At 43.0% G+C, this 66,742-nt stretch overlaps 2 protein-coding genes across 4 annotated transcripts; one reads left to right on the top strand and one right to left on the bottom strand.

Moving 5' to 3' along the window:
- The first annotated feature begins 17,965 nt into the window (after positions 1-17,965).
- Positions 17,966-24,266, top strand: FZD5 (frizzled class receptor 5). The gene has a single exon (XM_027052412.2). The coding sequence runs from the start codon at positions 17,966-17,968 to the stop codon at positions 19,730-19,732; it is 1,767 nt and encodes a 588-aa protein (XP_026908213.2). The 3' UTR covers positions 19,733-24,266.
- A 5,274-nt stretch (positions 24,267-29,540) lies between these two features.
- On the bottom strand, positions 29,541-66,464 carry CCNYL1 (cyclin Y like 1). Of its 3 annotated transcripts, XM_027052429.2 has the most exons (10): positions 65,868-66,460; positions 54,185-54,259; positions 52,476-52,510; positions 46,867-46,967; positions 43,751-43,786; positions 41,213-41,264; positions 40,225-40,344; positions 36,375-36,541; positions 32,969-33,131; positions 29,541-31,797 (listed from the first exon to the last, which is right to left on the bottom strand). In XM_027052429.2, exons 1-10 carry the CDS (start codon positions 66,091-66,093, stop codon positions 31,681-31,683), a joined length of 1,092 nt encoding a protein of 363 aa, XP_026908230.1. In that variant the 5' UTR covers positions 66,094-66,460; the 3' UTR covers positions 29,541-31,680. The 3 variants fall into 3 exon arrangements, with proteins under 3 accessions (XP_026908230.1, XP_026908245.1, XP_053071669.1); XM_027052444.2 differs by lacking the exons at positions 41,213-41,264; positions 46,867-46,967 and having other exon boundaries at positions 65,868-66,464; XM_053215694.1 differs by lacking the exons at positions 52,476-52,510; positions 65,868-66,460 and having other exon boundaries at positions 54,185-54,235.
- Between the last annotated feature and the right edge of the window lie 278 nt (positions 66,465-66,742).

Here is a 66,742-nt window from a genome sequence, read left to right as displayed (position 1 = left end):
CTTGAAAGAGTGAGATCAGAGTGCCAGGAATCTTTGCCCAGGTATTTAGTAACAGAGGTTGCTTGGCACAGATATATAAAATCAAAACCACAGCGGAGATAACAGCAAGAAGAAATGCTCCAAGTGAAGCTACGCCAAACTGTGTGCCCTCGAGCAACTTACTTCATCCTTCGTGCCTCAGTTTGCTCAGTCTGTAAAATGGGGGAAATAAAATAACCTACTATTATTGAGAGTTCCGAGGACTGAGTGAGACAGCGCGTGAAGCATTCAGTGAGGGGCTTGGGCACGTAGAAAGCACGCCATGCGTTTTTTTAAAGTATTAGCTGCACATGTGACTTCGGCAACCCTCGGGACGGCAGGTATTTCTTTACTGAGAAGGAAATGCTGAGAAAATTTGTTTATAAATGAAGGATTTTATTAAAAAAAACAACCCCAACTTTTTCAATTCTTATTGACTTGCTGATGTGCAATAGGACTTATACACGTAACACAAGAGGTGACAGCCTGGCTTGAGGCAGAGGGGAGTTTGAGTTTCTTATTTGCTCTCATTTTCTTTCACCTGTATCTGTGCGTTTGGTTTTCTTGCATCCCGTTTCCCTACCCTCAACCAGTAAGACGTGGTTCTCCATCGTGGCTGCACGTTAGCGTCATCTGAGGGAGCTTTAAAAATCTCTGCACCCAAACTCTGCTGTTGGAAGTGAGGATAGAGGTAGGGGTGGGGTTAGATGGAGGGCAAGCATCTGCATGCTTCTAGAGTGCTTGTCACATTCTGATTCGTGAGCTGGGCCCAGGGGACACCGGTACCTTCTGTTTGTAAAAATTTGCTGTGCTGCATACTTAGGACAGCGCACGTTGCTACATGTATAATATACTTCAATAAAAAGTTACACAGGAATCTCTATGCTGAAATTGCACTGAAGGGCAATTAAGTCAAAATCTTCAGGAGTGGGACCCTGGCATCAACGTTTTTGTAGAGCCTCCGTGGTGGTTGCAATGTAGAGCCTAAGTTGAGAACATGCTGCGGACGTTCTTGAGGCCACAGGGGACCCGGGTCTCAGAACTGGCATTCAAGCCAACAAGTAGAAAGGCCCTTGGAGCATCTAGGGAGCAATGTTCCTACCACTCACCCTTTCGTACTAGACCTATAAGGAAGGAAGAGGCACGGATGCGAGCTTCTGTTGCAATCAGTGATTTGCTCATTGCACATGAATCCATAAATGCAAGCCTCAAGAGCACGTGGATGGGAACCGGCAGTCCTGTGGCTGTCCCTGTCTCCAGCACCTGCACGGGGCTTACCGAAGTCACCCCAGCTTTGCGTCTCTTAAGAGGAGGCTCTGGGCTGTGCTTTCTGCTTACCTCCCCCAAGTTTCCAAGAATCTTAAAATCAAAAAAAGGTGTTCCTTACGTGCTTCCCGAATCTCCCTTTTATTTATTGCAATTGTACCTACATCTTCTTCTCAGAGTCTGGGGGGAAAGGAAGAACGATGCTGTTCAACATAACACACTTTTTTCTCTGTCCTTTGCTCTATATTTCAACATTGCAGGAATATTTTGGATTTTTTTCCTGAATGCTATTCACTTAAAACAATTTTTCATAGGGGCGCCTGGGTGGCTCAGTTGGTTAAGCATCTGACTCTTGTCTTCGGCTCAAGTCACCATCTCACAGTTCGTGGGTTCGAGCCCCCGTGTCAGGCTCTGTGCTGACAGTGCAGAGCCTGCTTGGCATTCTCGTTCTCCCTCTCTCTCTGCCCCTCCCCACCCCCCACCCATGCACTCGCACACTGTCAATAAATAAATGAATTAAAAAAATTGTTTTTAAATTGGCATCATCCTTATATTTTATTTTTGATAGAGAGAGAGACAGAGCACAAGTGGGGGAGGGGCAGAGAGACAGGGAGACACAGAATCCGAAGCAGGCTCCAGGCTCTGAGCTGTCAGCACACAGCCCGACACGGGGCTCGAACTCACAAACTGCGAGATCATGACCTGAGCCGAAGTCGGATGCTCAACCGACTGAGCCACCCAGGTGCCCCTAAAAATTTTTTTTATAGATGTGTCTCCTCAAAACTATAATTCTCTTGAACACTTAGTGTTACTGGATAAAGATTTAACAAGTTAATTCAACAGGCACTTACAGGGGCTTGCTACATAGAAGATTCTGGGCTGGGGGTGCATGGGTGGCTCAGACGGTTAAGTGTCCGGCTCTTGATTTCAGCTCAGGTCATGATCTCGCCGTCATGGGATCAAGCCCAGCAACAGGCTCTGCACTGAGCATGGAGCCTGGTTGGGATTCTCTCCCTCCCTCTTTGCACCCGCCCCCCCCCCCCAAATAAACATTTAAAAAAAAGAAGAAGATTCTGGGCTGGGCTGTGAACGCCATTGATTCCCACCTTAAAGGAGCCCACATTGAGGTAGAATAAGACATAATACTAACACAAGATGGGCTGTCAGACATTCTGCAATATAGTTTACAAATAAGCAAACCACAGTAGCATGAAGTCAAAAGATAAATTCTATAAGTGACAATCACCAAAGTTGCTTAATATAAAAGAGCTGGGTCTATGGTTGAATAAGGATACTTGGAAAATTACTGATCATCTAAAGGTCCATAAAGTGTTATAACTATTTATTTTTGTATTATTTTCCCTCACAATGTCACTTCCAATTTGAAGTTTCACGCTTATGCTAGAGTCAGAAGTTTTTTCTTTAGAAAGAGTAATTTACCATCTTTTAAAAATAAGCGAGAGTTGTTTGCTTCTGTGTTAGATGAGATCGACTGCATAATTTTGCTAAAAAGACTTGAATACTTTGCTAGCCTCAGAAAAATCACTTAATTAATAAACCATCAAGGATTCAGGAGCAATGGGGCTCCTGAACCTAAATATGTCCTCATAAAATTCAAACTGATGAGGTCCACATTCTGCCAAAGGATGTAAGCAATGGCGTGGTCAGTACAAGAGCGCTGACAGAGAGGCGAGAATGGTCTGGAGACAGTGGTGCTACCGGTTCAGGCTGATGCAGAGCCCAAAGTCCCCCTAAATGTTAGAAGGACCGCTCATGATGTCTCTTCCAAGATTCTTCAAGCTGCTTCCTGGAGTCCAGCGATCTCTTCATGGCTTGTTTCCTAGCCATTTAAACACCTTTGTAGATACAACACTATGATCCATGAAAGGAAAATTGATGCTGGACTTCATTAAAATGAAAAACTTCTACTCTGTGAAAGACACTGTTAAGACAAGCCACAGACTTGGAGAAGATAATTTGCAAAACATGTATCTGATAGAGGAGCTACATCCAAATATACAAAGAACTCTTAGAACTCAGCAATAAAAAAACAAACAACGACACGCACTTTAAAAAGTGGTCAAAAACGCTGGACAGACACCTCACCAAAGAAGATACACATACGGGAAACAAACATATGAGAAGATGCTCCATACCATATTAGGGAATTGAAAATTAAAACGATGAGTAACTACCACACGTCTATCAGAATGGCCCACATCCAAAACACTGACGACACCACATGTTGACTGTGATGTGGGTCAACAGGAACTCTCATTAATTGCTGGTGGGAATGCAAAATGGGACAACTACTTTGGAAGACAGTCTGGGAGTGTCTTACGAAACTAAACGTCCCCTCACACACATACAGTCCAGCAAGCCTCATGCCTTGGTATTTACCCAAAGGAGTTGAAAACTTACGTCCACACAAAAACCTGAACACAGATGTTTAGAGCAGCTTTATTCATACTTACCAAAACTTGGAAGAAACCAAGATGTCCTTCAGCAGGTGAATGAATAAACCGTGGTACATATAGACGCTGGAATATTATTCACCACCAGAAAGAAAAGAGCTATCAAACAATGAAAAGACATGGAGAAACCATAAAATACACACTACTAAGTGAAAGAAGCAATCTGAAAAGGCTAAATACTGTATGTTTCCAACTGTATGACATTCTGAAAAAAAAGGCCAAACTATGGTTGCCAGGGGTTGGAGAGAAGGACAGATGAATAGGTAGAGCACAGAGGATCTTTAGGGCGATGAAACTATTCCTTATGGTACCATAATGGGAGATACTTATTATTATACATGTGTCAAAATCCATAGAATGTACAAAACCAGCAGTGAGCCCAAATGTAATCTGTGGTCTTTGGGTGATAATGATGTGCCAATGGAGGTTCATCTATTGTGACAATGTACCACTCTGGTGTGGGATGTTGATAATTGGTACAGCTGTGTGTTTGCGGGGGAGGAGGTATATGGGAACTCTTTGTACTTTCTGCTCATTTTTGCTGTTAACCTACAACTGTTCTAAAAAAAAAAAAAACAACAAACCACCCCAAAAGTGTTTATAAAAAAAAAAAAGAAAAGAAATAAGCTATCAAGCCATATCAAAGCCATGAAGGAAACTTAACTGCATATTACTAAGTGAAAGAAGCCAGTCTTAAAAGGTTATATACTGTATGATTCCAACTATATGACCTTCTAGAAAAGGCAAAAGTGTAAAGAGAGTAAAAAGATCAGTGACTGTCAGGGGTTGGGGTGGGGGGTAGGCAAGTGATGATTAAGTGAAACACAGGTGGTTTTTAGGGCAGGATGCTATTCTGCATGATACTGTAACAGCGGATACATGATAGTATTTGTCAAAACCCGTAGAACTATACAATATAAACAATGAGTGCTTTTTTTCAGTTTTAGGTATAGAATGTAATGATTCATCACTTATACACAACACCTAGTGCTCAGCACAAGGGCCCTCCTTAATCCCCATCACCTATTTAACCCATCCCCCCACCGACCTCCGCTCTGATAATCTTCAGTATGTCCTCTACAGTTAAGAGTCTGTTCCTTGGTTTGCCTCTCTTTTTCCCCCCTCTGTGTTTGTTTCTTAAATTCCGCATTTGAGTGAAATCATATGGTACTTGTCTTTCTCTGACTTATTTCTCTTAGAATGACAATACACTCTAGTTCTACCCGTGTTGTTACAAATGGCAAGATTTCATCCTTTTTGATGGCTGAATAATATTCCATTGTATATACATACCACATCTTCTTTATCCACTCATTGTTTGATGGACATTTGGGCTCTGTCCTAATTTTGCTACTGTTCACAATGCTGCTATAAACATCAGGATGCATGTCTCCCTTTGAATTAGTCTTTTTGTATCCTTTGGATAAATACCCAGTAGTGCTGGGTCATAGAGTAGTTCTATTTTTAACTTTTTGAGGAATCTCCATACTTTTTTCCAGAGTGGCTGCACCAGTTTGCATCCCCACCAACAGTGCAACTTTCTCCACATCCTCACCAACATCTGTTGTTTCCTCTGTTGTTAATTTTAGCCATTCTGCCTGGTGTGATGTGGTATTTAATGGTGGTTTTGATTTGTATTTCCTTGATGAGTGATGTCAAGCATCTTTTCGTGTGTCTGTTAGTCATCTAAATGTCTTCTCTGGAAAAGTGTCTATCCGTGTCTTCTGCCCAATTTTTGACTAGATTATTTGTTTTTCGGTGTTGAGTTTTATAAGTTCTTTATAGATTTTGGACACCGACCTTTATCAGATAGGTCATTGCAAGTATCTTGTCCCGTTCAGTAGGTTGCCTTTTAGTTTTGTTGATAAGAATGAATTCCTAATGTCAACTATGGGCCTTGGTTAATAATAATATATAAATACTGGCTCACCAGTGTAACAAATGTGCCACACTAAGACAAGATATTAATAACAGGGGGAGAGGGGTGCCTGGGTGGCTCAGTCGGTTGAGCGTCCGGCTTTGGCTCAGGTCATGATCTCGCCATCTGTGAGTTCGAGCCCCGCATCGGGCTCTGTGCTGACAGCTCAGAGCCTGGAGCCTGTTTCAGATTCTGTGTCCCCACCTCTCTCTGCCCCTCCCCCACTCATGCTATGTCTCTGTCTCAGAAATGAATAAACATTTTAAAAAATTAAAAAAATAATAACAGGGGGAGATGTGAGTGGGAGGAGGGCATATTGGGAATCCCCAGTATCTGCTCAATTTTCTGTAAGCCCACAACTGCTCTAAAGTCTATTAGTTTAAAAAAAAAAAAAGTGCAGCCCATTGCTTGACCTGTTCTGTATGTACCACTTATTTAAACGGTAAGTCATTTTTGCAGTGTGCCCCTGGGCAACAAGCAATGACACAGCACAGCCCATATGGGCTGAAGGGTTTCGAAGCCAGCAAGTCCTTCAGAGCCATCTCCTCACGACAGCGTGAGTAGGAAGGCAGAAGGGGGACCAGACTGTGGTGTATGGTACACGAGCTTCCTTTTTTTAGCTACAACCGAGGAGTCACCGAGCACACACGAAGGCAGCCCAGCAGGGGTGGCAGCATCCTGAAGAAGAGCTACACTTGTGATTGGTTTAACCAAATAATATAAATAAGCAGATAAAAGCCAAATAATTCACCCTCCGTGATCTTCAGTTTCCCCGCTGGTACAAGTGAGGGTGTTGCTACGGATGTTGCCGTGATGTTTTCAAGCCTTCCCTGACGTTCTTAACAAACACACGGGAACATTCTTACGTCTTATGTCTTATGATGATGATAAGGAAGGGGATATGCGTGACCGTTTAGGACACGAGATACATTATTAAGGAAGATAGAGGAGGGCTCTTCTTGAGGATTCCTGTTTTTAAAAAAGCTTTTCTAGGGATTAGAGATTTTGTTACTTTCATTGCTGTTATTCACCCACTTGTCACTTGACATCTAAGAGTCTAAGACTCTATACCTTAAAGCTAAGAGTCATACCCTCCACCCATGATAAAGACCTCAGAAGTTATATTAGCCCTGAAAATAGGTTTCTGTCAAGCAGGGCCTTCTATTGATAAATTTGCTAACCCAAAAGCGAGAAGCAATCTATCCCTCCAACCCGATAGCTCTTCAAGAGTGGTGGTTCTGCAATGAATTTAAAAATCAGAGACAAGAAGCACTTCCCCCCACTTGAGATTGGAAAGTGAGCATTCAGTAAGAGAAAACCAGATCCAGAACCGAAGAAGCAGGTTCAAGCCTGTGAAGTTCTAAGTATCACAACTGCTGAAGAAATATTTAGCAGATCAGAAAATAAGCACAGTGAGTCCAGGCTCAGTGAGACTGAGGCTTTCCCTAAGCTCCAGCCGGTGACTACTTTCTCCCTCTGTATGGAAAAGAGGATTGCGAAGAGACTTCAGATTGAGATTCACTTGAATAGTTCCTACTGCATTGCTCACTGGACAGTATTCTTTTTCCTCCCCAACGTTGTCATACAGCAAGGTGGTCGCCTCAACCATTCATTCTCATCACTTGGCATGAAGTTGTCTCAGCACAGATATCCAGCGTGCAGTGGTGAGAAGGGTAGGTTCCTGGAAGCAAGACAGAAGGGAGTTCTAGGGGCGCACCCCCAAACCAAAAGGACTCAGGCTACAGGAGCTCTCACAGTGAGAGCCACAGTGAGAACCTATTTTCGGTCATTGAAGCCTAGTTTGGATTCTGGTTTTGGAAAAAGATAACATTTGTTCTAAAAAAAAACTAGGGGATTTTTTCAGGGGGAGAAGGGGTTCTCTCCAGCCCTGCTTTACAGCTAAAAAGGAAAAAGTGTTGAGAATAACAAACTTTTTCTTTCCATGAATTCATGTAGTAGATGTCTCAAAATGACTGGCAAATATTTATAATTCATAGAATGTTAGAGGCAAAATGGTGCCACAGGGCGCTCTGGTCTCCTCATTCTATGAGGAGGTCCAGAGAGGTTAAGTGTTATGTCCAAGGACACACAGCTCACTCACAAGATAAGACTTGAATCCAGGGGTGCCCGGGTGTCTGAGTTGGTCAAGCATCCTACTCTTGGTTTTGGCTCAGGTCATGATCTCATGGTTTGTTAGTTCAGGCCCCACATCAGGCTCTGCGCTGATAGTCCGGGGCCTGCTTGGGATTCTCTGTCTCCCTCTCTGCTTCTCTCTCTCTCTCAAAAATAAATAAATGGAAAAAAAAAAAAAAAGACTTGAATCCAGATTGTGCATGTACTAGCCAATGCTCTTCCCACCATATTGTGTTCCGTTTACCAGCCCCACAAGAAGATACCCATAGACATTAGTTTTTATATTTTATTTAAAAAAATTTTTTTTTAATGTTTATTTATTTTTGAGACTGAGAGAGACAGAGCACAAATGGGGGAGGGGCAGAGAGAGAGGGAGACACAGAATCAGAAGCAGGCTCCAGGCTCTGAGCCATCAGCCCAGAGCCCGACGCGGGGCTCGAACTCACGGACCGTGAGATCGTGACCTGAGCTGAAGTCGGACGCTTAACCGACTGAGCCACCCAGGCACCCCAGACATTAGTTTTTAAAAGCTTGGCACTAAACCTGTGACTAATTAGAAGAGTGCCCCACCACCTTGAAGCCACCAGCTAAGATCCACTGTGCCGTGTCTCAGCACACCTGAGGCCTTGTGGGTAACCGGCTCAAAGCAAGATTATTGTCTCAACTCAGCTCCCTGTGTCCAGGTAGCCACAAAATGGAAATTGCTTTACTTGGAGAAGAACGGGATGGGATGAAAAGACAGCATGTTTAAAATGGATAAAAGAAGGTACTTTTTTTCCCCACTCTACACAATTGACCTGGGGAACTCACTGCAGCAGGATATTAAGATCAATGGTGAAGATTTGTGTTTTAAAAGATTAGACATTTCACATGCATATCATCGTGAGCGAGGTTCAACAGGATGAAAGTCCTCGAGCTTCAGTGCCTAAGCTGATCACCAGCTGCGTCCAGTAAAAAGAAAAAAAGTTGTCTACTTGGTCATCTAAGGTCTCACAGGAAGGCAGGTTTGGGGTTTTCCACTCCAAACTAGTGGTGTAAACCCAGTGTGCATTTTATTATGCTCAGGGATGCTGTCGGCCACGAGTTAGCAGGACAAACAGTAAGGGATGGCTTGGTTTTGCTTCCTGATACCTGGGGCCTCAGTTGGGAAAACTTGAGGCTGGGGGCTGGAATCATCTGGAAGCTCCTTTTGCATACGTCCAACTCCTGGCCTGGGATGACCTGTCCGCTCATTCAGCTGGAAACGTCACCTGGAGCACCTACATACAGGTTTCGAGAGGGAGTGCCCCATAGAAGAAACATTTCCAAAGACCAGTGCTCCAAGAGAAGCAGGTAGAAGCTGCATGACCTTTTATGACCTATCCACGGAAGTCCCGTTGCATCACTTCCGGCATAATCTGTTGGTCAAAGTCATCACAAGCCCACTGAGATTCAAAGGGAGGGGACACTTAGGACCTCCCACTTCCCTCCTCTATGGGGAATGGCAAGTTTACGTTGCAGAACACCTCGGATGGGAGAAGTTTTTGCAGCCACCTTTGGAAAATCCGATTTCTTAGGCAGGCGGTGAGGGATGTGAGGTTGCAGGAACATACAACCGATTGGAAACAATTGATACATAAACAGATAATCACAGCACAATAAAATAAACTCAAGGTAGTTATTTCCTCCTCTTTTAAAGGCTGCCATAAGAATTCCTTCCCCCCCCCCCTTTGATAAGAGTCATCACATTTAAGTGTTTTCCATCATTTTCTGTCTTGCCACTAGACTGGAATCTCCATGCATTTAGTTCCCTGCTGCAACTCCTCTGCCTAAAAGATTACCAAACCCATAATAGGCACTCCATAAATATTTGTTGAAAGAGAAGGAGTAAAACTCTGTAACAGAGGAGTGGGGGAAGGGTTGTGGGAATACAGTCTACAACAAACAGCTCAGCCAGACAGGAATGACATTTGAGTGGGTCTTGAATACTTTTGAAGGATGAATAACAGTTTTTCTGGTTAAAAAAAAAAAGAGGGGGGGGGGAAAGGATAAATGTTTGTCCTTAAATTTCTTCAGAGACTTCTATTACCCAAGTTTAAGTGGGCAGATCGTCATCCTGAATCCACAGACTGCACGTAGTAGTCACGATGTTCTCAGTTGCAAGTGACAGAAAACAGTGACTCAGTTGGCTTAAGAAACTAGCAGTGTGTTGCATCACATAAGAAGTCTGGAGGCAGGCGGTTCAGGCAGCCTCAATGTCATCCCTCCTCATGTGTCAGCTGAGCCCTTTCACGGTTGCAAGACGGTGCCCACAATGGTAGGCGCTGCACACAGACAAAATAATATCCAGCAACAAGAGAGAGAGCTGCTTCTCCTCTGGAGTAAAATCTCTCCCATCAGCATGCCTCCTTATTGGCCAGAACTGTGCCCTGTGCACCTGTGTAACCTATATGCTAATAAGAGGAAATGGGGGAGCACGATGGGTTGCACCAAATACATGTTACTTCTTGAGGCTTGGACTGAGTCCCCTTGGAGCACATGGCCGTGCAGAAAAGTGTAGACTCAAAATAAAACAAAACCAAAAACTGGGGTTCTGTTAGGAAAGAGAAGAGATGAGTCTTGAGTATCAATAGTGTTTGCAACATTATGCTTGGCGAAGGTTAAGGTTCTGTTTTCTCACTTAATACTTCCATTTATTTCTTTGTTGTGCTTTTTGCTCATTTCCTTTCTCCTTCTGCATTAGTAGTCAGTTGAATAAGTCCAGCACTGTATCAGTAAAAGCATGTTATTTGTAGAGTATATGTATGGATCTAAATTTAAAGATAACATTAATTAGACATGAATGTGATTTCAGGTAAAAACGTTGATTCAGATGCTTCTGTTACTCCCTGAGAGCCACTTGTCCTGTGCTCTTCTGTGGCCTTATGCCCTTTACTTGTGCAGATTCCTCTGTCTAGGAAGTTCTCAGTTTTTTCACCTGTAGTAGATACTAGGATTGTTTCTGTTATATCCTTCTAGAAATCTTGTTGGAGAAACTGGACACTTGAAAATGACATTTCCCAGACTCTCTTGCAGCTAGGGTCTGGATACAATATATGTTTGGTCAACCAGGTGCATTCCTCGGAGATCCAGCAGGTGCAAAGGGAAAGCACCAGGCTGCTTCAGCTGAGGCTGGCAAGCGCAGTCTCAGAGGTAATGCTAAGAGGCCTCAGTGCTGGACTCCATCCTGTCTCAGTGTCTAGTCGCCAGGTTCATGGGCGTGAAGGCAGCTGCGGCAGCAACACCACTGATTTCTGGGACTCGGCTACTGTGGTGGTCCCTTGAACTCAACAGTCCAGGTAGCCTCCTGACTTCTGCCCCTCCAGCCTTTCCAACAATTTTGCGAGGCCCTGCTTGATTCTCAGTATTAAGTCTTCCTCTGCTTGAAATACCCGGGGTGGTTTCTCTTTCCTGTACTAAACTCTGACTGATAAATTGCCTAACTCCTATTCGGCCTTCAGGGCACAGCCCAGGTCTTCCTTGAGCCACCAGGTTGAGATAGGTGCATCTGCTACGCTCCCACCATGCCCTGCCTGGAAAGTCCCTGCCTCATCATCTTTGCACCCCAGCACCAGTGCTTGGCCCACAGCATGCGTGACATCAATATTTACTGACCTGGACCTGCCGAGATGCCAGGGAGGTTCTAAGTCTAAGGGGCGTCCCACCTCATGCCTGGTCTGCAAAGCTCAGAGAACAAATTGGCTCTAGTCTCACACTGGATTCCAGGTGAATCCAGAGTCTTCAGCTTCTTCACACATTAGCCCCTCCTCCACAAGAGGCCGCACCAGAATTGAAGATTCAACCTGGTCCCTAGGAAAGTGATGCAAAGGAACAAGGAGAGTTGCTTCTCTCAAGATTTACCATCTGGTGGTTCTCAGGACCCTCTCTGCTGGGCTTAACTTGAGGTCTGCAGTCGATGGCCGCATAGGCTTTGGAGTCAGGAAAATCTAAGTTGGAAGCTATGTAACCCTGTGTAACAAGTTATTTAACTTGTCTGAACCTCCGTTTCTTAATCTATAACATGGAAATAATAATATCGCCCTTACAAGATTCCAGAGGCAAAAGAGATGATATACATAAAGTGTTATTATTGTCCCCACTGCTGTTAACCATATCATCACCATACCACAGTTCTGTTGCTTTACACAATTTTTCCTTCAGTCCAAACAGACTCACATGCAATTAGGCTGTGCTTCTCTATACTTTCTCCTGAGGTGCCCCATTTGCACACTGATGTGATTAACCCCTTTTGCAGAAGATCCAGCTGGGCCCAAGCTTGGGGCTGGGCTGAGAAAATAACAAAATCATCTGTGTCAGTCATTCTTGAGCCTAGCTAAAAATCAGGATCACCTGGAGAGTTAAAACAAAACAGCAATACAAGTAGGGAAACAAACAAGCAAAACCAAAAAATGAGATCTCAATGGTCCCTGAACTAGAGATTTTGATTTAATAGGGCCCAAGCATCAGTGTTTCTTAAGGCTCCCCCAGGTGATCATAATGTGCCGCTAAGAGCCACAGTTTAATGTGGGAAAGATTAGTACTTCCATTACCTTTGGGGGAAGAAAAAGCTTTTACTTTTCTATAATCTCCACCATACCACCGTGGTGGAGCAGAAAGGACTAAAGATTATCATTGAATTATTCCTCTTATAATGTGAACAAGGCATTCTCATTATGCACCTGGGTAAATGACTCCTCTTGTTAATTCTCTGATTAGGGTCTTGGTTTCTCATGTAGAGGTGTGTGATCTGGTAAGAGAAGAGATCAGAAACGCTCTAGGACATGGAAGGAGCCAGTCTGGAAACACCTGCGAGGGATTCATGTCGGCTGGCAGTGTCTCTTCTGGGCCAGCACTGTGTACGTTTGCATAGTGACTGGCTGGTTGCACTTGCATTCAGGGCAAGTGAAATGATCTCTGCTTTCGCATAAAATGTATCTAATATCTAACTACCAGAGATGGCTGGTGACGGCTGAGAGTGTGCTCCACAGAAAGTGCATCTAAAAAGTGTAACTTTCCCCCATTATTAAAGTAATACGCAAAAGAGAATATAAAAGGTTGGGAAAACAGAAAAGTAGAATGAACCATAGTGGAAACTAATAATAATGACTAAGACTATATAGACTTCCCAGGCACTAAATGAGGTTCTAAGCCCTTTACCGTATAAATTCATTTATCCCCTCACTACTACAACACTATGAAGGAGCTAACTATCTGTAACTCCATTTTGCAGGCAAGCAGAGAGCCCCTGGAGCTGTTAGGTGGTTGAGCTGCTAGGCAGGGACAAGGCTTGGACTCATGCTGCATTTGTATATGGTCAACCTCAGAGATGTAAGAGAAGCTGCATGCAAGGATTCAATGCCAGCTGCTAAAGTTTAGGAAGGTAATCTCATTCACGTTGTCAATCATTCATCCACTTATTTCACAAATATTTACTGAAGGTGTTTGTGTGCAGCATACGGTTCCAGGCTTGATTATGAAGACACTGAAGATTATACAAAGTTAACCTGTCCAGTCATTCCTATAGCATGGAACTCTCAAGTGTGTCAACAGAATAATGCATAGATAAGGAACACAAGTCTAGTGAGATTCAAAATGCTCCAACTATTCCCTGATGACAAAATCCAAAGCCAGTACCTCAACACTTTTGGAATATCACACACTTACTTGATGAAATGTTTAATTTTTTTTTAACGTTTATTTATTTTTGAGACAGAGAGACACAGAGCATGAACAGGGGAGGGTCAGAAAGAGGGAGACACAGAATCTGAAACAGGCTCCAGGCTCTGAGCTGTCAGCACAGAGCCCGACCTGGGGCTTGAACTCACGGACCGCGAGATCATGACCTGAGCCAAAGTCGGCCGCTTAACCGACTGAGCCACCCAGGCGCCCCAAATGTTTAATTTTTTTAAATGTTTATTTATTTTTGAGAGAGAGAGAGACAGAGTGTGAGTGGGGGAGGAGCAGAGAGAGAGGGAGACACAGAATCTGAAACAGGCTCCAGGCTCTGAGCTGTCAGCACAGAGCCCGACCTGGGGCTTGAACTCACGGACCGCGAGATCATGACCTGAGCCAAAGTCGGCCGCTTAACCGACTGAGCCACCCAGGCGCCCCAAATGTTTAATTTTTTTAAATGTTTATTTATTTTTGAGAGAGAGAGAGACAGAGTGTGAGTGGGGGAGGAGCAGAGAGAGAGGGAGACACAGAATCAGAAACAGGCTCCAGGCTCTGAGCTGTCAGCACAGAGCCCAATGCAAGTCTCAAACCCACAAACTGTAAGATCATAACCTGAGCCAAAGTCGGATGCTCAACCGACTGAGCCACCCAGATGCCCCCCTTGATGGAATATTTAGCATTGTTCTCTGTATTTTCATCAATTCATAAACACGCAGGACAATAATTTACGTTGAATTTCATGAATTTCACTTTGCAGAAACATGTTTAACATAGTTGTGTCTTCAACTCAGAAACTGATGTTTCTTGGATGAATGGATGGATGGATGGATGGACGGATGGATGGATGGATGGACGGACGGATGAATGGCTACGAGTGGAAGTACAGATGAGCGAATTCATTGACAAGAATGCTTCCAAATTGCACCTTTAAAAAATCACGTAGTGTTTTCTAGTTTGTTAAATAATAAATTATGAGTCGGGAGACCAATTTGGTTTCTATCCTTCTGATGGACTAAATTGGTCACCTCAAGCAAGCCATTATGGTACCCATTTCATCTGATTGTTGCAACGATCAAATGAGCTCTAAATGAATTATTTAGCAGCCTGCCTAATACATGTTAAAGAGCGTATTTTAAACTGCCTTTAAACTGAAGTAGTATGTGTAAAAAAAGCAAAATTTTAAATGATACAAAAACTATACAATGCAAAATAAGTCTCTCTTGGCAAAGTTTCCTGCTGTTGTTACTACTATTATTAGAGATCTCCAAGCAAAAATAACATTTCGCTCTTGATTAAGAAGGGAGAGGTTTACAGACCAGTAGATAACATCGTTTGAATCAGAACCAAGTGAAATAACACAAGCATTCTGGCTAAATTCCAGTGTGAGTGATTAACATTCTCCAACTTCAAATAATTTTTATTATTAGCCAACACTTGTCCATCCCCAATAATACACACGTTGCATAAAGGGCACAGAATGAGACAGCCCTTGCTTGGCATTTTCACAGTCTGCACATACTTTCCACCGAGGGTTTCCCTTTCTTTCTGATTGCTATTCCATAGCTTTTCAACTCCCACTACTTTCAACCCTGGGATGTTTGCCGACCCAGAGTGCCAAGTGTTTCCAAAACACAAAAGAGGTTAAATATGAACACCTGTAGAATTTCAGGGCATGAAAGGTGGAAGGTACATTCTAAATATATCTATTAATAGTTTTGATGCTTGTGAAACAACTGTATTTATTCACTTTAAACTTTGAGTCTGGGATTAATGCACGTATCTTCATAATTTTCCACAAAGCCTTGGTGATGAGCCAGAGGGAGACGGCTCTTCTGCAATCCAGTCTCCCAGTCTGTACAAACGGGATCCAGGACAGAAGAACAACGATAACTGCAGTCTATATGTCTCAACCCTTTAGTCCAGTCCTGACTCCTTGAAGTACCCAGGCCCTCCTGTTCCTGCCCCCCCCCCTCCGCGCCTTCTTCCCAGAAAAAGGAAGGGGTGGGGGGAGCAGGAAACAATGCAAACCCTTTTGTAAGTGTGTGAATGAATTTCAAGAATGCTAAACACCTCAGTCTCCCAACCTAATTAGAACACGTAGAAAAGAGGCATTTTTAAGACATTTAAAACTTGCAGCATAATAACCTATCTGGAGAGCGCCACTGTGTGTCCCAGCAGTTGGGGCACCCAGCTGGTCCTCCTTCCTGCCGGGCCTGCTCCCAGCGCCCCCGCTCCCCAGAGGCGAGCCAGTGCACGGCTCTTACAGCTCGAAGCCCCGGGGGGCCAGGCGCCCTACCCGCAACAGATCCGCGAGCTGGCGCGGCTTCTCTCCGCAGGCGATTTCGGAACTGCTTGGGCTTTTAAACTTCGACAGATAGAGGACTAACATCTCTCCAGTCTTCCAAAGACAGGAAGAAAATCACTTTATGGCGACAATAAGTTTGTCAAGTGCAACAGTAAAGGTTGAAGACTACAGGTAGTACACGGGTGGGGACAGTGGTTAAAACGGGGATGCAGATACGTGGGTTCGAATCCTGAGTTAGCATTTGAGCGCCTACTATGTGCCAGGCGCTCGGAATACTGGGGTGAAGGCTGCCTATGTTGCGGCTTTCTTTGGGAAGTATTAGCTCTGTTGCCTTGGTCAAGTTTCTCAACCTTTGTTCCTTCACCTGTAAGGAGTACCTGTCTCACAGGATTGTAAACATCTGAGATCTTGTATTAAGGTATAAACGATTAACGCGCTGTCTGGCACGCAGTAGGGACTCAATACACCTTCGCTCTTCTCTCAGTGTGAGCTCACCTGGTAGGAAGACAGCGCAGAGCGGAGGCAGGTGCCACGGTTAAGAATGATTCTTCGAGCGGTTCTTTTAAACAAGCGCTGGACTGTGAAGATTTTTAGCTGCAGAGAGACCTGGTAGGGGCCCTGGAAGCAAGGGTTCATAAGCCAGCCTATTACAGGCAAGTGAGCCGGGGACCGCTGTGCGCCCGCAGCGAACTCCGGAGGGACTTCTGGCAAGGGTTTCCCGCCGGGGGTCTCTAGAAGGAGCGATTAGCATTCGCCCCGCCCCCATCGCTCTCCGGCCAGCTATTGGCCGGCGCTCTTCGGCGGCCGGCTCCGGGCGGGGCCGGAGGGCGCAGGGGGAGAGGCCGAGCCCGCGGGGCAGTGGGCGGGGACGCGCGGAGAACGTGGCGGGGCGGCCCACCAACCGAGCCCCAGCGCGAGGGGGCGGGGAAGGGGCGGGGCCTCCCGGCGGGCATTAGAGGCAGGTGACCCGGGCGGGGCGGGAGAGGCCAGTCAGTCCGCGGCCGTGACTCCTCCGTTGTCGCCGCCGCGCGCGCCGTTCGGTGCCCGCTGGAGGTGGGCAAAAGAGTGAGAGAGTGCGGGGGAGGAGCCGAGCCGGGCGCGTCCCGGGAGCGCCGCCACCGCCCCCAGGAGTCCGCTGGAGCGCGGAGCCCCCTGCAGGGGAGGAGGCGAGCGGCCGGCGGGACGCGGCGGCGGGCGAGCACCATGCAGTCCCGGCGGGGCCAGCGCCAGCTGCTCGCGGTGCAGTGAGGCGGCGGGATCCCCAGGCTGCCGCACACCGCCTTCCTCTCGTCCAGGTGCTGCCAGGCGCGCTCGCCCTTCGTCCGGCTCCCGGACCCCGGTAGAACGCACGGTCGGCTCCTGCTCTGCCCCGCTCGGATCATGCGGGGGGCCCCGGAGGAGGAGAGGGCGAGTGACCGGCCTGCGGCGACCGCGTTCAGGGTGCGACCCCCTCTCTGAGAAGCCCCCACCTGCTGCCATGTGCCTCGCCTCGGGTACCCAGCCTATCGCCAAACTTTCCGGGTGCCAGCCCGTCTCTGAGTCGCATTTCTGAGAGACTGCCCCAGGAACAGGAGACCCAGGCTGGCTGACGACTATCTGCTTTTCAGGATCCGCGAAGGTGAGAGCCTGCGCCTAACCCCTTTCTTTCCGTTCGTTTCCCGGTTCCTCCGCGCTTTTCCTGGCGGCTGAGCTCTCTGACCCCGGGGTACAGCCTAGAAGGCCCAGCGTTAAGGGAGGAGGGGCGTGGGGGTGGGCCGGGAGTCAGTAGTTTGGTTCCCGGAGGTGGAGGGGAGGGAAGGAAGAGACATTAACTTGGAGATTTGGAGAGCGCTTGCGGGGACTGAGCGGTTGACTCCCTTCTAACTGGGAGTGGTTGCAATTTTTCTTCTCCCTCAGCTTCTTTTTTAAAGAGTACTTCTCCTGGAATCGGAGCCCTAACCGTCCCTCCCCAGCCCTATCTGGCGAAGAGCAGAGCGCTGCCTGCGGAGGCAGCGCCTTCCCGAAACAGTTTATCTTTGGACGGATTTAAGAGAAAAAGAAACCAACAGGTTGCCAGCCCCGGCGCCACACACGAGTCGGCGGAAAGGCCAGCCCGGTTTCCCCCGGCTGCGTGGGCCCCGCGCGGGCTGCGGCGGACGCGGCGAGGGGAGGGAGGGGGCTATGGCTCGGCCTGACCCGTCCGCACCGCCCTCCCTGCTGCTGCTGCTCCTGGCGCAGCTGGCGGGCCGGGCGGCGGCTGCCTCCAAGGCCCCAGTGTGCCAGGAAATCACAGTGCCCATGTGCCGCGGCATCGGCTACAACCTGACGCACATGCCCAACCAGTTCAACCACGACACGCAGGACGAGGCGGGCCTGGAGGTGCACCAGTTCTGGCCGCTGGTGGAGATCCACTGCTCGCCGGACCTGCGCTTCTTCCTGTGCTCCATGTACACGCCCATCTGCCTGCCCGACTACCACAAGCCGCTGCCGCCCTGCCGCTCCGTGTGCGAGCGCGCCAAGGCCGGCTGCTCGCCGCTCATGCGCCAGTACGGCTTCGCCTGGCCGGAGCGCATGAGCTGCGACCGCCTCCCGGTGCTGGGCCGCGACGCCGAGGTCCTGTGCATGGATTACAACCGCAGCGAGGCCACCACGGCGCCCCCCAGGCCCTTCCCGGCCAAACCCACCCTCCCGGGCCCCGCGGGCGCACCGGCCTCAGGAGGCGAGTGCGCCGCCGGGGGCCCGTCGGTGTGCAAGTGCCGCGAGCCCTTCGTCCCCATCTTGAAGGAGTCTCACCCGCTCTACAACAAGGTGCGCACGGGCCAGGTGCCCAACTGCGCCGTGCCCTGCTACCAGCCCTCCTTCAGCCCCGACGAGCGCACGTTCGCCACCTTCTGGATTGGGCTGTGGTCTGTGCTGTGCTTCATCTCCACCTCCACCACGGTAGCCACCTTCCTAATAGACATGGAACGCTTCCGCTACCCTGAGCGTCCCATCATCTTCCTGTCTGCCTGCTACTTGTGCGTGTCGCTGGGCTTCCTGGTGCGCCTGGTGGTGGGCCACGCCAGCGTCGCCTGCAGCCGCGAGCACAGCCACATTCACTACGAGACGACGGGCCCTGCGCTGTGCACTGTCGTCTTCCTGCTGGTCTACTTCTTTGGGATGGCCAGCTCCATCTGGTGGGTCATCCTGTCGCTCACCTGGTTCTTGGCAGCTGGCATGAAGTGGGGCAACGAGGCCATCGCGGGCTATGCACAGTACTTCCACCTGGCCGCGTGGCTCATCCCCAGCGTCAAGTCCATCACGGCGCTGGCACTGAGCTCCGTGGATGGGGACCCGGTGGCCGGCATCTGCTACGTGGGCAACCAGAACCTGAACTCGCTGCGCGGCTTCGTGCTGGGCCCGCTGGTGCTCTACCTGCTGGTGGGCACCCTCTTCCTCCTGGCGGGGTTCGTGTCGCTCTTCCGCATCCGAAGCGTCATCAAGCAGGGCGGCACCAAGACGGACAAGCTGGAGAAGCTCATGATCCGTATCGGTATCTTCACTCTCCTGTACACCGTGCCCGCCAGCATCGTGGTGGCCTGCTACCTGTACGAGCAGCACTATCGCGAGAGCTGGGAGGCCGCACTCACCTGCGCGTGCCCGGGCCCCGACGCCGGCCAGCCGCGCGCCAAGCCCGAGTACTGGGTGCTCATGCTCAAGTACTTCATGTGCCTCGTGGTGGGCATCACGTCGGGCGTCTGGATTTGGTCCGGCAAGACTGTGGAGTCGTGGCGGCGCTTCACCAGCCGATGCTGCTGCCGCCCGCGGCGGGGCCACAAGAGCGGCGGCGCCACGGCCGCGGGGGACTATGAGGCGAGCGCCTCGCTCACGGGCAGGACCGGGCCGCCGGGCCCCGCCGCCGCCGCCGCCGCCGCCTACCACAAGCAGGTGTCCCTGTCGCACGTGTAGGACGCCGAGGCCCAGAGGGGCCGGGAGTGGAGGGAGGGGGGTTGTTTTGTTTGGTAGTTTTGCCAAGTTCGCTTCCGTTTACCTTCATGGTGCTGATGCCCCCTCCTGGGGCAACTTGGAGAGAGGGGAAAGGGGCCCTTTCAAAGGCCGTACCGGTCCCAGGACTTCTCGAAGGGGCTCAGCCCACGTGTATTCTATTTTGTGTTTCTTACTACCTTTTTGTTTTTGTTTTAGGGGAACCCTGTTGTTAATTTATATGTAGTTTTCTTAATTTTTAACTTTGTTGCATTTTGGCAACAAAATTTACCTTTGCTTTGGGGGCTTAACAATCCTAAGGTTGGCATTATAATGAAGTTCAGCTTGGTTCAGGTTTCTTTGAACTGTGTGGTCTAAATTGGGAAAATATATTTCCTATACTTGTGTCTTTAAAACAAATGTGAACAGTGAAAGTTTAGGTTGCTATGAATGCCTGGGAGGTTGTCAGGTGTGATTTTTCAGCTTGTTTTCTTTCACTGCTTAAAGTGTCCCAGACGCTTTAAGGCTGAGCTGCTGGTCGCTGTTTATAGTCCCTAAGTTAGAGGAAACCCCAATTCATGTCGAGGAGGGGAAGCATAATGGGACTAGGGCCTCCCCAAAGTGACAAGGTTAGAGAGGAGAGCGTTTAACGATTTTGTGTGCCATACTAGTTTTGTTTATTTATCGACCTTCGGTTTCTTTTCTGTAGTTCTGGTAATCATTCTTATTCCTAACAGCACCCAGCATGGTCTTGAATAAGTTAGAGGTAGCATCATAGAGTGCCGGTATAAATATTTGGAAAAGTGAAAATCTCGAGGATGGGGATTGGTTGAGCTTGAATTCTAGACTGGTAAAATGGCAGCTTTGTGCCAGAGAAGGAGTGGGTGGTTAACAGGCTTCAGTGATTCCATTTTTTTTTTTTTTTTTTTTTTTTTAAGAACTCGTGTTCTGATTTTGGTAAAGGTAAACCCACTCCCTTCTTCTGGAAGTACTTAGAGATGGTCGTTAAAGGAGCTGCTTTTTAGATTTAAGGACTAAAATGGATATACCTCCAGTAATTAGGTAAATTTCTAACACTTCTCTGCTCCACCCCATCCCACCTTTATCATGTTAAACAGTCTTTTTGCTTTTCTTAGTCCTCCTCTCCTGGAGAGCTGTGATTAAGAAACCCCACCCACCCTTGAATGGGGTGCTTGAGCTGGGGGCAGGGAGGCTGGCTACCTGTGAACAAACATTGGCAGCAATGAGGGAAAATAAGTGTCCCTGGACTTTGGACTCGTTTATTAGGCAGATATTCCAAAAGCAGCCAAACATTGCTCTCTGCAGTCTCCCCAAACAAATGACACCCATAATGCACGTGCAGAAGCTTTTAAAATATGGCTCAGGGGACTGGTGCAGGAGGAAAGCTGTCCTCTCTCCCCCACCTCAATATGTTTTTCTTTTTGCCGAGCACACACTTGCATGCACCCACATGCACGTACACATGCACTTTGCTATTAGAGAATTCTGTTTGCTTTCCGACATGCTTAACCATTCATTAATATATGAAAGCCTATATATGAACACACACACACACACACACACACACACACAGGTTTCTTTACTATTTAAGAATTCTGTTTGCTTTTCTAATCTGTTTAACTGTTCCTTCATGAAGAGTGTGAGGCCATGACTTGGAGAAGGAGGTGACAGTGCAATGACCAGCAAAATACCAATGACCAGGGTTGAGTGGGGACCGAATTTAGGAAGCTCAAGTGACAAAAACAATTAAAATTTTAGACTCCCTAGGAAAATGACGAGTCTAGGCATTTGTGCTTTATTTATACCAAAGTTGGGAATGTAAGATTTAAACCCAGGCCAGTTTTCGCTTCATGGATATTAAGGAAACAAATGCACAGTCCCATAGCGAACTTAAACACTTTGCTTCAGGGAGAAGCCTTGTATTGTAGTTTTGGGGACTCTCAAAAGCTGCTTGCTTTTATAAAAACGCACTGCTCTTACACGCTCATACTCTGAATCAAAGTTAGAATTTCAGCGGATTCGACAAAACCTAGTACATAGAGCTACAGAACTTTTTGCACATCTTCTTGTCCTTAGTCAGAAGCTGCTTCTTAGGACCTTCGAATAGATCCCCTGTCTGAGGGCCAATTCTTGTGTTTTTCAAATGAGGACCTTTCCCGATCACCTTGACCTCTTCCCTCTTTTAGTATGTCTTCCCAGAAAGTACACAGATGGTCATGACGCCTCCGGACATTGTGCTTAATTTGGGTTGACCCCTTGACTTTTTTCTTTGTGGAGGAATCTAGAAAATGATGCACAGTGCATCTAAAAGTTGTGGGATGAAATGGATGAAAGTGGGTTAATTCTTCATTTTTTAAAAAAATTAGTGTTTCATTTGGGCAACATGCCAAGCCTCACAAAAACAACCAATTTACTGTGAAGGAAAAAAAAGAAAAGCAGTTGAAAAAGGACAGTGAGCCAAGGAGGGGCAATATAAGTAATGCCTTCTGGGGTCTAGCTGCACACCACTTTTCAGAGATGCCCCTTTGTTTTCAGTCTGTGTTCTTGCTCCCGCTCTTCCTCTCCCGTCCCTCAAAGATAAAGCCTACCTGCTTCCCTAGAGTCTTCCTAATGTCAACTACCCCATCCCCCACCCAGGGGAGAGAAGCCAGATCTATTTATGGCCACCCTCTCTTTCCATCCCACATGCTATTTCCCCCTGATTTGCATTTTTATTATGCAGACAGTTCATACTCATGAAAACAATTATAAAATGAAAGGTTGTGGGCGGTGGGGTCTAGCAACTTCTTCACAGATAGCTTTGTGGAGTTGGAAAGGATTTATGGTTCAGTTTAATGTCACGTGTACAGCTTCCAGGTTGTCCCTTTCACAGGTCGGTTTTAAGCATTGTCTCGCTTCATGAGTTGGGGGTGAAGATTTAGAAAGTTGTCTAAAGGAACTAATGTGACCCGTCCGCGGATCCGTTGGCCAGACTTTTAGGAAGTCTCTTTATATGATTTCCCGCCTTACATTTTGATGTTGTCTAAATTGGCTGAGAATAATTTTTCTTGGTGCCTTATTGGTTGATCTTTGCAAACCTTTGTCATCTTTTCACATGACCGTTTCCAATGACGGGCCTGTGTGTGTGTGTGTGTGTGTGTGTGTGTGTGTGTGTGTGTTATTGTGTGCATGTACAGGCTTAAATAATGTGCCGACAGCACTGTTTCCAAGTTGGTATTCATTAGGCTATTTCCTCCTGGGCCAGGGCTGCACTAATCCTGACACTGGCTGCCAGGAGAAAACCTCGTGGATCCCACACCGAACCTTAATAACAGCATCCGTGACCTGCACTCTCAAGTACAGAATGGAAACCCCAGAGCTAGGAAACGCAGTTGTATATTTTAATGAACTGCTACCCCTGCTAAAGGGGCTTCTTTCACTTTTGTGCTCTACAGAAAGACCAAGGGGGGTAGGAGGGACAAAGCTTTGAATAACTGCTTTCTAACACCAAATGTGGCAAACAGGACAGAGAACGTCACACATCTAGGCAGGTGTGAGGTACAGTGGCTGAGAATTGCCTGCTCCCTCTGTGTGCCCTTTCTTGCCTCCAAAGTCCAAGCAAGTGATCCCAGGGGGGGAAATATGCCTGGAGGGGGGAGGGTGGTTCTGAGGGGAAGAAAAAAAAAAAAAAGCTACCAAGACATTAAAGCAGGGCAAAGGGTGGGCAGGATGTGAGGGACTAAGTAACCTGACTCAACTCTCAAAAGCTTCTAGCAGCTCACTGACAATTGCAGGATTCATTTCAGCCAGGACACTGTCTGGTACACCATTGTGAGACAATATTACTTTGTGTTGTTACAAACTGTATGTATAGTATGTATGTGTTGTGGGTGTGTATATACATATAATATATATTATATATATGAGAGATTTAGTGACTTTGATACGGGTTTGGTGGAGGTGAACTTATTACTGAGCCACATGAGGCACATACCGAGTCAGTAGGTGGCGTCCAGGGCATTCAGTACTTTTTTTTTTATTTTCACCCGTGTATAGTGCCTATCACTGCAGCATCCTCGCCGTCGCATCCGACCCAGAATTCCCCAGTCAGAGCCAGCGATATTTTCTTTGTAGACAATCAACTTGAATCTATAAATTATTATTGGCAGAGGATTATAATTTTGACTCCGTAACATTAACAAAAGGAAACCCAGACATTCTCGATAGGTAGTTTTTGGTTTGGTTTTGTTCCTGGAAGTCCGTAGAGCAGCAGTTGTACGTGGTTATGTTAGTCTCAAGATGCTTAATTTGCTGACCTTATTATTGCAGAAAAGATTTTGTATGTATTATATTTGTGGGGAGGTAAAGTAATGGTTTGAGATTTTTATCAAATATGGAGAGTAGTTATTTATGAAAAACAAAGAAATGTCTATTTTTGTTTCTTTGTTCCCAATTAATGTAGATAAATTTTAAAGTGCATTAAAACAATGGTAAAGAAAATAAAAAAGATGCTGTACAAGTCTTTTTCTCCTCATGCTTTTATGAAGACACACACTGCTTTCTAAGAGTGCTTGAGGAGATATGTGGATTCTAACTTCATAATCAGATTTCTCAGATGTACTTAAAGAGGCGATGCTTTTATTAGTATGAAAATCAAGCCAATTCCAGTCACCAGCAGCAAAACTAATGAAAACATGTTTTACTTGAATGTACTTAGGTTTCTCCTGCCGATCCTGATTGTTTCATGAATCCCTTGAAGAAATGAAGGGAAATACACGTAAGACCAGCGACCTTGCCTGAGATCGTTTTCTATTTTATCAGCCCTCCATCTGTACTTGATACTGAACCTCTTTGAATAGAGATGATGCTGTTGTGTGTCTGGTTGGGGGGGGGGGGGCAGGGACGCTCAAAACTGTTTGTCATTCAGCAGTTAGATCCACAACTTGGTATTAAGCCCTGAATACAAGTCAGGGAGCCCAGAGAAGAGGCTAGAAATTGATTTAGAGTTGGCACCTCCCTGATCATCTGCTGCCTGATAAACCTGAGATACTATTGTCAGAGTCCTTTCTCCTGGCTGCCTGTTGGCCAAACGCAGAGTAGTCCCCAGTCCACGGACCATCGCCTGTTAATGCCTGGGATGTCCGTGTTCTCCAGCATCGCTCTGAGGCGTAAGTATGTCGAAGACGGGTAATTAGGGTCTTCACATTTTGTTGGAGGGAGATAAGACAAATCTAAGAGGTGGACAACAATATGAGCGTATGTAATTTAATGTCAGAGTGAGTGCTGTGAACATTGTCAGATTCATATAGAAGTGAGGACGGTTGGGAGAAGCAGAATGGAAGACCCCGTTGTTGAGCTGAATCCTGACGGAAGAACAGAGCTGCACCTTCCATGTGCAGGACTCTGGCGGTGGCACACCCTCCCAGGGCTTCCTCATTGCTCATTTCTCCCCAGTGGAAAAGGGGGTAGGAGTAAAGCCACAGGCCGGGGCAAAGGGACTGTAGGGACTTAGCAGGTTGGAGAAAAAGGTGGGGTCCAGAGTATTATTGGTAATAATTCTTTTTAAATGTTTATTTTTGAGCAAGTGAGAGGGGGGAAGAGCAGACACACACACACACACACACACACACACACACACACACACACACACAGAATCCGAAGCAGGTTCCAGGCTCTGATCCGTCAGCACAGAGCCCTACACGGGGCTCGAACCCACAAACTTTGAGATCATGACCTGAGCTGAAGTCCGGCACCTAACTGACTGAGCCACCCAGGCGCCCCGATAATAATTCTTTTAGTATTTAGAGTTTTTTAGTTTGTCACCAATGGAAATGGGATTGAGAGGCAGTAGAATGGATGCCAAGTCTTTAAAGACTTGGCAGCTAGACAGCAAGGGATTCAAGTTCCTGCTCCTCCATTTATGGGTTGTGTGACCCTGGACATATTAATCTCTGAGTTTTTCAGCTTTCTCATCTGTGAAAGAGGCAGAATAGCACTGATCTTAGGGCTGAGGGGAGCTAAAGGATGAGATCAGGTTAAGGTAAAGCAAGGAAGAAGCAACGGTTTAGGCATGGAACGGAAAGTGAATGGATAGAATCTTCTGGAGTTCCTACTAAAAATGTAGATTCCCAGGCTTAAGCTCCAGGAATTGAGATTCAGTAGGTCTGGGGCCCATAAAGCTGTTTTTTTTCTTTTAAAGAAAAGTTTATTTTGGACTTACTTTATAGAAAATTTGCAAAGATAATCCAGTTCCTGTATACCCCTTAATCATTTTGCCCTAATGCTAACATGTCATCAAAGGTCACTGTCAAAACGAAGAAGTCAACACTGGCATGTTACCATTAACTCCAGACTTCATTTGGATCTCACCAGATTTTCCACTAATGTTCTTTATCTATTCCAGGATCCAATACAGGATTCCACATTGCATTTAGAGAAGCTTCGTTTTTCATAGGCACTTTCAGCTGATGAGAGGTAGGTGGTCTGGGGACTGTATCCTGAGAAATAATAGGGCAAGTAAAGGACCGAGTAATCGCCCCATCCTCACACTGGGAAGACGAAGCAGTTTTCAAGAACAAGGGGGGGATGTAGACGGTAGACGGCTAGTGTTAAAAAGGTGGAATGGAATCCCCTCCGTGAGACGAGAGGGGTTACGTCAGGAAGTGAGGGGCCCGTTCCTAATGCCAGCTGAAATGAGTCTTGGACCTGGAAGGTGGGGATGCTACCTGGAGTGAGGAGATCCATCTTGGGTTGGGGGCAGGTCAGGGGAGTCAACAAAGGCAGTGTGTGGGGAGCTGCTTTGGGGAACCCGGGGAGGGCTCCAGTAGGTGACTGTAGGAGCTTACAAGGGGCCGGTTCAGCCTGGGAGCCCCACAGTCCTGTATTTTCTGGAACCTGATGAAAATGCTTTAGAAATAGGTCACAGTGGTAACTGACATCACACACTACCACACTGGGCACTAGCAGAGGTGGAGCGGGGAGATGGTCTTGTTGAGGGAGGACCCTCACCAGCAGCGGGAGGTGCACACACTGAAGCTCTGCCTTGGAAGACTCTCCCCCCACAGTGAGATCAGGGGGGCCCCGTCTGGGTGCCAGAAGACAAGCTTAGTAGAACTGAGAAGGGTAAGAGGAGGAAGGAATAGATGTCTTAAGGAAAAGCTAGCAGAGTGACTTTCGGTCTTGAAGTAGACGCTATGGAAACCTTCCTGCGGACTTTAGGTCCGGAGGCAATCACTGAATTTCTCTACTCCCCTCAGAGGACGTGGTTCCCTCCGCAGCAGTTCCCATCATTACCACCTAACCTGTTGCCTCTTAAAAGAACGTTAACCTTCTTTCATTTGATTTGAGATTCCTCATTTCTGTACTATTTCACTTAGTTCTTTCTGCACCCTATAAATGCTAAACCACAGATATTCTTAAAATTTGCATCCTATTAAGTACGTGTTGGCTCATGTGCCAAACCCATTAAAGACAGGGTAGTGGAAACTGCCTCAGAAACCAAACCGACCGCACCCGTGTACCTCAGGAACAGGCCTTGCCGAAGGGTTCCCAGATCTGCTTTCTTGCCGGCACAGTGTCTGGCCAACCAGGTCAGTACGTGGCTAAGACTTCAGGCAATCAGGTCCTTAACTTGCTAGATGCTGCGTGTAATCTAGATTTTGCATAGAAACGAGCGCTTACCTGGGAGTGGCTGCCGGCTGCCGAGCGCTTTTCCAAGCAGCTCCACACTCCAGGATGCAGCCTCTGGTTGAGGGAACAGCTGTAGTCGTTTTACGTGTGACTAGAGAGAAGTTTCGGTGATGAAAGACCAATTTAGCTAACTTCTATGCTGTAGCTAAACTTTTCCAAAAAACATTGTATAACCTGAATACAGAGGGAATTATTTTCCTGTGAATACTGGCTTCAGCATGTTTTTCCTTTAAATCAAGTAGTATTTATACACACAGGAAAACTAAACCAAGAGATGAACCTCACACTGTTACAAAACCAAGATTAAGTGGTGTTGGATTTCAGTAATGTATGAGCATATGGGGCACATTCAGCGTAAATGTCAAAGAAAAGGTCGTGATGGAATCCGATACAGCAGGGAGAGTTTCTCTTTAACCAGAAGCACTGGGCCCGAAGAATCTTAGAATGAATCATATGAAACTGCTGATAGGCAAGCATTTTTCTTTTTACCTCCAGAGATGGCAATTTCATTTGGTTCAAACCTAGATTTCAAACCTTTGTCTTTTCCTTGTAAAGGAAAGAATACTTAAAGGCTCAGTTCACAATATATCAGAGTTAAAATTTCACTGAGAAAAACTAAAATTGAAGATAAATGAGATGAGATGGTTCGATATAACCCTTCCCAGGTATAAAACCCTGAGAAAACTGCCATAGGTACTACCCCATTAGCAACTGGTTTCCAGACCCTGCAACATTTGTCAGAGAACCTACCAGCTTTCAGTGATGTTTATTATCTTTACCCTAAGTTGACTTGACTTCTCCTTTATCACAATGGCTATATTGCCACCTAGAATTAAAACCAAAGGGGAAAGAGTAATTTGTGGTTCTCCTGCTACCAGCTTGTTCTTGAAGCTAGTCTTACAGTGTTCCTCCCCCCCCCTCCCCCAGACTTTAACATCTGACCCCTTGTGTCAGCATTTCTGCTTAGTGGCTGGCATAGTAAAGGGGAGACAGTCTTAACAGTGTTTTGAGACAGAATTCCCTTTTAAATGAAATCAGATCATTTATCCTCACCAGCAGTTTCTCAAGAACAAAGTGATTAGCTGATGATGTGACCTTCGGTAATGAATGAAGGTGGAAGAGAATACGGCCAGACTCTCAGTTTACTGAGCATTGCTCGAGTGGACAGGGTCTTGGTTTTTAAATTTTTTTTTTTTTTAATTGACAGAGCATGAGCATGGGGCAGAGAGAGGGGGAGACACAGAATCCGAAGCAGGCTCCAGGCTCTGAGCTGTCAGCACAGAGCCCCACGCGGGGCTCGAACTCAAACCGTGAGATCATGACCTAAGCCGAAGTTGGAGGCTTAACCGACTGAGCCACCCAGGTGCCGCAGGGTCTTAGTTTTACAGACACCTTATGGAGATTTGGCATATTTCTCACTGAAATGTTAAGTTTGAAGATAGCATATTAAAATCAAAATATGTGGGTGGTTCTTCTTTTTATAGCAATGTTCCTGTGCTTCCATTTTCTTTTGTTTTTTTAAGTTTTTATTTGAGAGAAAGAGCACGTGAGTGGGGGAGGGACAGAGAGAAAGGGAGAGAGAGAATCCCAAGATTCTGCTGATAGTACAGAGCCTGACAGGGGCCTCAATCTCATGAACTGTGAGATCGTGACCTGAGCTGAAACCACGAGTAGGACACTCGACCAACTGAGGCACCCAGGCTCCCCTTTCCAACCAGCCTCCAGGTTTTCAAAACTGCTGGAGATCCTCATATAGCTCACTTTCTGATTCTACAGTATTCCTGTAAGTCCTTTCTCTCTGGTATATTCTACCGAATCTCTCAGTGTGCTTTTTTTCCCCTCTTGGCACAATAATGAACCGTTGAAAATGCCATCTACTGCACTGTGCCTCTGAGCACAATGGCCAGCGGTTTTAAATGTACCAAACTACCTGCAGGTCCAAAAGGGCAGAAGCCAAAGAAATACATGACTACATTGCAACCAGAGGCAAGGATCAAACCCATCACGAATGGTCAGTTTGAAAATGCTTTAAGACCCTACTATTAGAGCTGACTGAAAGCATTTCAGTTAGAATACTATGTGAACTGAATGTTACACACTAGCATATTTTAATTAAAATAGAGTTTATTAGCTTTTCTTTTAATATAAACATGAGGAAGAAAAACCACATACGTTGTAGCATTCTTTTCAAAATAAGACTGTAATCAATACTTGAATCTCCAAGCTCCGAACTCCACAAAACATTTTTTTGAGGTGGTAGATTGTAATATTTTATATACTGTTATTTATCACTTATGTCTCTGTCCTTTAAAAATGATGGAACCTGCAGCACTCAATAGAATATGAAGCCTTGCTATACTGAGAGAAAGTATTCCTGGCCCAGAAATGCTGTGTTTACAGGCAAAATTCCTAGGATTACATTTGAGAAGGTAGGAGAAAGATCTCACGTGGTTAAGAACACAAATCTTTTTTTTCTTTCTTTTTTTTTTTAACATTTCAAGTTTAGGTGACATCATTACCAATGTCCTAGAAGATTGATTTCTTAACTCCCTGCCCTTTAAAGCCTGAGGTGAGGGTTCCTCTTAAATAGCAGGACTTGAAACGAGACATCTCCAGCCAGGTTAACACATAGGATAGAAAAGCGGTTTCCTATCCCCTACTTACATATCACTACTATTAGAGTCCAATTCCTTTCAGTTTATTACATGTGAATTACCATTGCTCTTCATAATCCTTACCAAATCTAGAAAAAAGAAACTCAGGTGATCAAAGCAGGTAAACGGCACAGCCCTGCAAAGGACTACTTTCAAAGGGGAGGGCATGTCTATGAAGGTACAAGGTATCTTTAAAGTCTTAGTGCAACTTTAAGCTTTGATACCTGTGGAAGTATAAATGCTACAAACTGACAAAACACCATTTAAAAGTTTAGGTATTTCTTGTAAACTTAACTAGTTTTGTAAATTTTATAAATTTTTTTTTCAACGTTTATTTATTTTTGGGACAGAGAGAGACAGAGCATGAACGGGGGAGGGGCAGAGAGAGAGGGAGACACAGAATCGGAAACAGGCTCCAGGCTCTGAGCCAGCAGCCCAGAGCCCGACGCGGGGCTCGAACTCCCGGACCGCGAGACCGTGACCTGGCTGAAGTCGGACGCTTAACCGACTGCGCCACCCAGGTGCCCCTAAATTTTAAATATTAAACTTCTAATTTTAATTTTTTGCTTCAGCCAATGTTTGCCATCTTCAAGAGGGGCTGAAACAAAAAATTAAAATTAAAAGCTTAATATTTAAAATTTACAAAACTACAGAAGTTTACTAGAAATGTAATTAAACTTTCAAGTGATATTTTGTAAGTCTGTGGCATTTATACTTCAGCAGGGCCCTGGAGGGCCCAAGCACACCATATTTAAGCTGAAAGTTGCAATAAGATTTTCAGGACACCTTCTATTTCACTACCTGCTTGTTACCACTGGACCACCATGTTGGTTGGAATTATGAAAATATATTTTAATACACGCATTTAACAAAGAGGAAAATCGTCAGAAAATGAGAAGCACCATTATAGTTCACAAGAAATGCAGCATGGACCCAATAGAAGTAGATAATCGATAACGTACTTTCTCTTGTTTATGATCCCAAACATACTAATAATGCTAATAAGTAGTGCTTGCAAAGAATTTGAACGACAGGTGTTATTCGGCAGTTTTTTGGTTTAAACTGATTGCCAATAACGACCAGCAGCTTCAATGGTAAAGTAGGGAGGAAGAACCCTTCAATACCTCACAACGCTACAGTCTGTTCCTAAGTGGCTTTATGAGTTGTTAGGAGTCCCATGTTTTAATGGTAATACTGCATTGATTCTAAAGAAATATGCAGCAGTGTGAGGGAGGGGCAAGAAAAATAGAAAAACATAAAAGTTATGTAGTTAGTGTCGTGTCTAAAAATTTTAAAACCTCACTTAGCTCACAGCTATAAGCCTACATAGTAAGCAAATATCTGTGTGTGGGTTGGAGCTTTTGCTTTGGAGTGGTTTTTGTAACTCTGTTTACATTAAAAAGGACAAACGAGTGTGTTGCATTGACAAGTTCCATTCTTTCCTATGAGCATAATCCTTGCGGTCCACGAGTCTCTTGACCTTCTTTTAGATGAAAATACTAACTTTGCTGGTTTTTGAGCAGGAGAGGTGGTATTTCTCCAGTCCTTGTAGGTGAGGGGTTCGTGATGTTACAACCCCTCCTTCCTCCCTTAAGAGAGGATGGCATTAGAGCGCTGAATACCAATGAAATTATCAGCGCTGAAAGACCTTCTCATAGCAGCTCTGCACAAGTCTTTGTATTTGTCTTCACACAATCTGGAAATGGCCTGGAAAGTCAAACAGAACACAAGAACAATTTAAAAACAAAAAACCTTAAAAAAGCATCATTGGTAAGCCACACAGCCACACTCCTTCAGATACTTCACAGTTACTGCTACCTTGGAGAGCTGGGGTCTATGCTCCCAGATTCTGGGGATGCTCCTTCCTGTCAATTCACTAAGGTAAAATCCTTAAGAGGCTATGATTGATCCTTGGGGCAAAGAAGAATTTAAAAACTGGGTTCCAAAGATGTGAAACGTATTGTGACAGGCTCCTAACAGCACCACACTTGCTCCTTCAACATAATGAACATGGACCTGGGCAAAAATCAGCATTTTCTCAGCTAGTCAACGCCTTTCCAGTCTGCAGTGATGATCACATGCTCTCAGCAAATTCTCCCAGGGCAGACACGTGCTGGACTTGATTGGAAGGTAGGAGGTCTAAGGCCTGAAGTGCCGAAGAGGGCTGTTTCACTTGCATATCAACCAGGGCAGAAAATACCTGATTGCAAAGTGCCACCCAAGGTACCCCCAAAAGTGCCCATTGTAAATGTGTTTGAAATTTCAGTTGTGACTACTACTGCTGTACGCTCACCGACAGTCATAAGCACACGTGCTACTTTGTCTCCGGTATGTTACCGTTTCCATTAAAAGCCCTACACCAGTACTGGAAACACGCGATACACAGTCTCAGTACAGGTCCCTCAGGTGAGCCACTAATGCTATGCTTAATAAACTCATGGGATTGAACTGTGCTATCTATAGAAAACACCAGCATGAATTTGCAAACCGAGTAAAAGACAGTTAAGAGCAGTGAGTCGATTATGTATGTAGACATGATTAGGGATACAACCATACATTATTCACGAATGGTTATATGGAAGGGTAGAGGTTCAAATGGATCAAATGGAAAACCATTAAGAACAGGTTAAATCTGATTTAAGATATTCTGAATTATGGTCACAGAAGAGATACCTATATACTTCTTTAAAATGATGTGAGGTCTTTATATAAATCATAAAAGACACCGGAAAAATACTGCCAAAGGGTTAATAAGCTCTTCGATGTGTTTATTGAAAAGCTTTCCGTTTTGCGAATCACTGCTGAATGAGATTTAGCCACAGACGTGGGTTTTTTGGTGGCTGACAGAAAAGCCTGACTGATGACTTCACAGCCTTACCTCTAGGTTCTGTGCTCTTTCTTTGCTAAGAGGAGCAAACAGAAAATTCAAGTTGTTGTCATCTGCTAAGGAGCGAAGGTCAAAGTAGTATTTGGCATAAACACTGGCGGGAACATTGATATTAAACTGAAGTAGCTCCAAAAAATGCCTTTCCATCTCATTCCTGGGGGAAGAGACAAAACCAACACAGGACAATTTTAGTCAACTGGGCTATCTTCAAAACTATCATTCTGAGCTACTAGGAGAGCTCTAAATTCTGTTTTGAAACAAATAAAGGCTCCCTGGCTGGATTAATACACTAATGCTCCAACAAGGTACAGCTATTTGTGGTCCTTTCTGCATCCCAGCACTTTGAGTTTGGGACAAGGGGGAAGAGGTTATGGCCCTCTTATGCACTCCTGCTGCTGACTCAGGGGCTCATTCTTCAGAGTTCCATTAGTGCAGCTGTACGATTCATGCTCCACGCTCACTCACAAGGCCCCACTATAGTGATCAGATGAAAGGAGTGATGTGTGCTGTTTATTAGCTCTGAAGAACTTGCAGACATTTTCACCGGGCCGATAACAGGAAGGGGCTTATTGAAGTAGAGACGCGCCAACAAAAGGAGTGGGCACATCACCACGGCAACAAATGGATCCATCGAGAGCCACTGCTATTATCTCTGAGGGGGAAAAACTCTTGAAGCAACAAGGGTTCATCTCAAATAAATAAATAAATAAATAAGCTACATTCGATGGAAAAGGGAATCCCCTCCCCCAGTGCATGGGACTATACCAAAGGGCATTCATAAATGTAAGTTTCTGTTCACCTTAGTCTTACTAGGGCAAGAGATTGTCACTATGACAGGACAGGATGTACTTTTTAAACTCTGACAGGCAGAACGATCAAAGAGATGTCATGGCTAGACAACTCACTTTACGATAGGGCCTCTGATAGAGTACTGGACTCCAACAGCATGTCTCATGTTGGGAATGCAACCCCAAGATGTGTCACCACCCCCTGTCAGAACAGAGTGTGAACACAGCCGCCTGGGGCGAGTTCAATAAAACAGGAAAGGAAACTGTTGGGAGCAGTCCTCTGCTACACGTGACTTTACAGCTTCCTTGCCAAATATTTAATAAATTAAAAATTTACCATGTTCACAGTAATCCTTTTAGGGAAATACATAAAAATGGCAAATACCTGAAAAAACGCAAGAGGCTAATTTTATAACCTATTTGGTTTCTCGGTTTTAATATTTTAATCCACTGGACAGATCGACAAATGCCTGATGCTCTCCTGTATGGAGAACATTCAGAATATGAACAGAAGAGATGAGGTGCTCGTTTGTTGAATTTTAAACCCAATCGAACCTACTTCCAAATTTAATTTCCTGTTCATATGGCTGCAAGTCTATAGAAATGTAAATCAGATAATGTTTTGATAATGAGCTAATCAGGACTTAATTTACTACAGGAATAAATGCACTTCACTATCCCTTTTATATTTCCTCCACTAATACATTTTAATTGTGTAGAAATACAGTACTTCATAGGATTAACATGTCTATAATCAAGGTTTAATCACCGAAGAAAAGCATTATGCCTATAGGATATGCGTCTTCTGGGTTGTGTTTTAAATAGCTAGATGGCTGAATAGCACACCATTTACGGGCACAGCAAATTTTCTGAAGAGCAGCTGCTCAGTTTAACTTACTCTTTTGAAGGGAATATATTCTAAAGCGTGGATGCTAGAAAGTGCGAAGAAAAAGTGGATAGACAGCGATTTTTCAATTGAGACTCAAAATGAGACCATTACACATTGAAGGCAACAGCAGGGGGACAACACAAATGTGTATTAAACACTTCGCTGTGATACTTTCCAGTTTCCAAAGACCGTAAACAAAACAACCTATTATAAACATAGCTCCTGGTGCTTCTCTGATCGTGTAAAAAACTTGTTTACAACGAGTCTTCCTGTGGCTAGACACTGCCACCACTGCTCCTGGAACTCGCTCTTACGAGCTTCCACACTTCCCAGCGGGCTCTGATGTTCTCACTGGAATCAGAGGCCCAGCCAGCTTCAACACGGGTTCTCAGCTGCCACCACGGCAGGGCTAGTGTTCAGGACTACACGTTTTTCTTCCTTTAAGGGACCAGAGCTTGAAGACTGACAACAGTGGTGATCAAAGTCTCTTTAGCTTCTGCAACTTCCCAAACCACTTTTATTCATTTCAAATCCATTATTTGCCATTACACCATTTGCTACTGGGGCCGCAAGCAGTATGTCCACACCCACTCCGTCCACGCTGTTCTCAAAAGCCATTCTGACTGCTACCGACAATGACTGGTCCCTTCTCCTAGTCAGAAGTACCCTCACTTCAGCTGTAAATATGCACTTTGGTAATTCTGAATGACGATCTTATCTAGAACAACAGGGAAAGGTAACAAAAACAAACTTGCCACTGCCTGCCAAGATCTTAATCTTCCTATGCTGTTCTGTATAATCAAGACATGTTCTTCCACATCTTCTCCAATGCCACCCACAAAGACATGTTCACTCTCAGGGGGGCACTCTGAGAGTCTACTGCGAATCCCTCTCTGGCTCATTCTGCCTACCATCCTCGGGGCCCTTCACAAAAGCCAGGGTGGCCAAATCGAAAGCCCTCGTTGAGTTTGGCACTTCACTCCCATGTTCACATGTCATCTGTGGGGGGCACCCTCAGGATTAATCGAAAGCCCCACAAGGCACGACTGTGGTTGCTGAGTGCCCCGGAGACTCTTCAATGGGATGGGCAGCAGGTGATGTCCCAGGGATGCCAGAGAAACAGGAGCTCCCTAACTTCTCAGAGCTATTTTTAAACAGGAGCAATACACCTAGGAGGGGAGGAGGCAGAAGAAGAGGGATCTGAAACCTTCATACATGTGGCTACTTTTGTACCATGGTTTCTGTAACAACAGAACTTGAGATAAAAAGGAAAGACCAGCAAAAGCTGAGTCAGGGTGAGGTATAACCTCTCTATAGTCTAGAGGCCCTAAGGCCTTAACAGTGGCCAAACATTTATCTCAAAGGCCAGACATATGCCTCTTAAAGATGGGCTGGAACGCGTAGGCAGGATGAAGAAAGCCATGAAGATATGTATTGTACTGTGTTGATAGTAAGCCTGTAAAATGTATGCCAAAAACCACCAGAAAAATACACTTCAATTTACCAAGGAGATTATTACAAGTAACACATCAAGACCTATCAATTAATGATGGGGAAATATGAATTGTTATACCATAGCCGGATAGTATGTAATTTTAATGCCTATTGCAGTTGTCTGCACAATGTAACCTTTAAAAATATTCTTAAAATGTAAACTTTACCGGAGCAAAGGAGGCACTGAAAAATGGTTAGAAAGTTCACCAAAACCTTACAAACTCACATGTCCTCAACTGTAATGTCCTTGAGGATCTGGCAGTAGTCCACATTCCATACAGCCTGATCGTCCCAAACCTTGGAGGCAAGAAGAATGGCTCCCAAAACAATTCTTTTCCAGTTAGTGGGACAAATGTCGATCTCAGCATAAGTTAAAAGCCTTTCTAAGTAAACCTGCAAAAGTAGAGCACTGGTCTTTCATTTTAGTTCAGTTTAAGTGCTGTGATAAGAACTGTTAGGAATGACAGATTTCATCTGTTTTTGACATGCCTTTTAGTCTTAGGTTCTACAAAGACTTTGCTCCGCCAGCCAAAGCCAGAGGCCAGGTCACAGTTGTAGGTCGGATACTTGTTGCCTACTCTGCCCCTGCGGATTTCCAGCCCAGTTTTGGTCACAGGAATGACTGGACGCCTCAGCAAAGGGCATCCTGAAGACAGGCACTGGGCTATTAACCTTCCCATTCATAAAGGGAAAAGATTCAGTACAACCGATTGTAGATTCAAGCCGTTCAATAAACCTGATGGCCTACCATGTGCTGTGTACCAAAGCTGGCTGGTGGTTACATGGTAATGTACAAATACTTGAATATGTAAAACCCTGGTGATACTGAGCACATGTTTGCCTTCCCCTTTTCACAAGCAGTCCTTTGGCGGCATGAGCCTGGAGATAAAAACTGGTGGTCAAGAGAGCCTCCCAGTGGCTGCTGCGTGGCACAGCAGGACAGGAAGTAACAACAGGTGTGCCTGGGCCAGTCTTTCCAACTGTCGAGTAATCAATCCCCTATTTAGTGTCTGTTACGGGAACATAGGCACATACAAAGGACAGTCCTCCTGGCCCCTCTCCTTCACATCCCTATTATCCCTTTGTGATAATTCACCCTGTCTTACACAACCTACAGCGTACTCAATTCTGTTGGTTTTAAAGGGCTCACAGCTGCCAGGTTCTAGATCACTGGGGCTTCTCTAAAGCCTCCTATGAGGTGATTTCATGATTTCTTTTACTGTGTATCAAATGCCCAGTCTGCAAAGACCGGGGTGGAGTGAGCAGCTGAGTAGAGATTACAGAGCTAAGCTAGGATTCGTTACTTCAAAGGGTGCTCTGAAGAAGAAGGGTGCCATCTGACAAGAAGAAAAGTCCAATTTTAGAGTTATGTTTACTGTCTGAAGGTTGTCAGATTGCCAGCTCAGATTTGCAATATTGTCCAAACTCAACTGTGTTTTCAAAAACAAGTGGTTCTTGAACACTACATGTTCTTAGTGAAATCCTGCTCCCGACCCCCAAAACCCAGCATTCTCAGGTGTCCTAAGAACGACCCTTGCTTACAACAAGGTTCACTCTCTACTTTACGGGAATAATGAGAGGCATGTGTAGGACACTGGCAATGTCTTGATTTCCTATCACCTTCCCTGGCAAACTTGGAACCTGCCCAATCATTCATGCCCCCGGCTCTACAGTGTCAGTGGAAGGGAGGTTTCTTCTCACTGAAGTGAACTCTTTTTTCCGTGATCCCATCTCACAATTCCCTCTTCTTGAAGAATGTTTCCCTCTTTGCCAGAGATTTCCCCCAATGTGAATGTATTTACATGGCCCCCAGCCTAACCTGCCCTTCCCCGCCCCCCAGCACAAAGCTTCCTTCAGTTTTGCTCATGGGAAAATGCCCCCTGCTGGCTTCTCATCTCCCATTGTCTTAACCCTGGGCAGTATGCCCCCCTGCCCCTGTCACTCAGGAGGTTACTGGTGCTTTCACACATAGAAACCAGAGCTCTTCACCCCAACTGTCTACTCCCTCAGCCTTGCCCAATAACCCAAAGGGTACTGCCATTCACCTACTTGCTGGGGCCCAAACCTCCCTTAAGTTAATCCTGCTCCAGTCCATTGGCAATTTTTGTTATCTCTACCCTCATTGGTAATCTGGCTGATTTCTATTCTATTTGTCACTCCTCAGCTGTATCACTGTCACAGCCTCCTGACCTCTCTGCCTCCACGCTGACTATCGCTACAGTCTATTCTCCCCAGAGCAGCCAGGACAGCCTCTTAAATTAAGAGCACTTCATACCCCTGGGGGAAGATCTGCTAAAGGCTTCCCACCAAACAAATAACAATTTACCTTCTTCCCACAGCCTGTAAGCCTTAAGACCCCATGAGATACGGCACTGCCCTTCTGTGACCTCATCTCCCATGTTCTTCCCCTCACTCCTCACTCTCACCAGTGGACACTTGCTGTTCCCTGAACACGCAAGATGTGCTCCCATCTCAGAGTCTTGCTCATCATCTTCCCCAGTTTAGTTTGGTCACGGTTCAAGCGCTACTTCTTTAAAGAGGCTGTTCCGATCAGTCTAATATGGCAACCCCTCCAATCACTGTACCCTGCTTTCTCTTGGTATTTACCACTGCCTGAAATGTTTAGGTTAATGCTCACTTGAAAAAAACACACACTTCTCTCTTCCTCACTGGAATATAAGCCATATAAAAGGCAAGACCTTTATTCAACCTGTTGTCTCCTCTATCTCCAACACTGGGAATAGTGACGAAGTATCCAGTGGGTACGGAATGAGCAACTGATTGGCAGCATTTGGCATCTGGACCATGCTCTCCTTGAACTGAACCGCTCATCTTGGCATCTCTTTTACTATCCTCTCTCCTATCACTCTAGCCGCTCCTCTGAGGACCTGTCCCTCATATATGTTGTTAGTCCTTCCAGGTCTAGCTTCTATCCCCTTTTTAGTCTATACTTTTCTCTACTACTCTTAATTCCCTACCTCTAGAGCTCAGGTTTATGCTTGATTCCATCTATTCCAGTGATGACCAGACAAGATCACTCTGCTGTCTCACGGTAATGTCACACTTAACCTAACACAGAATTCCCCTTCTTCCATTCCAGATATTCTCCTTCCTGCATCACCTGGCTCTTCAGATGCAAGTACCACTGCTGCCCCTCTCCAGCATGGGCTACGCACTCCAAATGGTTTATAGTTCACTGAAAAGGCCTGTCTGATTGAGTGCCCACAGAGGGGTCTCTCTTCAAAAGCATAAGCCTCCTCTCCTGAATTCTAACTGGATAGGAAGGGAGTGCAGGCACTGACCTAAGTATTCTTTCCCTACAGACCATGCGGGTAAGCCTCCACTATAGGTCTGCTGTAGGGAGGAGTAAAAATAATCCCAACCACCTCTCACTTAAATAGAGTTTATTTTTCAAATGATAAAATCTTATCACAGGAATCTGTATGAAGAACACAAAGGTCCCTTACACAGCTGTAGCTTAGCAGGCTGACTAACAAAGCCTTTCTGAGTCCTTCTGGCACTATAACCCTGGGCAACTTCACAGGCAGGCACGAGAGGACACCAGGGATGGATTAACACCCATCGGCCAAGGAACAGAGAACTGAAGGCGATAGTTCTCAATCAGGACCCACGTCAGAACTGTCTGGGGAATACTGAAATAATCTGGGACTCAGCTGAGACCTACACTGAATGAGTGCCTGCCTGTGGACCAGATGGTTTTGTGACTGCCCCCATCCTACCCACGCCCACCAGCACACCCTCTGTGTGTGAACATGTGTGTGCTGTGTGTGCATCTGTGTCCTGAGGTATGGAGGGAGAAACCAGAAATCGCTCCTGCTGCCTTTAATAGCAATTGTTTTGTGATGAGAAAAGCAATGGCAACATTTTAAAGAATAATGATTATTCTCAAACTCAAATTCTATTAAACTCGAATGTGTGTATGTGACTTTCAATAGGTTTCTCCTAATAAATTTCTGATGATCATTTCAGGAACCTTTTATGTGAAAACCAGGACCATACCCTGTGCGCAAGATAGAAATTTCTAAAGATGCTTTAGGAAAGAAGAAATATCTTACCAAAGTTACTATTGCACATTCGGCTGTTAGCTGTGCAGCACTGAAAAGAGTACGAACAAATCTGTAAATAAATTTGTGTTCAGGATCATGCTTAAAGTACTCCTCTGGAACTTTTTCTCGCTGAAAGAAGAAGAAAATGCAGTGTAAATATCTGTCAAAGAAAAATACCTAAGTGCCCATAATATAGCAGTCTTTACTTGTGCCCACGTGCCCCTTAGAGTAATTTTGATTGCGTGACATGTCTTTCAGTCTTTTGAATATAAACAATGGGATCTTAAAATACCACAGTGCTTCAATAGTCACCACCATTCATTAAAGAAAAATACAGGCACGACCTCAGAAAATCTGTTATGTGTTCCTTCCTACTTTCCCCCCACAGCAATCTAACCAAATGCAAACTATTTTTAGGCTCAAGAGTCTGGTTGTTCAGACAAGTCATACTTCTCTGCAGTCAACTTTGAAACACCATTTTCAGTTTCCTGTAACCACAAGGCACTAAGTGTGTGCTGACCTATGCAACAGTCACCAGCCACCTGTGGCCGTAGAGCACCTGAGAAAGTGACTTTTAAAACTGTTATTTTAAGTGATTTAAAATTTAAGTAGTCTTCTAATTTTCTTCACAGAGATCATAACATACTCATTAGGTTTATTTATAAATATATACAATCTGATGTTACTGAAGATTAGCTTTTAAAAAGGTCTATTTTCTGTTATTAAAAGGTTATTAAAAAGGTCTATTTCTGTTACTCACTTTGGCTCACTAATTAGACAAAGCAGCAAATCCGTTCTTACTCTTTCATATCCCTTCTACAACATTCCTTTTGGAAAATGATGACACAACATGGGGTAGGGAAGAAGACTAAAGATGAGTCTGACTTCAAGCTGGAGCGAGTAATTTTCTTTTAGCAATTAATATCAAATCAAATCAGCATGAAATAAACACAACTGCATGAGAGAAAAATACAACTTCAATAAAACTGACACTTACTGTGAGTGGATGTGATCTCTCATCAAAAATATCCAAGGATCTATTTGCATCTCTATAAAATAAGAATGCATTTAAAAAATTAATTCAGGAATTAATATCTTAGTAATATATCTGCTGGGAGTAGAGAGGGGAGAGGAAGAAGCTTAACCTTCAACAAAGCAAACAGTTTTATAAACTCTTTTGTATTCTGGCCTTAAGAGGGTTTCCTGACCTCTTTTTACTCAACACATCAAGTTCTGTGAAATCTTTCCTACAATGACCAGCCCAAGCCAGAGTTGCCTTTAACACCGACTTTCCCTAGCCGTCAACGCTACTGAGGCCAATATATTTTCACTTCTCTAACCACACACTGGAACACAGAAAAACATTTCATAAAGCCATAGTGGTGGGCAATAAAGTCTTCAGAATTTTAATAAATGTGAATATGAAATTCATGGTTTTCCCTGTTTTTTCCCTCTCTGTAGTTCTCTATATTACACCTTCTTATCACGTATTTCTTCTTGTCTCTCTTAAATAGTTTGAGTTAAAAATGTAACCTTCTTCTTAATTTTCAAAGTCTTTTTGTTTAAAAGTTCACCACACTAATACATTGCGCTCATTTAAACAGTGGTTCTCCAAGTGTGGTCTACAGGTCTCTAGGGTTCCCCTTTTCAGAGACCCAGGAAGTCAGAACCGAGGGAAATATTAAAGACATGACTCGCTCATACACTTTTGACATCTGCAGTGATTGTATAAAAAAATAAAAGGGAGTAAAACTGCTGGGTTCTGAGCATGAATCAAGGCAGTGATACCCAACTGTACCTAGTCATTCTAGTCTTCACTGCCACTTGCAGTTGAAAAAAAATTCTGCTGTACTTAAGAACATCTTTGGTAAAGCAGGCAAATTTAACAGTTATTAAGCCTTGACCCTTCTAATATTCTGAATAAGCAGAAAGTGTATATGAAACACTTCCGCATACTGGAAGATAGTTAAGGAAAAGCACTTGCGACTTAGTTGTGAGCCGAACAAGCCGCTTTTTTCATAGAGCACCATCTTTATTTGAAAGCGCAACTGATAGTCATTCTCTTAAAAATAAACAAAATGTGGGGCGCCTGGGTGGCGCAGTCGGTTAAGCGTCCGACTTCAGCCAGGTCACGATCTCGCGGTCCGTGAGTTCGAGCCCCGCGTCAGGCTCTGGGCTGATGGCTCGGAACCTGGAGCCTGTTTCCGATTCTGTGTCTCCCTCTCTCTCTACCCCTCCCCCGTTCATGCTCTGTCTCTCTCTGTCCCAAAAATAAATAAAAAACGTTGAAAAAAAAATTTAAAAAAAAATGAACAAAATGAGGGGCGCCTGGCTGACTCAGTCGGTAGAGCACGTGACTCTTGATCGCAGGGTCATGAACTCAAGTCTCATGTTGGGCATAGAGTTTACTTTAAAATAAAAATTTTAAAAATTTTTTTAAATTAAAGTCAGCCTGAAACTTCAACGAAATAACTAAAGTATTTGTTGCCAATGATAAAATTCAGGCTATCAAGCTAAAAAAAATCAGGATTTTGGAAAACTTGTACCTTTCAATGGGAGCTTCAGCTACTGTGAGCTTGATAGCTTCTCAATACCTAAAACGCTTTTCTGGTAAGACTGTTGGTCTTTTTTTTTTGTTAGTATCACTAACAAAAGTGAGATTTTGATACTGTATAAAGAAATGTGAACTAGTACTTTCCAACTGATCAGTGCATATTATTATAAAATCACATACACGTAAAAGATCCATTCAGTGTGCAAGAGAGATAGATCAATGTATTAACAGAGTACAAATTCACGGACAGGATTTAAAATTCTGTTACAATTTAAGAAACTAGCCCTTGTGGACTTTTGGTGCAGCATCACAGAACATCCACGGTTATCTGAAGGCTTTAAAAGCACACCTTTGTCCAACTATGTATCTGAAAGAGGCCAGCTCTTCTTCATAGTTTTCAAAACAAATCACTGAAGACAGACAGGGTATGAGAATGAGCTGTCTTCTATTAAAACAGATATTAAAGAGATTTGCAAAACTGTAAATCAATGACGTACTTTTCACTCTCTTGTTGTGGATAATAGCTACTTTTTAATAAAAGATATGATTTCTGTTAACACTGGGCTTCCCAATCGGGGATGATTTTGTTCCCAGGGGACATGTGGCCAGGTCTGGAGACACAATGTGGAGGGAGGGAGAGGGTGCTACTGGCATCTAGTGAGCTGAGGCCAGGGATACTGCTAAACATCCTATAATATGCAGGCCAATCCCCCCAAACAAAGAATTGTCTAGCTCAAAATTCCAATAGTGCCATAAAAACCATGTTTTAACATACAGTGGATTTAATTTTTTAATTCTCAAATTTAATTTCTAATACAGTACATATAACAACCCACAGGAACAAATACTCTTTGGGTCTCAATATTGTAATAAAAGCACTCTGTAAGTTTACTCTAATGATATCTATAGTTGTTACCTAACACTAAACTTGATATCTAGCAAATTAGCTGGAATAACAAGACAGGTTTGAAAAGAGCTCACCTGTTCTTTATGTGGTAGTATATTGCTAAGGTCACACTGTGGAGGGAAAAAGAAAACTGTAACAATTGATTTTACCATGTTAGGCATGAAGACATTTTCTTAAGAGGGGTTGGGAGGGAGAGAGGATCTTCCCAGAGGCCTAGTGGCCCTGAAATCCTCTAATTCAGAGCAGTTTATATGGGCACTTTCCCCCCTTGTTTTAGTTCGTTGGCTTTGGCAAAAATAGGAGGACCAAACTGCTAGGTAATATGCTGTTAGAAGACAAGTTTTGGCTGATAATTACAAATTATAAATTTATTATATATTTTCCCTGTCATTTGTCCTTCTACCCACAGAATCTTTCCTCCTGTACAAGTTTTATCGTTTGTACACATGCTTAAATTTAAGCCATAAGGTAGTTTTTGTATTAAAAAAAAAAAAAAAAAAAAAGGTTAGGCCCTGCATTTCAGTTGATTTAGTTCACTATCCACCAACCCACCCATTTTCCATTATTTCCCTAAGAGTAAATTAAAGTGTTCTGTACCAAATAAAATCATTTAAAATCACTTTTGCATAATTAGAAAATTTAATGGTAAGTATAAGTACCCACAAAATCGATGATAGGTCTAGCTATCCCGAAATAAGCGGTATTAACAATGCAGCATCATACTACACAGTATAGTATTTAATGACAGGTATTTCCAAATTAGTTTGAATAAAATATTAACGAACAGATAGACAGAAGTCTCTCAGACACTCTTTAAATCACTAGTCCTAAGTTATTCAGATGTTTTGTATTAGGCAACCAAGGGGTTCTCTGGGTTAAGTTATATGCTTCCCTTTACCCTCAAAGTATCTAAAATGAAGCTCAAAACAATTGAGGGAAGGCAAATCTGAATTTTAACTAGGTCTGTTGGGTGAGCACTTGTAAGAAGGCCTATAACGTTATTAGCATCAAAGATGGATACTTCTATAGTGCTTCAAACAGATTTTGAATTTGATTTTAAGATCACAGAATTCAAAGTTCTATGATGAAGGACCACTAAACCTTACGTAGCATTTAATGAAACAACCCATCTTACCAATAAGGAACCAAGGCTTAAAACTGACTTGCCCAAAGCCCCACAGATGGTCAGAAGCAGTTCTCATTCTCCTACACTCTAACCAGGCAGTGGTTCCCCAAGCTTGCTGCACACTAGGATCACCTGAGGAGCTTTAAAAACTGCCTGGCTTCCACCTCAAGATGTTCTGATTTAATTGGCATTGGGTAGGACTTGGGCATCAGAAGGGTGTTTAAAGGTCCCTAGGTGATTGCAATGTGCAACAAAATCTGGGAATGAATGAATCATCCAGAAGACTTTTGTCCATATAATTATGCCCCCTATCCTTCCTCAGCCTATCAAAAGGGTTGTGAGAGTGTGGTGGGGGAGGGGAAAATGCATGTATTTGGAAACACAGATCTTGAAAAAAGTTGTGTGATTCGAATAGCCCCCTCCCCACTGAGAACAATGCCCTACCCCAATGTAAACATTTTTCAAAATCATTCCTAAAAGCCACTTTGCCCTATTAATTTTCTCAGTAAACCTTTATTTCACCAATAATGAATGCACTGAATCAATATTTTTTAAACTTAGAGCAAATTAAACTTAATGTACTTCCACAAATTAGACTAAGTTGGGAGAAACAAGTATGAAACCTACTTGTCTGAGCAAGATTAATCTTTAAAACCACTTTTGAATTATATACTAAAACATTAGAATCTTTTGAACTCAAAAGCTGGGGACTCTAGCCAAAGTAAAGTGTTCTTTTACACGTGGGTTTAGTGTCTTGGCTGAATAAAAACATTCAGTGATCACTTGTTAGGTGCAAAAACTCAGGATTTTAGACTTTTGGGGCTCAGGTTTTGCTGAAACACAATTTAATCTCAACTACTGTTATTTATAAGGGAGAGAGGAAAGTTACATTTTTGTGATTGTGAACCTGCTGTCTGTAATTAAAGTAGAAGTTACTAATAATTTAAGTAGCTGAAAAAGCTTGGTATGTTAGAAAAAAAATAAGTTAAAAGCTAACTGTTTTGAAGACTGAAAAATAAAAGTAAAGATGAGAATATTAATATTTTGAAGTAGTGTTTCCATACTGTGTTCTGGAAAATCCACACTCCTGTCTCAAAGAGACATTAATAAATGTTCCTTGGCCAATCTCAAAGAAGTCAAGAAGCACTGCATCCTGTTTTATTTTTTCCTCTTAAATAAGCTTGAAAGGTTCATCTTTAGGGTGTTCCGAAAGTGCAACTCCAACTGTGGATTATGAAGTGCTCTCAGAAATTAAGGAATACTTGTCATCATCACAACGCTGTTCATGTTTGCTGAACTATAAACCTGACCAGCTATGTTTCCAAAACCATCTCTGTTCTCTGCTGTAGTTTTTTTATATATGGACTGATACAGTGGGGCCTGGAGATATATTTCTATATCCATACACACATATAAAATTAAAATTAAGTATATCTATTAAGTTAAAATTTCCAGTTGAGCAAATCTCATCCATAAAGCTTGAAGAATTTGTTCCTTAAGATAGGCTCGATATTTATTTTCCCCCTCTCTGAGAGATAGGAAGAAGTTAATTTTCACACAGAAAAAGGGCAGGGTAAAAAAACACACGATAGGGAAAATCTGACAAAAATTCAATTACATTTAAATGTAGATACACTCTGGTGCCAGTAGGGGACAAACTGTTCCTTCTTTCAAGAGTAGCTTCCAAAGTAATACACGTTGTTTTAGACTTATGACTCATAAAGAAATACTTTTTCCTAGAAATACCCAATAAAAAGCACCTCTCCCTCTCCTCATCATGTTCAACAATGTCTTCACAACAGAAATGCACCAAGTAAGAGGTGCACTCTCTCTGGGATTTCTTATTTGCTAACTGGCTTTCCCTTCCACCAGGTACTCTAAGATTAAAATGGAAATTGAATACTCAGATTTAGGTCCTTGAAAGCAATATAAAAGTGATACCAGTTTCTTAACCTGATCACTGAAAAGGACAATCAAGTGACTGAAATGACCAAGTATGGCTAGGATGCTGTTTTAGCATAAGGGGGTCTGTCACTCAGCCCTTGGCAACCTAGTTGTACTCACCATTTTATTGTGGTTCTAAGATTAGGCTGGCTGACTGTGCTGTCATCTAGAAATATTGTTGAGCATGAGCTATACTTTTTAGTAAGCTGCCCTGGAGATACCTGAAGGGGAAGGGAAATAGAAGAAAATGTCACAGTAAGTTAAACCTATAAAAGTGTGTTTTTTCCTCGGTTAAAATGTCAAACGATAAAGCATTACGTTTTTTCTTATACTTCATGAACTGCTTGAGTGTGCTATCATGTGCAGTGCTATGGGAAACCCAGTGGATACTCTAAATTCCCACATGAGGTTTAAGGAATGGGTTATGAACTACTGCCCTTGATAAATTACCTATTATCAAACCTGATAAGCACCTATTATAAATTCCCTTTATAACAAGGTAAAAAGTTTAGAATAAGACTTCAGTGTTTTTTTTTCTTAAGCAATGAAAAGCAGCTGAGACTTCCATTTCTACTATTCATTTACTACAATAAAATGTAATGCCTTGTAGAATATTGATGCAAAAACATTTTATCACAGTAAATGAAAGCCAACAACAAATGTGTCAGTTCAGGAGACAGTGTGATGAAACAAACGTCCTGGAGTCAGAGGCTGTTTGTACCAGGGCTGGTCTATCACTAGTAAGCGAAGGGGCCATAGGTCCCTTTGGGCCTCAGTTTCCTTATCTGGAGGGTAAGAGTATTGCTTTAAGATTCCCTCACATCCAAAAACAGATAAAACAGCTTACGACAACGTAACTTTGACTTCATGTTTGAATAAGATTGCCATCGCATTACTCAGGCGAGAACCTCAGAATACTTTCCATTCATTTAAAATTTTTTATTAATTCTATTCTATTCTATACATGCCTGCCTCACTCATGCTGCTCTCTTTGCCTACAATGTCTTTTTCTTCCTCCATGTCTCAGCAAGCTTGATCTCATCTACCTCCAAGGAAGGATACCTTTGCCAGTAGCCACACCACAAAATTTCTCTTTCTGTACACTCACACAGCTCATCTGCCACTTGTTACATGCTATCAATTGCTTACAGGGTGTCCCCCTCCTTAGAAAGTAAGCTTCTCCAGGAAAAGGAGGACTCTTACTCCTCCCACCTCCAGCTACTGAGCACAGAATCTGGGGCAAATCAGGAGTTCCATAAGTGTCTGACAAATTATTTAAAAATCAATTACAGTTGGAAGGTAAATCTTACTACAGATACAAATTTATCTGCGGAATATATCTGCAGTGGTGTCAGGAGAGGTGACAGTGAGCTTCCGGAGACCCTCTATGCAATAATAAATGATCTTTAAAACACTTTAGAAGTATCCATTTATCTGGGAAGAGCCGGGGTATACAGCAGCAAATACTGAAACAGCCTAAACTCTGGTAGGACAAATCTCTTCCTTAAAGTAAGGCCAATAACTGAGAAGTCAAAATGGCAGCATTCAATACCACAAAATACCAACAATTTTAGTGCTTAGTTTGTTGGGTTATATTTTTGTTTCTGTTTTTTTACTAATTCAGATGAGCCTTCCTTCCTCCTATTAATATAAAATAGGGTTTGCCATCCTGTCATACTCTCCCACTGGCATCCTCCTCAAATACAAGACAGATGGGGCAGAGAAAAAAATCTAGTTGATACTTTTTAAATTATAGAGCATTTAAAAACTGCCAGCAGCCAATAATCAGAAATATCCACATGGCATATAAAAACGCCACTTCACTTATTAATAAAAAATTCCAGACATTATATTTTTGAAAAGTATCACTAACTTCTCCTTTAAGCCAGAAATGTTCAACTGTATCTAAAACTGTTATGTTCCTTAAGCTATTCAGCTAATATGTAATTTACTTTAAGAATCTCAAAAAATACAGCATGAAAATGAAAATTAATTCATTTAAATACTTTCATTCTAGGGGCGCCTGGGTGGCTCAGTCCCCTAAGTGACTTCGGCTCAGGTCATGACCTCGCATGTTTGTGGGTTCAGGCCCCGCTACAGGCTCTGTGCTGACAGCTCAGAGCCTGGAGCCTGCTTTGGATTCTGTGTCTCCCTCTCTCTCTGTCCCTCTCCCACTCATGCTCTGTCTCTGTCTCTAAAAAATAAATAAATGTTAAAAAAAAAATTCTAAATTGGAAAAAAGTTATGTTTTTAGGCCACTACTACTGGGTATAATATAGTGTATATTATATCATAAGAAAAGTCAATTCTGACCAAAAACCTACACTGGGGAGCTATAAAAAGAATAGGAAGAAAATGCACCAAAGTGTAGACTAGTTGGTAAAGCTTTGGGTTGGTTATATTTACTCCCACTTTCCTCCATTAAAAATTTTTTTTCTGGGACACCTGGGTGGCTCAGTCAGTTAAGCGTCTGACTTCGGCTCAGGTCATGATCTCATGGTATATGGGTTGGAGCTCCACATCGGGCTCTGTGCTGATAGCTCAGAGCTGATAGCTCAGAGCCTGGTTTGGATTTTGTGTCTGCCTCTTTCTCTGCTCCTCCCCTGCTGTGCTCTGTCTCTCAAAAATACATGTTTAAAACTTTTTTTTTCTATTATAAATGTATATTGGTTTGTCTCTAAAAATATTAGTATGAAACATTAAGAAATTTTAATTACATGTGGCCTTATAGCCATATTGGGCAGGGGAGGGAGTTGGTGAATCAGGAACTTATTGTCTACTGACTAGATCTAACCAAAGAAACATTGAATACTTCCCCATCAGTCCAGGCCTACTTTTCAGTATTCAGTAATATCCAATATTCAACTAGAGAGTGGCAGAATTAAGTCTCTGAGCAAAGCCTGGATATATTAGCTGTAATTATTTTATTAGCTTAAAATTAGCTGAAATTTTAAGACAATTGTCTTCTATGGTTAAAGGCTTAACTGTTGGTGGCTTACAGCCTCAATAAACTATACTGACAAACACAGGGTTATAAAATGCAAATACTAAAAAAAAAAACAAAAAACAAAAAACAAAAAAAAAAAACCAAAAAGCAAAAAACAGTACTGGCAGTGTAGTGTTCATAGATATTATTTCAGTGGTCACTAGAAGAGACAAAGGCAGGATTTATCTTCATTGAGCACTAACAGAATAGGTGGGCTTTTACAATCTTTACAACAAAAGGAGAGGTTATTTCATAGACTTAAGGTTCAATGGCAAAGACTAGAAAATAATCACACCTAGAAGTCTAGGAAGTCACAACCCAAAACTTACCATCAAAGGTCAAGTACCTGTTGAAATCCTGCCCCCACCCACTGACTTTTCCATTGTGCCTACTGCTGAAGTTCACTTTTGTGTCTCCCCTTTTTCACAGGACAAGTTTTGTCTTTCTTGCAATATAACTTAAAAATTCCCAGCACTTTACGCATTAATAAAAATTACGCTTTATCTATGTTGTGCATTAATGGGGCAATATGACAAGGTGCATGGTTTGAATTGTTAACCAAAGCCTTAGTAGAAAAGTATAATACGCAAATTACAGGGATAACCAAAAATACTGTCTGATTTAATATGATTAATTGTACTAAATTAAAACAGATTCTAAGTTTGAGTTAAACATGGTAAACGATCACATATCTATTTCCGCTCCCCCTCCTTTCAGAGGTTACACACAACACAGGATAAACAGCAGGTGATTTTTAACGTGTGAAAGATGACCTGACTAGACAAAGGAATGGCAGGTGACATGGAAGAACACAGAAAACACAACCAGGATGCTACAGGAACAGGAACAAGAAAGCCAGTTGTCTTAAGAAGCCATGGCAGGCTCAGAATTCAGAGGCTCAGCCCCAAATCTCCACAGTGAGGCCCATCAGTTAACAAGGACTTCCAATGAGATCTGAGATAGGCAGGGACCACTACACATTTAAGAGAAGCCTCCAACAAGAGACTGAAACAGGAAAAAGAAACTGATAGGAATGATAAAATTAAGAAGCAAATGAAACTTAAAAAACTCTTAAAGGCCCTCAGAAAGACAAGAAATTGCATTGGTGAAAGAATTAAAATGCGATAAATAAGCATAATAAGAATAATAATGCTATAAATAAAAATCATTTAAAGGTCATTTTTTGAGACCTTTATAAATTAAAAATAAGATAAAACTAAATATTCAAGAGAAGGGTCAGAGCATAAAGTCAAGAAAATCTCTAGGAAGTAGAACAAAAAGACAAAATGAAAACAGAAGGGGAAAAGATTAGAGATCCATGCAGCAATACTGGTCTAAGAGGCCCAACATCTGAATAACAGAAAATACCAAAACAGAATAAATAAATAAATAAATTAATTAATTAATTACTTTACTAGGAGGAGGGATGGTCTACAGACTTACTGGCCCCAATAAAATGAAAAGGTCCATACCAAACCATATTATGAAATTTCAGAATCCCAAGGACAGGGAAGGTACTCAAAGGTTCCAGAGAAAGAAGGGATGAGGAAACAATGACTAAAATCAATAATGCACAATGTCAATAGACTTATGAGCAATACTGTAAATGAGAAGACAAAAGAGAAATGTCTGTAGAACTGCCAAAATTAGTTTCAACCTAGAATTCTATACTTTCTCAAACAGGAGTTTGAGACAGGCTAGATCTCTAAAAACTTCTGCCCATTCCTAGAAAAATGGACTCCAGTAAAACAAGGGCATTTAACAAGACAAAGGGAAACAAAGATTCTAGGACACAGGGGGACCCAAAACATGACAGTAGTTATGTGAGATCCCAGATGACTTCAAGGAGAGATCCTAGGAAAACAGACACAGAGCTGGCCTAGCAAAAACCAGTCTACTCTACTGGAGTAGAATGACAAAAGGCTGTCTCCAAAAAAAAAAATGGAACAGATGTGTTTCAGTAAACGAAAAATATTTTTGATAGACATGTGACAAATGTTACAGCATTTGGGGGAAAAATAGCTGTTAGAAAATAGGCAAGTGAATATCGTCAGGAAATTAATTCCACACACACAAAAAATGGGGTATGTGAAAGTAGGAAGGCCCGCCAGGGAGCTACTTACAGCATTTGGCTGTGTGAGATCATGTTGGCTAGGAAAATGGGGGCTGGATTACCCTGGAGAAGTGCTGAAGTGCTCAGGTTTCAGAAATGTTTAAGAAAAAGGGTGAAGTGTATACAGGAGAAGGCAGAGAACTACACGGCTCAGCAGTGAGTATCCGCACAGTCATAAGAAAACATTGGTGCGGATTTAATAAGAACCTTGATACAGGCTGAGGGAACAGAGGGAGGGAGGTAAGGCCAAGGTGAGTGAGGGAGCTAAGCTTTCACCTGGCATGACAGCAAGTGGATAGAGAGCGCTACAAATTAACTTGGTATATTTTTGTTACTTTGCTTAAAAAATAAGATTAAAAAATTAAAGCGAACAAATTGAAGGTAGAACTTTATATCACAATCATGTTTTTAAAATTTAAGTCAAATGTCAGGACCCTTAAAAAATGAGGATTACTAAGCCAAAGACTTTCCTGAATACATTTCATAATGAGGAAAACAGAAGAGATTTAGAAAACCTACAAAAAGAGGTCCACACTAACAATACTGGATCCAGTACATTTTTTAGGAATAATGGCAGACACATTTTTAATTCAAACTGTTAATTTTTTAACTTTTCAACTGTTTACTTACATGGTTTAAATGGTTGCTCTTCCTCTTTTCTCGCACTAAGAATAAAAAAGATTAACTGATCAATTCTGATACAAATGCCATAGAAAAGTAAAAGTAGCTGCTAATTATCTGATGGATTACCAACATACAAAAGGAGATCAAATTCCATTTTTAAAATATAATTTCCAACAAAATTCATAATTTAAATCACCTAGCAAGATGAATCCTATAGTAAAATCTAAAGACTTAGTGTTACTTTTTGACTCGACAGATATTCCCTGTTAGGTACAAATAAAAGGCTCCCCACGTACAAAAGAAAAGGACAAAGCAAACCACACCAGGTAAAAATTTAGCTAATAAAAATGTTTATCTATTCTATATCTGAACCACTACACAGTAGTATTTTCTAATTCTCTCTATATAGCTTACTTTAGTTACCAGGATCTGCCAGCTCTAAGAACCAGTCTCTGGCCAGGCACTGATCTGTAGATGCATCAGTATCCTGGAAGCATCCTGAAGCACTTATTGGTAATCTACTAATACACCTTACTAAAAAATAAATGGGTCATTACACAACTGGAAAGTAATCTACCTTAAATTTATATTTTAATGAGTATGTTAACCTAACTGGACATATCTACAGCACACAAAATCACTTTGCTCTAACAAAGGACAGCAGTAGAATAAAAGGGTCCAATGAGGGTCTCGGGCCACACTTTGTTTCCCACACTGTCTCCTTTAATGTGGCGTGACATCAGAGGTACGCACTCCTTATGACTGAGGTGAGAGAGACATGAGATAGCTTTTAACTGTCTCCACACTGTCTGTATCAGGTGGGCAATCCATGTTTCTGGATGAACCTGAGAAATACAGCAATGCTAACCAGAAGTGATCTGCTTGCGATAGACTAAGTACACACACTATGAACATGCAGGTTAAAACACTCCATTATTTATTGTGCTGCATCACTTCAAATATTATGGAACCCTCACTTCTTTTATTTCTGTCATAATCAACTGAAAAACTTGGTCACGTATGGCTTTTTAGTTCAAATAAATGAGGATTTAACATAACATTAAGGAAAATAAGCAGGAAAGCAGGCGTGCTAAAAAATCTCCAGTTCAGACTCTCATTCTAAATCAAGGGCACAGGCAATGTATACTAGTTTCACTTGTGGAAGCGAACCTTCTAGGAAACCCCACAGGCTATGTTTGTTCCTACAAATCCTGCCACATCACTACGTTAGAATGAGGAAGTTTTGAATAGCTCAAAAGTTCTCAATGGCATAAATGTGGATGTGAGATAGGCTTGTTTGGTTGAGCACTGTGTAAAATGGGGCCAGAATCACAGATTTAATCCCCATAAATTGATGATTTTTTTAATTTGTTAAATGAAAACCTAACTGTGGCCTAAATCCTATCACTCATCTCTAAAATGTGTACTCTTTGGAACAGGGGAAAAAGACAAAGTGGTATGAGTTAGACCACATCTAAATCATGTGGTCAACTGACTGTGTTGATAAAGAGGTGGCAAATGTGTGAACAGTCCACGTGTTCTGCTAACTAAATCAGTGACAACGAAAGTATATCATCACATATTAAAATAAGTGAATACATGAAAAAGTGAAACACTTAAACCAACGTATGAGTTCTTCTAGGTTCCTTCCATAATACACAAAACAAAGACGGTTTTCAATCTTTTTTTCAGAAGAAAAAAAAATACTGTCTTACCATCCGTTTGAGATTTGCTCAGGAAAATTGTGCTTGCCCTTGGATGGTCAGAAGGGTTTGATTCCAAAGCTAAGTCTGTATAGGAAGAAAAGGTATGATGGTTTGAGTAGAAAAAGACATGATTTTAAAAATAGCTACACATCAATTTGAATCACTTAGCAGCCTTGGGAAGAGTTTTTAGTAATGACAAAAAGCCAATTTTAGTAACAGGAACAATATAAAAAATATACCAGGACACTGCAAAATTGTAGAATCTCTCCACACATGTGGAATAAAACCAGGCTATGTCTTAGACTTTTATTCTAACTTGCACCTAAATAACCTATGCAAATTTTAGACGAAATATGTGCCTTCCCCCTCCTACTTACTAAAAATCCCATTACCATCCTTTAAGCTGATATTAACAGCATATTCTAGAAACAGTCCCAAGAAGCAAGTTATGCTGTGGCTAATTACTGTCAGATACCAGCTCAATATATCAAATGTGCCAAAACCAAACAAGTTGCTTTTGGCAAGCTTGTGTTCCTTAGATAATCAAATGGCTAATTCTAACTCCATTCAACAAATGAACTCACTGAATTAGCTGTGGTTTATGTAGGGAGCTATACACAGGTAGAATTAAGAGGACTGTATGTATACAAGGTTCAATGTTCTCATCTTTAGGTACACTTCCATAATAGCAAGTGTTTTTTAACTTTTGCCCTTGATTTCTAAAGCCAAACTCTTGCTTCTTCTGTCCATGCTGCATGATTCATTTGGGGCTTCAATAAGAGTACTTTCTGGAGCAGATCATGAGGCTACGTGTAAAAAATTTTTCCCATGCCTATGTAAAAGGTATGTCTGTCTATAGTCCATCCTGCACCAAGGTGGGAAAAAGTCTCTCTATTCATGCAAGAATACAAAAACAGGTCCTTGAATTTTCATAGAACAAGGTTTGCCACCATTTGGGAAACAAAGTTGTCATATAAAAAACAAAACAAAACAAAAAACCTCTGGTGTGTCTAAGATTCCAAATAAAATGATCCCTGAATTTCCTCAAGATGTTTAGTGACAGTCTGGTAAGCAAAGCAGTTTGAGCAAGAAATAGGAAATGCACAAATAGGTTTTGTCTGGTTCCATATAATCTTTGCTCTTTTCAAGCTCTGAAATATATTTTTGGGTTACTTCATCGTGTTTGACAAGACAGCTTGATATTTCTATCAAATAAATGACTTTCATATTGCAACAACCTTTGTAAGAACCACTCAAAATTCTCTTTAAAAGGAAAAATAAAACCCACAAAACTTTATTGACACTCAGCAATGTCCATCTCAAAGCATTTAGTCAATCTTGTAAGAAACTGGACCAAGATCCTGACAGAGTATGGTTAAGAAACCACATAATAATTGTTCTGTTTTTAAAAGGGGTGTTGGCAGTCCAATCAAAAAAAAAATTTTTTTTTTGAGCATATGACTTTGTCTCAGATCATGATCCCGCGTTGGTGGGTTTGAGCTCCGCATCGGGCTCTGTGCTGACAGTTAGGAGCCTGGAGCTTGCTTTAGATTCTGTGTCTCCCTCTCTCTGCCCCTACCCTGCTCATGCTCTGTCTCCTTCCATCTCTCAAAAAATAAAATAAAATATTAAATTTTTTTTTCTTTAAACACTATCTGTGGCTATTAGAGAATCAAAATGTCCAATGATATATTAAAAACTAATCATTCTTACAGTGAATCCTGTCTAATTCAGCATTTCATAAAATTTATCTACCTAGAATCCTTTTTTCCTCCAAGTAATATAGTTAGAATCTTGCACAAACATCATTTGGGACTTCCTGGTTTAACAGGAATCTGAACCATCCATTTTAATGGTGCTGCCAGCACTAGAAATTTACATAGCTAAACATAGCTTTGTTCTTCATGGAAATTCCTTCACTGAATTTGAAGTTTGTTAAAACTGCTTTTGGAGAAACAATTCAACATTTTTATGTAAAAGACCCATAAAAATTAAACTTTTTTCACATATTTGAAAAATGAGACAGTGTCAGCTATTGGGAAAATAAATGAATTCAGCTGTGCTCAAAGCGACAAAGACTCTCACAGCTGCCTCTAACCTAAAGCTTCCAAAAGAGTTCATGACCAACTTCCTACCAAAAAGAAAGCAAATATACTGCATTTGAATCCAAAAAATAAACAGCAATGTTTGCAGAAGTAAACATACTATGTATCAGTGCCTATGGGACCACAAAAGTTTAATTAAATCTTTTCAATGGGGGGGCACCTGAGTGGCTCAGTCAATTAAGTATCCGACTTCGGCTCAGGTCATGATCTCACAGTTTGTGGGTTTGAGCCCCACATCAGGCTCCATGCGGACAGCTCAGAACCTGGATGGAGCCTGCTTTGATTCTGCATCTCCCTCTCTCTCAAAAATAAATAAACATTTTTAAAAATTAGGAAAAAAAATTAGGGGTGCCTGGGTGGCTCAGCTGGTTAAGCATCCAACTCTTGGTTTTGGCTCAGGTCATGAGTTCAAGCCCCACATCGGGCTCCATGCTGACAGTGCAGAGTCTGCTTGGGGTTCTATCTCTCCCCCTCTCTCTGCCCTTCCCTCGTGCTCGCTCTCTCTCTCTCTCTCAAAAGTAAATAAACTCAAAAAAATTTTTTTTAAGTTAAAAAAAATTAAATCCAGGAAAAAGAAGTACCAGAATCAAAGGAGAAGAAGCAGGCTACACATGTACACACACCCCAAACCAAGATGTTCTACTACCGATCTAAGTACAAAAATCAAGAGCTGGGATAAAAGAAATGGCAACATGCAGGAACAAAGCAAAATTAGCCCAAGCGACAAGAAGGAAACTGGCACTGCCCCTACTCCACCTAGAGTTCTAGGGTGGCACGTGCCCTGGGACTTCCAAAGAACCACTGAGCAAGGCCAAGCTGTGGGCTCCCAGCTAGCTTGGAGCTGTCCCATGTTTCCTTTGCTATCATTGGGGAAGGGGGACCTTGCTAGGAGATATCAAGAGAAGAGAGCAGAACTGAGACAGGTTCTAAGAAGGCCATTTAATTCCTGGGTCAAGAGGTACCCAGTTTACTCCATGAACTCTGGTTATAGGAGTCAATATTGTTTTTAAAAAATTTTAAGATCAATTTTAATTTGTCACTGAAAGGGATCTGGTTAATCGGCAGTAATGATGATCACATTAAAGGTGCAAATAGATAAAAGTCACTTGCTCACTCCTTTAACAAATATCATGAACAAAAATTTACAAGAGTCAAAATAATACTTTGTTTAAAAATTACTCATAAACTCACAACCATTACTTTGTTACTTATACTCTTTAAAAAGAAAAACAACTGTAATCAGTGTACCATTTATGTCCTATTTTGTTATTGACAAGTGATCTTTACCCCATTCCAGTATATTTATTGTTTAATGTATATACAATGGCCTACCAAGTATTATTCCTATACTTTACTTAGCCAATCCCTATTCTTAGGGTTTAGGTGCTTACAAACTTCTTATATTATGAGGGAAATCTTCATATACAAAGTTTTTAAAAAAAAATTTTGTTTTTTATCTCCTTAGGAAAGATCTCCAAAATAGGATGACTAGGCCACAAGTTTAATCATTGTCATGGCTCAATGTATTGCTGAGTTGCTTTCTAAAGAAAGGGGGGGGGGGGGAGGGAGGGATATTAGTGTATAATGCTATCAACTCTACCAGTTTCAGCTCCTACCCCGGCTTTGATTACTTGAAAGAAAAGATTCCTACTGATAAAAATGAGGAAGTCCACAGTCTCTAATTTGCATTTCTCTGATTACACAGTTTGACTATTTTCCCCACAGTTAACAGTGCTATTGCCACTTTGGTGAGTTGCTATGATTTGTATATACTGTATGTATTACACCTACTAAGACCCTGATGTTGTCAGTCTGCATGAGGTTTTCGGAAAATAGTAACCTTCTGTCTCTAGCCTGCGACAGTTGTCTATATAACCTGCACTTTTTGCTAATGACAAAAACCACATTGCTACTTTATAGAATGGATATTTAAGCCACTAGACTGTAAACTCAGATACACACACACATTTCCGTGCTGTCCATTACTGTCTTCTCAAGCACCTAAGATAACTATGCAAAATCATACTATCACAAAGGTCATACTGCCAACTATTAAGCAAAGCATTACCACCTCCCACCAACATGCACTCACATATTCATGCAAGCACACGCAGTGAGAGAGATGGCATGAAATTACTATATATCTTGTATATGCGAATCTGGCCCAAAATTATTTCTTTGGACGCCTCTAAGAATTTTTTAAGTAATCTCCACACCCAATGTGGGGCTTGAACCCATGACCCCGAGGATCAAGACTCACATGCTCTTCAGACTGAGCCAGCCAGGCGCCCCACGAATGTTTTTAACCTAAGAGAAATATTCCTGAGTTCATGATTAGAGGTTATGATTAAAATTGTATTTTAATACCCATCACTTTTTTTTTAAATCAATTTAAATTGCAACTTAATTTGACAGCATGACAGGTTGAAGCAGGAAAAGTAGAACTTCAGAAAAAAATTAAACTTGGGTCTTAATATAAATACAAAGGAAATCTGTAAAACCATTGACATCCAATACTGCTTTTCCCCTAAGATTCTATCAGTTATACAACGCACAGATGTTAAAAATGTGAAAACACAGGCAACTTAGAATAAAGGAAATGCATTATTAGAGGCTAAATGTGGCAAAATTAGGCAACTAGAAACTGTCAGTAAATGATTTTTCCTTGTCAAAATATTAGAGGGAGAAGGCAGTGACCAGGAAACGACCTACAGAGCAGCATATTTCACAAAGCGATTGATTTCAATATATTGATTTCAATATATACCAATTAAAATAGAAGATGTCAGCAGTTTCTGGGCTAACCGCTGGGTATCTGTTCACTTAAGGCTTCCTGCATTTACTGAACTACACTATCATCCTTATACTGTACGTGCATTCATTTTATGGCCCATTAACAAAAACATTTCAAGTCTTACAATTGCCATGTACACTGATGATTTTATCTGAGTCCACACTTTTCCACCCCAGTCAGGTAATTTCTACCGTATGGCCTTGAGCTGGCCTGCATCACCAGAGGGCACACAGCGTGTTCCCGCATCCCCCAATGTACTCCTTGCTTGAGCTCTCCTTCCACTTCCTAGCCTCTGACAATCCTAACTCTGGCTTTCAAACTACTGTACCTGACTCTACCTTGCTTCTCAGTCTTGTCTTGTTTTAATCCTCAACCCATGGTTTGGTGACTCTAACTGAGATGTGACATTTCATACAGTGAAGTACACCTTTCTTCCTTTATATATTTCTAAAGAGTATTTTTTCTCAGTTTCCTGAACTTTTAAGTACATTTCTGGGTTGCAAGTTACCTCTATTTCATTTTACATTGTGCAATGTTAATATTTTAATTCTAAAGCTTAAATTATTTTAATACACACATGCACAAAAGAGTGAGGAAAAAAAGTAGTATACAGAGGCACCTAGCTGGCTCAGTATAGAGCATGTGACACTTGATCTCGGGGTTGTAGGTTTGAGACCTATGCTGGGTCTATGCTGAGATTACTTAAAAATAAACTCTTAAAAAAAAAAAATAGTATCCCACAGTAGCCTGCATGATGAGTCATTCAATCAATTCTATTCCTATAGACCATGTATCTTTAATTTACATTCCTGATCTACTGTCTCATTGTTAAAACTGGGACAACTCGGGGCGCCTGGGTGGCACAGTCGGTTAAGCATCCGACTTCAGCCAGGTCACGATCTCGCGGTCCGTGAGTTCGAGCCCCACGTCAGGCTCTGGGCTGATGGCTCAGAGCCTGGAGCCTGTTTCCGATTCTGTGTCTCCCTCTCTCTCTGCCCCTCCCTCGTTCATGCTCTGTCTCTCTCTGTCCCAAAAATAAATAAAAACGTTAAAAAAAATTTTTTTTTAAAAAATAAAAACAAAACAAAACTGGGACAACTCAATTTATACCTCTCAAAGCCGGCCTTCTAATGTGTAAAACATATCATTCCTATACTATGTAACTCAACTTTGTGAGGAGCAAAAGAAATGTAAGAGCAATCTATATATCATCTGAAGCACAATAAATGACAAAGCTTTCACAAATGAACTCAAAAGCAAAAAGTGAATATTTAGCATTTCACTGGAAAGTGTATGAAATGTCCACTCATTACTCATACCCAAATATCATCTTAAGCAAATATGTGCTTTGGCTGCCACTAAAGGGAAAGGAATAATACTCACACAATCAGTAAGAATTTCTCTCATTGATTCTGGTTTCTTTAAGCAAATATGCATTTCTCTTACTTCTGTCATGCAGATTACTGTATGTCCTCTCCTTGTTTTTTTCATGTAACATATCCTGGAGATCACTTCATAGCAGTGAAGACAGACCTTGATCTTTTTTTTACAGCTCCACAGCTATCTACTATGTAGATGCAACACTTGATTTTACTAGCCCCTTACTGGACATACAAGGTACTAACGATATTTTGCTTTTGAAAATAATGCAACAAAACCTTTGTGAATATGTGGTTTCATATCTGTGGGGTATATCCTCAGAATAAACTCCTTAGAGTAGGATTGCTGGATTTAATGTACCTGCAGTGTTGTGAGATTGTGCCAATTTCTCTTTCACGGGGTCAAACCACTTTGCATTTTCACCAGCAATACATGATTATTTCTTCACAGCCTCACCAAAGAATGTAGCATCAATGGATTTTCTCCCAACAGGAGAGAAACTACAGTATAGTTTTATTTCACATTTCTTCTATGCGTAAAAATGTTTAAAGGTTATCTGCATTTCTTTTTCTGTGACTTGCCCATCCATACGTTTGTTGCCTTTTAAATTCACTTAATTTAAGTCGGCCTATATTTTAGACCCTTATCTTCTGTTCAGTTCACTGTTGGCTCTCACCTAAACTACTGCATCAGCCTTCTACCTGCTCTCCCTGACTCCAACCCATGCCTGCATTACACATTCTCACACAGTAGCTAGTCTCTTTTTCTTTCTTCTTTCTTTCTTTCTTTAACATCATTCCCCCACATATAGTCCTCCATTGGTTTCCCATTACAACTAAACGAAGATCCGTGTTTTTTAGTCAAGGCCCAATAGGCATACAAGGTCTTAACCCACGGCATTTCTCATAGCATCCCTCTCACTCTGGAGCCAGTCCATGTCTTTCTGTCCTTTGCTTGCACCAAGCATATTCCCAACTGAGGACCTCTGCAAGGAAGCCTCCTGTCCTACACCCTCCCACAGCTCCCCCTCACTTTTAAGGCTGTGTACTTGTCACTTGAGAACAGCCGTCTTTAACCACTTCAAGTAAAACTGCCCTCCCATCCTTGGCTTTCTTTCAGCACCTCACTACCTGACATTCTTTATTATTCATGTGCTGTCTGCCCCTAGGTCCTTCCAGAATGTAAGGAGTTAGGGTAGGGGCTTTGTCATGTATACCACCGGCTGCCCAGCATCTGGAACAGTGCCCAATAAACATCTGTTTCAGTGTACCCCAAACCAGTTAAGTTTCTTCCTATTTTCCCATCTCTACTAAGATTTCTTCTAATGCTTCTTTTGATTAGTCATCTTAGACTGGCATTACTTTCAGATCTCTTAGCGTAGTAGTTATTCAGAATTAAAGACACAAGACAGGCTACCAAGAACCACAAAAATCTAAAAGAGGAATTCTAACATCCAGTGAAAAACCAATGGTAACTGTAATTCAGTATAAGGACATTTAGTGTTAAACTACTTTACCTACAAAAGGACTCATCCTGCAGACTTAATTAAGTCATAAGACTTAATTTCCATATACCATCTGAATTCTAAAGGGAGGTACAATGCACCAGTTTTTATCTGTGCCCCCTGAATAAATCATAATAATGGGATTGTATACTGTTTTACTATAAAGGATGCCCAACCATAAGGGGTAGGTAAATGAATGCTGCTCCCACCATTCAACAGTACACTACACAGTTATGAAAAGGCATGTAGTTGAGCTACGTGCAGCTGCACGGAAATATATCCTAGAGTGTTCTCTAGGCATCAAGCACAGTGCTAGGAGCTTAGGTCGTTGCTTTCCTTTAAAACAAAATGCTATACAGCAGTACATGAAGAGTTAGCTCATTTTTGTTAAATAAACAAAATGTTATGTTTATATACATACAGCACATTTAGGAAGAGTAAATGCCAAAATATTAATAAAAGTTCTGGATATTCTAAGTGAATGACTTTTTTATATTTTCTAAATCTTTTATATCAAATGCTTATTGTCATTTAAAAAAGCCAAAAAAAAAAAAAACCAAAAAAACAAAAAAAAAGGAGGGTTTAAAATAGCTACTGGAAAGAGGAAAGATCCGTTGCTCAGAGGTTTTTCCACATCATATTGCCAATTCCTTCCCTACTCACTCCTCAGGGGAAGGGGGAAGAAGGGGTCACTTCAGAGAGCACTCTGGCCAGCAAATCAGTGAGGCCTATAAGGTCAGAACATAAAAGACTGTATGAAAAGTTGGTAAGTAACAATAAAATTGGATAATAGGACTTCAGTATCTTATTTTGTGTCATTGATACACCAGTTAGAGTAGATACAGGGTTAGGTAAAGGCAAGTTAGTGGAGATATTCTTTAATCTTTTTTCAATGTTTGTTTATTTTGAAAGAGACACAGACAGTGAGCAGTGGAGGAGCAGAAAGAGAGAGAATCCCAAGCAGGCTCTTCACTACCAGCACAGAGCCCAAAGCAGGGCTCGAACTCACAAACCACAAGAGCATGACCTGAGCAGAAACCAAGAGTGGGATGCTTAGCCGACTGAGCCACCCAGGTGCACCTAGAAAAATTCTTTTGAGTCTATCTGAAATCTATGCTAGGTTCTTAGAATATTTCTTAGAAAAGGTTTGAAAAAATCACATTTTTCTGAAATGTTTGAGAAAAACAAGGCACAGCATTATCTATGGATGACTTTTGTCTACGAAATGAAGTAAATAAATTCTTCATCATAGAAAAGCCACAATGCTTTATATCTAAGTAGGTATTTCCTAGTTTCCAGGGAAACTGATATAAAATTTTCTGAAATAAAGACATTAAAAGCAAACTTTCAATGTGCCTGCACTTTAGAGTTAGTGTTCTGACCTTGTTTCTATGGAAATCTAATAGGCAAATGCTGAAATTGGGAGTTCTCTTATCACTTTATTGAATTTCAAAGAAAATTTTAAGACAAATTGAAATGAAATTTTAACTATCACGTTAAACATAAAGGGTAAATTCTATACTTACAAACTTTTTTCTTTAACTTTTCTGGTTTAATACTCCTTACAGTCCTATGCTTAAGGTACCTTACCTCATCAGCTTTTTTTTTTTTTTAAGCTTATTTGAGAGGGAGGGGGCACAAGCAGGGGAGGAACGGAGAGAGAGGGGGAGAGAGAGAATCCCAAGCAGGTTCTACACTGTCAGCACAGAGCCCTATGTGAGGCTTGAACTCACAAACCATGAGATCATGACCTGAGCTAAAACCAAGAGTCAGATGCTTAACCAACTAAGCCTCCCAGTCATCCTTCTCATCTGCTTTTCCTAACGTTCCTCTGTCCAGCGTATTCCTGGCTTCAATTTGAGGTCACCAGAACAAACTCCTTAAAATGCATCAACCCGTTTCCCTGACAGGTTAATCTAGGCTCATGACTTCCGCTTTTATCTAGTCTTACCTATTGTAATGAATGTACAGACAGGAGAGAGGTAAAAATTGCTTTCAGTTGTGAACAATCAACCTTGAATGGAAACAATCATGATGACTACGTTGGGATAGGTCTACCTTATGTATAAATAAGGTGAGAGCTGACTATGAGAGCTGTACAAGAGCTGAACCCAGCAATCTGTCACCTCCATGTCAGTCTCTTCTGTTTAGTAGTTGTGTTACACAGTCATTGCCCATCTCTGGTTCTCTCTTTCCTCATTAGCAACATGGGGAGAAAACCTGCAGGCTTATTTGTAGTCGGAAGGGCCAAATGAGATTGACATGAAAATGTGCTGTAAATCTTAAAAAAATTATGTAAAGGTCCCATTTGGTCTCTCATCCAACACTACCCATCTACTAACTAGTTTGTAAAATCACTCAGAAGCTTACCTTTCAACACCAAGCAGAATAGAAGTTTTCACAAGTATTCACATGCTTTGTGTTTAAACGTCCAATTAATTCATTTAATTTGTTCATTCTTTTACAATATTTGAATGTTCTGAAAAAGCAGTACTTCCCCATTACAAAGCCATGTCCCTCATATGGGTGAATCCACAGGCTTAATTATTATAATTCTTAAGAGCCCCGCTGAAGTTTAAGTAGAAAAAGAGCTGTAAGACATTTCCTCTATAAGCTGTGGCATTTAAATGAAACGAATGGGCTAATGGGGCTTTCACATCTTTATGATACAATGTTTTCTACTTCAAAGAACATAAGACTCATTAAAGAGCCACATGGTTATTAAAGAGCCACGTTGTTACTCAGAATTATTTTTACCTAGTCCTCCCTTTCCAAAATTCCAGAGGCAAAAATCAAACACTTCCTCTTTGCCCTCCCCCCCCCCCAACCGTTTAGACTGAAGAACTTTTACCCCAACATTCTTAAAGTTGAACAGGATTCTATTGGCAGGAGGGGGGAGGAAGGAGAGGGAGCCATGGAGACAAACATTCTGTACAAGATCTGACACTTTAACTGCCAAAGTTTATGTTACAAATTAAGGTCTAAATTTATGGTTTTTTCTCTTTGGAAACTTTCTACCAATAGCCTCATGAACCACTGCCCCACTCATTTTTAGAACTGGCAGCATGTAAGTTAAGTCTGTTAAATCACTGAGATAGGGCAGAAGACACTTTTGTGCCAAAGTGGGAATTTTAAACTCCCTAGGTTCTCCGTTCAGTAAAAGGAAAACAAGAAACAAAAAACTACATTCTCGCAGCCCTGGCAGTAACATTTCACACTGTTCACAATGAGTTCAAGTCTCTTCTGCCATCATTTTCCTTCCGTCTTCAAACTATAGTTAGAATTAGGCAGTTTCCATCGAGGCTACTGGAAACAGCCTACTTAAGAACACCGCATAGACTTCCGCAGGCCAATCTCTATTTTGAATTTCCTACAATTCGTCCGAATCGTCCCGCGTGTCAACTACCTTAATGGTAGGAGGAAGGGTACCATCAGGCCCTTACTTGGTCCCTTTACTTAGGTAAGGATAGGCAGATGAGGTGGATACTCCCAAGTTGGGGTATTTACATTTCCACCGAGAAAGGGGAGCGCGTATACCAAAAGAGTCTTTATAAAGTCTCCGGAGACGTCCAGGAGACCCCCAAACAGGAAAGGGCTGCGGACTAGACGGTCTCAGGCCGCGCTGGGAAACGAGAATACGGGAAAGAACTAGGTGTTCGGGCAGGGAAGAGGGAGAGAAACTGGCCGGACACGACGGGGAAAGAAGAAAGGATGGGGACGCCAGGCAGAGCCAGCCTTCATCCCCGGCGCCCAGCCCTGAGAAAGCCCGCTCCGGGCAGGAAGGAGCCCGAGGCGGCGGCTCGGTCCCGGGGGACCCGGGGGGGGGGGGGGGGCGCAGGCCAGCGGTCCGCCAGAGAGCGGACAGCACCGGCCCCCGAGAGGGACAAGAGGGCCCCGCCTCCTCCTCACCTTCGGGCATCTCCCGGTCGCTGATGTGCTGCAGGTGGTGGCCCTCGCCGGCTCCGAAATCCAACTCGGCGGGCTCCACGGCAGCAGGCGCCGGGGCTACTGCCACCGCGTCCCCGGCCGCCGCCTCGTAGATCTCAGACTCGTAGTTTGCCTCCACCGGCCCCGTGCGCCGGCCCACCTTGGGGCTGGCATTGGGGGACACGCAACAGGTCAGCGTGTTCCCCATGGGGCGCCTCCACTCCTCGCCTGCGCTCGCCCCCGACTCCGCCGCGCTCAGCAGCTGCCCCCTCCCCCAACAATGGCGCGGTCGGCACCGGCAGCCCCGGGCTACGCCGGGGCTGTGCCGCGCATGCAGGCGCGGCCTCGCCCGCTGCCCGCCGGTACGCCCCGCCGCCGGGCCCCGGGCAGGGCTCCGGCCCCGGCCGCACCCCCGCCGCCGCGCCGCCGCCGCCGCCGCCGCCTCCCCCGAGCCAACTAGTCTGTGAGGGCGGCGACCAGCCCGGCTTATTTAAAAGGGGTGGGGACCCGACGAGCGCTGAGAGGCGCAGCCACTGCCGGCAGAGAGCGCGGTCGGAGCTCCTCCTCCTTCCGCCACCACCTCCCGACTGCCGTCCGCTGGCCTGGCTGGCGCCTGCCAACCGGAACACATTCTGCGGTCACCTGGTTACGAGGGACCAATCACACCCAGAGTTCCCTCCACGCGCCCGCCTCGGAGCGGAGGCACGTGACTCGCAGTGCCCCGCCCCCGCCCCGCCCCGCGGCTGCTCCGCCCCCCGCGCGGCGCGCCGCCGACTCCGGTTTCCATTCATCTCGCGCAGCCCGGAGCTTTCCGGTCCCGTGGGAAGCGCACCGGGCGTTAGTTACTCTAAGCTGTC

Source organism: Acinonyx jubatus, chromosome C1 (assembly GCF_027475565.1).
Source record: "Acinonyx jubatus isolate Ajub_Pintada_27869175 chromosome C1, VMU_Ajub_asm_v1.0, whole genome shotgun sequence".
NCBI lineage: Eukaryota > Metazoa > Chordata > Mammalia > Carnivora > Felidae > Acinonyx > Acinonyx jubatus.
Note: the sequence above shows the minus strand (reverse complement) of the source record. Positions and strands in the feature narration are given on the sequence as shown.

Excerpts from the sequence above, each read along its gene's own strand:
- FZD5 (XM_027052412.2), top strand. The coding sequence starts at position 17,966 with ATGGCTCGGCCTGACCCGTCCGCACCGCCCTCCCTGCTGCTGCTGCTC.
- CCNYL1 (XM_027052429.2), bottom strand. The coding sequence starts at position 66,093 with ATGGGGAACACGCTGACCTGTTGCGTGTCCCCCAATGCCAGCCCCAAG. Across the intron at positions 52,511-54,184 it reads GAGCAAATCTCAAACGGATG|TGCGAGAAAAGAGGAAGAGC; the intron begins GTAAGACAGTAT and ends TTTTATTCTTAG. Across the intron at positions 46,968-52,475 it reads AGAGCAACCATTTAAACCAT|GTATCTCCAGGGCAGCTTAC; the intron begins GTAAGTAAACAG and ends CTTCCCCTTCAG.